Source organism: Odontesthes bonariensis, chromosome 10 (assembly GCF_027942865.1).
Source record: "Odontesthes bonariensis isolate fOdoBon6 chromosome 10, fOdoBon6.hap1, whole genome shotgun sequence".
NCBI lineage: Eukaryota > Metazoa > Chordata > Actinopteri > Atheriniformes > Atherinopsidae > Odontesthes > Odontesthes bonariensis.
Genome location: NC_134515.1, coordinates 25,137,662 through 25,209,070, shown reverse-complemented (window position 1 = coordinate 25,209,070; position 71,409 = coordinate 25,137,662). Strand labels below are relative to the sequence as shown.

At 41.9% G+C, this 71,409-nt stretch overlaps 3 protein-coding genes and 1 pseudogene across 8 annotated transcripts; 1 reads left to right on the top strand and 3 right to left on the bottom strand.

Annotated features, from left to right (window-relative positions):
* The first annotated feature begins 13,229 nt into the window (after positions 1 to 13,229).
* LOC142389787 (uncharacterized) lies at positions 13,230 to 30,624 on the top strand. 2 transcript variants are annotated; one of them, XM_075474884.1, is made up of 3 exons: positions 13,230 to 13,681; positions 26,970 to 28,705; positions 28,945 to 30,624. In XM_075474884.1, the coding sequence occupies exons 2-3, from the start codon at positions 27,128 to 27,130 to the stop codon at positions 29,407 to 29,409; spliced, it is 2,043 nt and encodes a 680-aa protein (XP_075330999.1). In that variant the 5' UTR covers positions 13,230 to 13,681; positions 26,970 to 27,127; the 3' UTR covers positions 29,410 to 30,624. The 2 variants fall into 2 exon arrangements, with proteins under 2 accessions (XP_075330999.1, XP_075331000.1); XM_075474885.1 differs by lacking the exon at positions 13,230 to 13,681 and adding an exon at positions 22,619 to 22,924.
* A 39-nt stretch (positions 30,625 to 30,663) lies between these two features.
* irf10 (interferon regulatory factor 10) lies at positions 30,664 to 35,529 on the bottom strand. 5 transcript variants are annotated; one of them, XM_075475726.1, is made up of 9 exons: positions 35,463 to 35,529; positions 35,102 to 35,284; positions 34,443 to 34,638; positions 34,198 to 34,274; positions 33,559 to 33,595; positions 32,126 to 32,221; positions 31,640 to 32,026; positions 31,438 to 31,556; positions 30,664 to 30,980 (listed from the first exon to the last, which is right to left on the bottom strand). In XM_075475726.1, exons 2-9 carry the CDS (start codon positions 35,270 to 35,272, stop codon positions 30,873 to 30,875), a joined length of 1,191 nt encoding a protein of 396 aa, XP_075331841.1. In that variant the 5' UTR covers positions 35,273 to 35,284; positions 35,463 to 35,529; the 3' UTR covers positions 30,664 to 30,872. The 5 variants fall into 5 exon arrangements, with proteins under 5 accessions (XP_075331841.1, XP_075331839.1, XP_075331840.1 ...); XM_075475724.1 differs by having other exon boundaries at positions 35,102 to 35,357; positions 35,463 to 35,517; XM_075475725.1 differs by having other exon boundaries at positions 35,102 to 35,357; positions 35,472 to 35,511.
* Positions 35,530 to 38,970: 3,441 nt separating this feature from the next.
* Positions 38,971 to 69,692, bottom strand: bmp7b (bone morphogenetic protein 7b). Its single transcript, XM_075474883.1, has 7 exons — positions 69,019 to 69,692; positions 48,386 to 48,578; positions 46,675 to 46,823; positions 43,050 to 43,253; positions 42,070 to 42,146; positions 40,209 to 40,319; positions 38,971 to 40,130 (listed from the first exon to the last, which is right to left on the bottom strand). Exons 1-7 carry the CDS (start codon positions 69,419 to 69,421, stop codon positions 39,981 to 39,983), a joined length of 1,287 nt encoding a protein of 428 aa, XP_075330998.1. The 5' UTR covers positions 69,422 to 69,692; the 3' UTR covers positions 38,971 to 39,980.
* LOC142390998 (U2 spliceosomal RNA) lies at positions 59,298 to 59,420 on the bottom strand (annotated as a pseudogene).
* Positions 69,693 to 71,409: the final 1,717 nt, after the last annotated feature.

The following is a 71,409-nucleotide window of genomic DNA, read 5'->3' as shown; positions in this document are numbered from 1 at the left end:
CCCACGCTCACTCTGTCAGACTGGCTAAGTTGTAAGGAGATGTATGGCTTAGAAACTATTGTGCGTGTGCGTGTGTGTGTGTGTGTGTGTACGCGTATATATGTGTGTATGTTGAGGGGATGAGTGGGCTATGGCATTGTGGCCTGTACCAACTGGTGACTTAAGGGGGTCAGCAGGATCAGAAGGATCTTTTTACATAATACTGAGGAGTGTACCATGTTAGCTTTACCTACTTTGCTCTGCATTTGATGTTTATTTACTATCTTTGTCGATGGCTAAAAGTAAACTGTGAAAGAAAAGCCTAACAATTTAATCAATTTACATGACCAAATACACCTTGCTATGTTGTGTATTTCTATGTCATGTCTTCTGTTAGTTATGTTCATGCATTCATTCTGTTGTTTCTTTATATAGTATTTGCTGATATTTCCAGAAAGCATTGTTTATCAAGGTTTTGATAAACCCAAGGAGTTTGGTAAACATTCTAACTGTGAGGTAGCACAAGTGGGTTGATTGCATGTTATAGCTCCATGGAAGAAATTTGGATGAAAATCACAGCTTTGTTTTATTTGTGTTTTTTTTTTTATTCCAACCACCTGCGTTCTGCCACTCCACCGGTTCATCCTGCACATTTTGAAAAATAAACAACATTTTTAATGCAGCATGCTCTGACTCTTCTTCTTCCTCATTTGCCACATTCGGGGCTCTCCATCAGGATGTTTCATAAGATGTTCATCAGTTCTTATTCATATAAAAACTTTATTGAATGAGACCCTGGAGTAGCCGAACTAATACCATTGCTACTCATGTGAGATGTTATCCCAGCTCTGTGACTGATGCCTTCCCTTTAACTCAGAAGCCCCTATTATTGTTTTCGACTGTGTGGCTGGTATTGTTTTCACTTTATGAGTGTGTGTGTTTGATCACGATTAAAAAGTGCCTCCAGTGACACTTTATGTACAACCAGAGCAGCAGTTATGAGCATTATAAAACGTTTTTATAGTCTTTCTGTCTGCAGCCAGTTTTTGTCAAATTAATAGGGTTGCAACCATGAAATATATACTTGCAAAGTGGAGGCTGGGTTGGAAAAAGGCAGTGGACCAACTGAGAGGAATGCCAGAAGAAACATTTGACAAATCAGTTCACTCTCCAAGTGGTACTCCCCTTGATGAGCAGCATGACTGATTTATAAAATGTTAGGATTCTTCTTTGTTTACAGATCAGTTATTAATAACTTAAAGATTAATAATGACCACAAATATGTATGAAATACAAGACTATGGAAAAGCCCTGTAATGGACAGGTGACCTGTCCAGGGAGTACTCTGCCTCTCACCTGATGGCAGCTGGGATAAACTCCGGTTTGACCATTAACTTCTTGCAAAGAGCAGTGAGGAATCAAAATAACTTGTTAACATTTACAACTGCTGACTTAATGACTAATTAAAAAATGAGAGACCCATTGCCCTTTATTAATGCATCGATAACATTTAGGTTTGCTGGCTTATTAGAACGTAATGCCATTAATTATGCATCAATAGCAGCTGAGGGTCCCTCTCTTCTTGATATCTCCACACACAGTCTGATGTAACCCTTAGCAAGTAAGACATGCAGATAATTTCCTTATTCCCCACCCCCCCTAAAATCCATCCAAATAAATTACTTTGATATTATATATTCTTTCTGTTGAAAAGTTTACCTAAAGCAAGCATGAACAACATGTGCATAAAAACACTGTTAAAACACAAATACGAAAAAGACTTGTTTATGAATTCACTTCTGGCATTTGTAGGCAAACCAAACTGCTTTGAAATAGATTGCAAATTCAGCTAGCTGTGATAATTTTGACTCTAGATGGACCTGTTGCCTCCATCCTGTGCATCAGGAGAAGCGGCTGCCCTGTAGAAGCTGCAAGGGAAATTGGGCGACCAAAATGCATGTGATGATGTTAAGAAGCATGTCTGCCACATCCAGCAGCTTTTTATAGCTTTTCCACCACTTACGCTCTTAAACACATACACATACACAAGTGCAAAGTGCTGTTACGTGGGGGTTCAAGGATGGTGGGCTGCAGATCAAACCATCGTGAAGCCTGGGAGGGGGAGGGTCTTTAAAGACCTGAAAAGGCCTTTTTGAGTCTCTGACAGGAGCAAATGCTTTGAATTTGCTTATAATTAGTATTTAATTATTAGTATTGTTATGATGATATATTTAGGATACTACTCTCTGTTTTTCTCAAAAAGAGTGGCTCGTGGACCCCATGTCCATCAGTGTTTTCCTCCCATGGTAACACTGCCACATCTGGGAAAGGGGTTAATTGGCACTTAGTATCATGGTTTCTTGCAGGTCCTGACTACCACCTCCTTAATAAGAGGCTTCTAACAGGCAATTACATCACTCTTCAGCTGAAAAAGGCTGCTCCAGTCCAACCACTTATGCCATGGAAAACACATCCAAGACCATGCAAGGAGATAAAGAAGGACAAGATACAGTTCATGGTCTGTTTTGCCTCAATTTGTCACCGTAGTCATTATGATTTTGGATTTTGTCTAATAAAGAGGGAAAACATTTTCTGTCATCAAAGTTCTCATTGATAGAGGAAGTCTTAACAGCCTAGTATACCTCATTAGTGAGTCAGTGTTGACATCTGCTGGTGAGAATTTCATATTACAGCTTCCCACTCTCGAGAAGGAGAACCTGTGTGCTGCTGTCAGTGCAGTTATCCCAATGAAAATGACTTTGCTGTAACTCGGAAAGGACTTTTTCCACTTTCATATGTAAAATGCAATAGATAGTAGTATCATATCCCTCAGATTTGTTGTTACCTCAACCAGCAATAGCAAAAGACATCATGATCACTATTCAAATTTGAATTTGAGGTTTCAGATACTCCCAGGTTTAATTCATTCAGGTGAACAAAAGGGGATTTCCAGCGACTGTTCACAGGGTTGTGTGTCTACGTGAATATATGTTCAAACATATTTGTGTGTGTCTAACTGTTTATGTGTGAGTTGGGCCTGTACCTCTTTCAGCTTTATCAGTGCTGGCTTCCTCTTTGAAACTGTGTTGTCTCAGTTTTCTGCAGCATATTCTCTGATGTGGTTTATGAGTCATAATGTGGTAAATATACACATTTGCGCATGCACGCAGACACAGTAACAAACACATGTATTCACTTTTACGCACACATCATTCCTGGTCAGTGGCTGTTACTCCCCTGTTTGGATATGTTACGTTTGACTGAAGCTGTAAGCCTGCCGACGTATGCGGCAGGATTTTCTCGGGTTGCTGACACAAAGCTGAGCCCCAGCGACACATCTGAGAAAAGTTCACATCTTCACAGCCACACCAGACAGCAAAGTCAAAGCCCTCAAACTTTATTAAAAATATCACAATGTGCTGTGTAGGGACATTCTGGGGGTCACCATGGCAACAGACAGCGAAGTGCAACGTGCACAAATGTGCACACCTGCCTGCCAGTGTTCCAACTTGTGCCTCTGAGCTTCCCTGTTAGACAGTATGTACATGCTAAATGTGGCAGGACGGAGAGGCGACAGAGGCGGTGCCTTTGTTCTCAGAGCACACAGCTCTGTCAAGGTGTTAATTAGCTGTTGAGAGACTAAAAAGTTGACAAGGTTTGCTGGCTTCTGCTGTGGGTGGCACAGCCTTTTGTGAACAGATTTTTGTGCAATATATTTAAAGGCAATTTAGTGAACAACATCTTCTTTGAAAGCAGCAATGTAAAATAAACACAGCCACGGTACTCAGTAATCTCTGTCCATACCAGGGTTTCTGACCGTTATACAACATACTATATCTACCTGTAATGTCATCAAAACTTTATGACAGCAGTGAGCTCATTGCTGTGCAAGCTTCGGTTATGTTTAGAATTTCTCCCTTGTCTTTGGGTAGTAATGTTTATCTGTACTTTTAAAATTTACATTTGAGTCTCAGATTGGAATTAGTAACAGCTTGATAGCGTCTTGCGTGTGTTGCTCTATGCAGAGGAGCTGTAAACGTGTGCTTGGAAAGATCAGTATGGGGTTAACATGCTGGTTTGTGATGTCAGTTTCGCAAAGGTATGCAGCGTCTAAATGAGATTTGGTGACTCATGCAGAGAATACAGGCAACAAGGACCGAGTGAGTGACAGTATCGGTTTGACTTGTCACGCCACTGATATGCAGCAACAAACTTAGTGTTTTATTAAGTGGACATTAGTCATCGCAAGATAACTCAAGCAAATTTCACAAAAAAAAAGTTTTGGGTGACCTGCGAATATAAAGGCTATCTGTATTCTCTTTTTCCTTTCTATTCAAATGTCAGACCATGTGTAGTCAGCGGTTTCATTACAAAAAATAATCACATTTGTGAATGCTGATGTACAAAAGGTTTTCTGAAAATATTTATCCATTGACACGCCAGTGAGTGACCATTTGTTTGGCTGTGAGGTAACAACAAGATTAAAAACTTGTCAACATGTCCCTTGTTCCACATGCCTTTATTATTCATGTGTCAGATCTCCACCCTGGGGCTTGTGTGTATATATGGTTCACGTTTGGATATGAAGAAGCATTTGCATTCGCCTAATTGCAGAATACTAGAATTGCATGCGTGTTCATATGTGTGAATGTATGCATGAGTATGTGAGTCACGCACCACTATCCAGCCCCACGGGCTTCAAGTTCTGATGCCCATCTTTCAGCTCTTCTACATCACAGTGAACCCAGTGAACCTTATGCTGTTTACACTCCCCCCTCCTCCTGCTCACTCCGTCTCTATTTATCACTCTCACACACTCCCATGCTCATCTATTCTCCCACCGTCTCTGTTGCTTTCTCCCTCCATCTCCCTACAGTATACCTCTCATTCTCACGCACTCTTGCTCTCTTGTGTTCTCAGTCTTTTCTCTCACAACCTCTCCTCCATCTCTCTTTATAACTGTGTCTACCTCTGCAGATTAAGACTTATTCAGACTCAGACGGTCTCTATTTCATAATGGCTCAGACAGACATTCAGGGCCTTTACTGTACACTATGTATTAGGGTTAACTCTTTCAATGTGTAGATGCAGGAGGAGAAAAAGAGCCAGACAACGGACTGAGAGATGGAAATGGATACATTGGTTTTCAAACATTTAAACATTAGACTTGAGGTGGAACTGAAGATGGATTGATCACAAATTCCATCCATACTCCTAACATCCACCATCTCCTCACTGCTTTCCTCCTCCACATCCTCATCATCTTAGTGCCATCATCACTGTCATCATCGCTGCTCTTCCAAGAACAAACATGCAATCACTCTGTCAGGTTGCAGAAAGTCGAGCAGCTGCTGTATCGTCAGCCCTCAGCTGCCCACACCCAGCCCCTTCTGTCCATTACAACTTTCTCTAACTGCAGACTAGTGTCAGCCTATATCTCCTATTATCATGAACAACAATTTGATTGTTGGCATGGCCCTGGGACAATAGGTGAGCAAGTCCTAGGATTGGATGGGGGGGTTGGTTGTGGATGGTGGTGGTGGAGGGGATTACATCTGGTTGATGTAACTTTAATAATGTCATCTTTTGCCACTGAGCTCTGAGCTCCTTCACTTGACATTATTTTGGGACATTGTGGAACCAAAACTCGCTATTAATAATCTCGGTGGAGTGTGAGCCCTTGTGAGTTGGACCCAGCTTGAAAGTCCATTGAGCCGTGTAGAGGAGGTAAGCAGAATGTGCATCACATGGCATGCACCTCAAAGGAGCACATCTCAATGTGCCAGAGAACAGTTTGTCTCTGTGAGTGTAGGTATTTGAAAGCGTGTGCACGTGTGTAAAGTACAGTATGAAGTTTGTGCATGTGAGAGGGCTATGAGATTGCCCGGGGAATTATGCATTCACCGTGTCACGGGGTTCATTTCCATACAACAACCCTACAGTTTCACTCTCAAGCTGCCATTCATGTATTAAACATACATGCTCGCCACTTTACCACATGCCTGTTGCTCAAAGTCATGAATCATGCTTCGCTTGATTTACATTAATTGGTGGGATTTCATTTTATTTGTGACACTGTGAAGCTTTTTTCTCTCAGAAGAAGAGTAGCTTTCTTGGCAGCTTTTCTTCACTTGGTGGCCTATGTTGGGAACCCCATGCCTGGTCACAGATAGCACCGATAAAGTGTAAACAGCTAATCGGGTATCAAACCAGCGGAGAGGAAAAAGTGCCTCCACTGTGTGTCTCATTCATTATTCACAGCCAGCAAATGAAGTTGGTACAGTGGGAGCAATCAATTATAGATGAGCGAAGGTAGGAGAGAAGGAAAGAGAGATAGATGAATGGGATAGAGAGAGTCCCACCTTGCATGCAGCAGAGCAAGCTTCACAACATCACAGTGGGTCTCTGCAACCTGCATGCACAGAGCTATTCAAGTAAAGAGCTCTGAAGGCCCACCATTACGTATAGACAGCCTCGATCGAGGGTGCATGCACCTTTCACACTGATGACAGCCTCTTGGTTCACTTGTGTATGCACTTGTGTGTGCTTTTCTATGGCTCGCTGCACTGACAGAGTCATAGCGAAACTGCGTTTGGCTTTTCACAAATGTCGAGCAACAGTCATAGCATCTCCTCGGAAGATTACAGCCTGTTGTGAAACCAGGATATAAAATTGGTCCAGATGCAGCATTTTAGAATCTACACTCGTAGTCATCGATCTCTTCTGTGTTTCAGTCACGCGGGCCTTTTTTCTGTCCCCTATACTCCTAGTAACAACAGTACAAGTTACACATACCAGACCACAAACAGATTTTATGAGATAAATTTAGTCGTGATTCTAGGCATTTGGAATAACATAGCTTTAAGACAAACATAGCATTTTTGGTGTTGGTATTTTTGGTACAAATTGTGCTTTGCTTGCAGAAATAGCTCCCTGCGATACCTTGTGTACTCTCTAACTGATACTTTGCATGTTTCAATACCATATTCTTTCACATTCAATGATTTATTCATGCTGATACTCAGAGTAAATCAATTACTTTGATCACATATTTAATTTTTTGGGACTTTCCTGGACAATCACGCAGCCTAACACCTTGACTCGATACTCATCTTTGTCTATGCCAAGGAGCCATAGACACAGTTTCACAACTCCAACCTGTGGCATTCACATACAAATGCATATTCACTGTGGGGCTGTCCCATACATTTCGATGCACATTCGCACAATTTTGAAATAAAATATCAGTTAGACTAGCTTTATTAAAAAGATATCTTTCTGTTTTCTCCACAGCTGTCACCAGCTTTACATGCAGCTGTTTTCAGAGAACCTCCACTGTTGTGATTGGAAAGTCTCAAGTGCGAAGTGCCTCTCTGTCCCCTCACTTTTTGTTAAATGTCAGATATTAGCTCCTGGAAACCGCTCTGTTTGTGCCGTCTGTATTTGGTGTTTGTGTCCTAGTATGCGTATATGTATGTGTGTGTGGGCAGAGAGGCTGTTTGATGTGAGTCAGATCCAAACCGAAGCCGGTTTCTCTCACATGTGTGTAGGACGCATCCAGATGGCTCTGCAGGACTGCACAAATGTCACTCTGATAACGAGAGAACAGAGCCTGTTTAAATGCAGGTAGCAGTGCTGTGGAGCAACCTTTTACACTCTCAAACACACACATGGAGAAAGATGGGGAAATAAGATGAACAAAGAAAGAGGGATAACACTGAATTCAAGAAAATAGGTGAAACCTGTACAAAACACAATGGAAACACACATATTAGAAGCAAATTTAAAGACTGATCACATTGGCAGACACGGCCGTAAACGAACTCATGAGATTACTTTGCTTTGCAGTGATCATTTGATCCATACAGAAGCAATTTCTCGTTACCATCCAGACTGATGGTCAACTTTAACAAGACACGATGACCACACAATTATTCATGCACTAACATGTGCAAAACAATAACTTCACCTCCACCCCCTTCCTGTCCTTGGGGGTCACCGCAGGTCACCACACAGTTGCCATGGGAACAGGAAACAAGAAGGAAAAATCTCCCGGGCACTGAACAGTGACACCTTGCGCCGTCTCCGTCAGACTCGAATGAGTTGCACATCAAGTGCGAAAGCAGGAGTGAGAAGTTGTTGTTTATTTAATTTTCTTACGAGTCACACGAGCGGCCCGTCGAGTCCGCTCTTTTTCACACTCTCCCTTTATCCTTCTTTGTTGCATAAGAACCCATTTTCACACTTATCCTTGTGGAAATTCGCTCACACATATTTTCATTGTCTACATCCCTCCGCCCAGTAGTTCTCTCACACTTATATTCCTGTTACTTTGAACAGCAGAGCACAGGTGCAACCTTGTCTGTGTGCGTAAGCGAGATAGTATTTGTTATTCCAGTTCTCTGACTGCTGTGACCTAAAGTAACTATTGCACCTACACTGTCAACCCTCCAACAGCTCAGCCAGCCCCATGAGGTTACTGCACCTGTTTGTATAGCACACACACAAACACACTTTTCATATGAGCACAAAGTCGCAAACACTAATACACTGACACCGTCGTGATCCAAGGCTGGTGGCATGTGTGAGTGTGTGTGTTTTGGTGGAGTGGATGGAGTTGTAGCTGTATCAAACACTGTCCAATGCTGGCAAACTTCCTCTGAGGTGATCTGTTATAGTGACGGGGCAGCATTTATTTTTAGCTGGAGGGAAAGGACAAATAATGAAGCAGGAAAGGTAGAGGGAGACAACAAGGAGGGTGAAGAATGGGGAGGGAAGAGAGAGGTGGGAAGTGAGAAAGATAAAGAGCGATGGGAGGAGTGAAATTTAAGGGTAAACCAAAAACCACCTGGATGTTACTGACTCGCTGCTCATGTTTTCAGAGCACAGTCAATATACGTTGTATTACACATGCACAGTTGCATACCCACTCCTGCTGCACATTGAAACATGTGTCACTTTAAAGGTTTTTAAAGATGCTGCTGGTTTATTACAATTAAACTTTTTCTTTCATAGTGTAGTTCATCATTTCTTTTTGTTATAATGATCAGTGTAATCTCACAAATAAATCAGTACATATCTCTGTTCTACTCAGTCTGTACAGTAATTGTGCATTTAATTGAAAAGTGAGCAGACAGAGATAAGATCATTTAGAAATGAAATTAAGACAGAAGTGGGTGTGATATTCCACATTTTGGGAGCGTCTCCGAAAAAATCAGCTAAGTTGCAGAATTTGTTATGAGTTATAGAAATTGTGTATTAAAATAGTGTAGTCTAATTTAAATGAAGGCATAGTTCATGTTTTCAGCTTATCCTCCTAAATTAGGAAAGGCCAAACCTTGTTGATGTTTCTGAGATTAATGAATATTACTTTTCTTTACATGTGGATAAATACTCATCCTTAAACAAGTTTGAGACTCCAAATTGATTGTAGAAATCTAGTAGCATGCAGTGAGAGGGGGATACAGTGAAGAGGTTACCATTCCATCACCAGACTTGGGTGTTAGACTCACAGCTGAATCAGACAACCAATAAAAGTGAAACCTAAAGCCAATGGGCTACCACTAAGTAACTCTACAAACTAAGTAGAGCAGAAATAATAATACAGAATAGTGTAACCCTATTCACAGAAATTCTGAGCAATGAATTCAGCTGTATGCTTGTGTTTTTTAGGATAGGGAATGGGTGAAAATCTGCCAGATCATCTGACGATGTATCTCTAGATCTCTGCAGTTAATGTGTTGATTAGACTGTCATCGTAACTAAAGAATATGGTTGAATTGAATCAAATTAATTCATCTTTGAAGATGGAACTTCTTCAAGCACACTTAAGCAGGTATCTCAGCTCTCGCAAAGCATTTGCTCAGAAGAACAAAGAGTGAAATAATATAACCAAAAAAGACGAAGGCTAACTCAGACTTCTCCTTTTCACTTCTCTTTTTTTTCTCAATGGAATTGTCACAAGAGTAAGACTTTGGGTTTTGGTTCCGTTGTCACGGCAGCAGGCAGCTTTGGTCCCAACCTCAAAGCGGTGGGTAAAATAATTCAAAGTGAGCAAAGTGCTGGTCGAGACTTTCTGGTTTTCACACACTAGTCAAGAGGCCTCCGCGTGGCACAATGTCCTCTTCTCTCTCTCTCTCTCTCACACACACACACACACACACACACACACACACACACACACACACACACGCACACACACACACACATACACACTTTCTCTCTCTCACTGGTTTGTTCCCTGAGTCAGCACTCTGCCTCAGCTCCAGTTTCTCTATCCCAATCCGCCTCTGCCCGCCTGCCTGCAGGACACTATTAGGACATCATTGTGTGTGTGTGTGTGTATGTCAATGTGAGCCCATGCTTGTGTGAGTGCGAGGGAATGTGCGTACGTGCCTTTGTGGGAGAGAGCTACTGTTGCATTTACGTGGTCAGGTCCTTTCATCATCTTATGCAATACGATATTTTTCACTTTGCGAGTAACCCTGGATATTTCTGTCAGCTCCACAGAATAAGCCATTGTACCGGCGCACCATAAAAGATGCACAGCTCCTCTCACTCCTCCAAAACACTCCAAATGTGTTTTGCATGTTGTTGTGAGTGTGTGTGTGTGTGTGTGTGTGTGTGTGTGTGTGTGTGTGTGTGTGTGTGTGTGTGTGTGTGTTTGCATGTGTGTGATCTCTGGATACTACTAGTTCTGCTAACATGGCCCTAAAATAGCAAAGAGGTGTGAAGTAAAAAAGGAAAGGACATTTTAGTAGAGGAGTAACTGACACTGGGTGAGTCACTTTCACACACACACACACACACACTCACTCACTCACACACACACACACACACACACACACACAGACACCCACAGCTTGTTCATCCAAGCACACACATGCATACAGAATGCAGCGGCATTGCGTATAACATGCACACACAAAGTTGTGAAATTGTCTTTCATTGGCTTTGTCACTGCTGAGTGTGTGTGGGAAGGAATCGCAGGTTCAAGTCTCGCTGCCACGTGATTGGCTGTCTGTTTTATTTTGTCTGTCTGCGCTAATTACAATCAAAGATTCCCCTCATCTTTGGCGTCAGGTTCTGCTTCATGCTCATGATGCCTTTTGAGAATCAGATTCCTTTTTATTCCTCAATGGCTTTTTCGCCTTTTGTACACAGTCCTCTGAGCTCTTTGGGCCTTCCTCCAGTCAGAAACAGAAGTAAAGAGAGGTTCTACATTTCCTTTGGACGCTCGATTTACGGGTCACCAGGTTCACATTTGACCCCCAAAAAATCCTTACACACCTGCTGTTTATTATTGGCTTGTCAGACTGTATTTGACTGCATGACAGCCCAACAGTGAATCTATTTGTGCTCTGCTTGCTAACATGTGGTCACTTTTACACGTTATATGACATGCACTGATTTAATGTGTACTGATGGTACAACACCTTATAAATTTGACATTTTTGCTGCTAATATGCTTGAATATCATATTTGAAGTGAAATATGGCAAAAACTGCTGGCACTGGGACTTGATTGTTTCAGTGAATACTGCCGTATGTTTCTGTGTTGGTAAAGTGATTTGTCATTGCTGCCTCATTGAGTCAGCAATCTCATCCGCGAACTGAAGAAACACAATGCTTTGGAATGCATACTTCAAAGTGCAGGTAGGAATGTGCCCCTTTTTTTTGCGTAACTTTCATTTTTGAATGTTTATTCAGCGATTAGAGTGATGTTTTTTCCCAGTTCTATTTACACCCGCCTTTAAAGGATGTTGTAGCGTGAATGCAGAAGTGAGAATGGGAGAGAGAGAAGGAGAGAGGAAATGATACCAAGACATTTGGCCGGCGCACCGCCTAATGATCACAAGAGCTCAAGATTCACGCACGAATATGAATGCACACAAAGACACATGCACGCACCATGTGATCTCTCGATTAGTGCTGTAGTCACTCCCTCCCACTCTCTCTGGTCGTTTGATCACAATCTCCCTCCTACTCCTGAGTTCCAGTCAAACAGAAACTTTCAAAAGATAATGCTTGCTTGACACTAAATCATGACCTTTGCTGAAATAAAAGAGATATTCACTGTAGATGTTCAGCTGACATAAGAATCTTATCTTGGAGCATGTACGTGCATTTGTATGTCTATATAACCATATATTGTATATACATACATAAGTGTGTGTGTGTGTCTATTAGTGTTAGAAACTTCTTGTAGTTTAGCTTAAACTGCATTTCAAACTCCAAACTTACACAGAATTGATTAATTATTTCCAAAACTGCTTCCTTGTGTGCCTCAGAGACACAATGCTTTGAATGATTAAGATACGTTATTTATCTATTTAATTTTTTCATACCTACATTTCAAAGGTTGGTGACATGACAAGGAACTATAGTAAAACTGATGGAAAAGATGACTTTAGTTATAGCCATAATGTAGCTATTGTTGAAGTTATTATTCAGAGTCAGTGAAGGGATTGAACAAACAGTTTTTTCTGTTTGTGGATAATAAGAGAATTTGATATATTTAAAGGTGCATGAGGAAACTAGAAAGGAAAAAGGTATTTGTCAAATGGTCAAATTCAAATTAAAAAATCTAACTTTGATGTCCTGTATTAGAAAACTATGAGCTTTCAGAATGTAATACCATTCATTTTCTTATACAGTAATTTTGATTTATGTATAACTTACACAGTAATCTCAGACAGAGATTAGGGAAGCCTCCCTGAAATGTTTATGCCAGGTCATATGTGATGAGAACTGGGGCATGCAGTACAGTAAAGAAAGCATATGACTTATTGCCATATTACACATACCTCACAGTGATTTCACAATAAAATGTGTGAGTGGCCTTTTGTGGTTTCATGCCTGAAAGAAAAGCACATGATGCCGCCGCACGCAGATCACGAACAAGTGATTAATCTAAAAAGAGAACTGACTTGTTATGACTACGATGAAACCCTCGGTGTGTCAGATTTGACCAGCTAGAATTGCACGTCACCTGCCGCAGCATGTCAATGCTTAGTGATTATGTTTAGCTCCCTCACCTGCAGAGCTGTACCGGCAAACACCTTTTCCATCATCCACATGGACTGTGATTGGCTGACGGGCAAAGAGGCTGAGGTGTTGCAGCAAATAGCACAGGCTGTGGGCTGGTCTATTCTGTAGCTCGAGGGAGGTTAATGAGTGAAGCCACTGGGCTGTCAGCCAAACATGAGCAGCAATGCTAAGGCTCCCACAATGAGCCTGACTGTATTACCACTGAGCTCTGTCTAATTATACACTCCCAGCGAGGCAGGGAGAGACAGAGAGCATATTAGGCAGGGAAAAGAAGAAAGTTATAAAGTGTCACTGTGTGTCAGTGAGACATACTAAGACAAATGAGCATAGATTGAAGTTGTAAGAGCGAGATAGAAGGTGTGTGGCAGTAAGAAGGAAGGAGAGAAGAAGGGAAGGAGGAAGGGGGTTGGAGAGATCAGGCAAGCTAGGGAGAGAAACAGACCGCGCTCAGAGGGAGATACAGAGAGAGAGAGCAAAGAGGCGTTTAGAGAGGGAGAAGGAGGAGAGGCAGGGTTAGGATGAAGGGAGGGAAGGCTGAGCAGTAGAGAGGAGGAAGAGACTCAGTCTAAAAACTGGATATTCCTACGTGCCTGCTGCTGCCTGATCCAATGAGTAAACTCCCAGATACCTGCTACGCAAAGGCACCCAGTGAGGTTTGTGACCACAACGCTTCCTCCTTTGAGTGTATGCATGTGTGTGTGTGTGTGTGGGTGTGGGAGAGGGCGCACAGGTGGGCAACTTTGAAAGTATAAACAGAGTGTGTGATTTGAATGCTGTGAGAAGATCGGTTTCGGAGTTGGTGTGGGTACACGGCATTCTGAGAGTGAGCTGGACTACTTATGAGGAGAAAAATATGTTCAAATTGTTGGTGTGTGCGCGCGTGTGAATGAGTGTTGCACAGACGCATGTAAGTCAGCATGTGTGTGGGTGTTTGTGTTCGTGCAAGACAATAACAGTGGGTGAGTGTGTGAACAAGAGGGTGAGTGTGGCTGACTGAGGAGAGAAGGAGTGTGTGAGAAAGAAAGACTGACAGAGAGGTGGAGGTTTATCACTCTGCCTGATGGCAGATCAGGGCGTTCAGAATTAGAGCAGTGGGCTTAAATAGCCCTGGTCCAGAGATAGCCAGGGGCCCTCGAGGAGCCCGCTTAAATTGGGAAGGATGGTGAGGAGATTGCCGAGGGTGGGGTTAGTCCAGTTGGGTAAAATTTGGATAGAGTCAGAATAAAGTAGGAGGAGGACAAACAGAGGTTAGATGCACAGATGTTGTGGGCACGTTACAGAAATATCATACTATTAAGGGGAGGATGTGCCAGTACGCAGGTGCATTAGACATCTGGAATCTGACTTCTTATTTAACCAGAGAGCAAGATACATAAAAAAAATATTTCATAACTTCCTAAAATTCATTTTGATATGTTTTTACAAACTTTGTAACTCAAAGATTTCAAATTTGTCCGTATCTGCATTCACCCGAAGCAAGAGCAGAGTTGTGTTTTTGGTTCTCTTTCTCGCTAATCCCTCCTCGTTTCTCACCACTCTTGATTAAGACACTACACCAGAGAGCACAATTATGATATCTGAAAGTCTATTTCTGCTACAGCAGGCGCTGTCCTTCTGCTGCAGTCATTACCCATACGCTGCATATAGGAGCATTTAACAGGTTCAAACTGTTCTCAGCTATAGATGTCTTTCAAGCAAGACATACAACATTTATCCCTGCTGACTTAATTCACTTATTTCAATTATGACGATGATCTGCTGGAGTGTACAGGAAGTCTTATGTCTCTGTGAGACTGCTTTCAGAAACGCCTGTTTTGAGAGTACAATAGCAAAGCGTGTTTGATCTGTGATGAGCAGTTTTCTTTTAGTGTTTGTCACAAGCAAGGATTCCCTCATGCAACAGGGAAAGTCATACAGTTACTTGCTTCAGAGACCAGATTGTCTGCGTTTATTTGGTGTTTTATAGTAACTTATTAAGCCTGAGGCTTTATGTCATGTACGTATATGTACCAGGGTTGTGTCCTTACGAATGATGTAAAGCGCAAGTTAGAAGGGATGGGTCAATATCTCTTGGGAAACAGAAACACAACTTGTCTAAATGAAAAATACATCCACTGTTTCTTGTGTCACCCTGAGGAGGAGAACAGGCCTCTTGTGGGAGAAGGTTGAGTGGCTGCTGGCCCTTTAAGAGGTCTATTTTTACAGGGGCACACTCATGCATGGAGCGAGGCAGTAGCACACGGAGACTGTATCTGCGCTGGCTCACTTCTGTGACTCCACACAGCACATCCTGAGGGAGAAACTCGTAAAACTTGCGCGGTTCGAAGAGGAGCGAAAACTTATCAAAAACTGGAAGTTACTCGCTTTTCACCTGCCAAGGAGAATCGGCCCTTTTCAAGCGAATCTCTCTGAAGTCTAAAAGTGATAATGAGTGGGAGCATGCAGTAAAGACACCCTTATGCACACTGTACACAAAAGCGCCAACATTCCCACATACTTGTTTTGATATGCAGATAGCTCTGAAAGAAATCTGAAAACATTGGTGCCCCCTTCTTACAAACAGATAATACACTTCAGTTTACTTACACCTACACGCTCCTCGAAAGAAACCACATAAATGAGCACATTTCAGAACATTTCTACGCAAACACGCATCCGTGCACTTAGAGGTGCGTGTAGTGCTGTTCACCCACGTGAAAAAGAAAAAAAAAAATTACTTATACATCCTCAATATCTGGACCTAAAATAATCTTCTCCTTATGCAATCTGCATGTTATATAATGCATGGCCTGTCATTATCACAGCGCTCCTTCACGCCCTGCTGTGCCTCCACCTACAGCACCACGCAGACAGCCAGTAACACACACACACGCGCACACACCCTGCACCTTGTGATAGCAGTCATATACTCTACTCTAGCACTCTCACCCACGCTGAGTGTAAGCTCTCAAACAGCCACCCAGATGAGTGAGAGGGAAAGACAGGGAGGGAGACCGGGAGTGGGTGGGGTGAGGAGACTGAAATTGAAAGACAAAGAAAGGGAAAACTCAGAGAGTGAAGTGTACATTCATGCTGAAACTGTGCATTTGCATGATTATACGGTATGAACCTATGTATATGCATTGCTCATATATCTGTGATTTTCAGTGCTGTATGTCAAATGTGGGCTTCAGTCAATCACAACCCATTGTGGGTGCAGCAGGCTGGCAGTATTTGAACCCATATAACCCTTTATAAGCATTTATTTTCTTAGCTGCTTTGTTACCTCGTTCCTTATAAAGCAGGGATACGCTCACCACTTAATCACTCACATTGTCACTCATAGTCACACCTATGGGCAAACACAGATTCACATGTCTTTGCCCGTCTTGCATGTCATCCTCTGCACAGAATAGAAAGGGAGTCACACCTTTATTCTTTTTCTTGTGGAGAAGTATTTCTTCGAGCTGTGAGCTCTGATATAAACCGGTTGTGCGCTTCATTTGATAAAAAAATAGCATTAGGTTGATTCATTAGGTTGATTCTAAGTCTCTAGAACTCTAGCAAAGGGAATGGAACACCATTCTTCTAAAAATATATTTCCTCACTCTATGTTTTTCACATTAGTTTGCTATTTCCCATATTTGACCATGTTAAGATCAGGTGACTGCAAAGTTAAATCATATTTTCATTCTTATCAAGCCAGTGATCCTTCATCTTCAATGTACAGGGACATGTTCATCCTATAAGAAACTGCTCCGATTAACTTGGAAATGTAAAGTGTAAAAAGCTTTTTGTTGATTTGCTGTGCCTCTTACCTTTAAGGGAATATGTGGGCCCAAATCATGCAGCCAAAATGTCCCAACAAAATAACAGAGCCGGAAGACTCCTTTATTTTTGTTGTCAAGATTCAGGATTTTTCTTAAATTTGTCACATATTTGTATATTCAAAGGAGGTGTCATTCAATTTCATAGTTATTTTGTGAACTGACAAATCAAACAATTGCATATATCACCTTAAATTGATATATGGTTCCAAATCCACAATTAATCTGCCTCCTTGTGAAAAATTTACTGTCAACAGCAGGGACTAAATAGTGCTGCGCATATTTATTTTAAGAAATTGCTGATGATAAATTAGTTCTGTGTTGGTGGCGTTCAGTAATCAGTAAAAGGGACTTGTGGGTCCACTCCTCACAGATCAGCACTCTTCCAGTCATAATAGTATGAGAATTGGCTTGGGAGCTTAGCGGAGGAGCCAGGAGAGTGAGGAATAATCCCAAACAGAAGCAAGTGTTTGAACACAGCTGACACAGTGCCAGACTACTTTAAGGTGTCAGACACACCTGTCGTTCAAGGGATCCCATGAGAGGAGGGTGCCGGAACTACTGTGTGTTTCCCGAGAGGCATATATACTTAAATCCATTTGTTGTATGAGTGAAGTTTAACAATTATGTGTGTTTATGAATGTGCATGTGTGGTCGAATGCAAACATGGAAATCCAATATGTCAGTTATCAGAACACATTCTTCCCTCTTTGTGCTCGCACCGATTGCTTTTCTTGGCCTTGGTTTGCTAACCTTTGTATATGATTGAGCAGTATGTTCTACTCCTCCTCCTCTATGCATCTACAATAGGGGTCAGCGACCTTTAAACCCATCCACCCACCACTTACACCCACAGTTATCCACAGTTATTCCGCCAGGCCTGCCTCTCTCCTTGCTGGATTCCAAGCAAGTAAGTCTGCACCGTTTGAAAGGCAGACGCTTTATGCACAAACACAACAGATTGCACAGTATTGGTTTTGGTATCACTCCACAGAAAGTGTAACATCTGAGACATCCTGTAGCCTATTGCGTCGATAGTGCTCAGAAAGCCTGTCCTGAATTTGAACACATGTTATGGTATCCACCCCTGCAGTACTTTGCGACTCAAATTCTTCTTCTTCTGCCTTGTGCAGCAATAAATATTCTTTTATAATTATTAGCAGAGGAAATGTGTGAGCACTGAAGGTTCTCTTGCAAGTGGAAATGGGTCTCTCCTTATTTTATTTGAAAACAACTATTAATCCCACTTAATCATATTTTCATATAAATAACAGCACCCTCTGTAACAAGCAGCACAAGCAACGTGTTGAGTAAATGACTGTGACCGTGTGTGGCTGGGTGGCAGATTTGGTGTGGGAGGGGTTGTAGAGCAATAGCAATAAAGGCAGTGTATAGCAATGTTGCCTTGAATACAAGCAAAGATAAAGGTACTGCAGACAGTATCTGTGAAGCCAGTCTAGACAGTCTCTCCGAAAAAGAATACCACTTCAACTACCAGCGAGAGACATGGCCGTGTTCTCTCTGTGGAGACGTCATGTTTGCTTACAGCTTGCTGACATTTTGCTGCTGAACCACAGAACCAGCAGAAAGCCACTTTGACTGGCAATCGCCAAGGGACGGTGTCCATACGACAAATCTTTGGAATGAAAAATAGTCCCCCTCCTCTTTCATACTCACACTCACACACTTGTCCTCCCTCTTTCAAGCTGTTTTTAACCCTTTCCCACTGCTTCAACCTCACTTGGAAGCTCATGATCTCATAGCATGGGAGTATCAAATCTTCTGAGTTGTTACAAGCTGGAGATAAAAAAAAGTTTTGCCTGCGCTACAGAGGGGGGGTGCATGCAAAAAGTTGGAAAGCTAATTTAAGAAAAGAAAAGGAGTGATCTGCAAGAATGGAAATAGAAACGCATGACTGTGCATCAGCAGTGTGTGACATCACTACTGTTGCATAAGAATTACTTCCACGTAAGCTTTAGTAGCACATTTGAAGTTTATTATGTGTGTTTTACATCTTTGTGATGCAGAGGATGCCTGCAAACAGAAACCAAAGTCACCTCTTTGTGGTTTGAATTATAGCTGGTTTCGCCTGGGGGCGAATTATCAGACTAAGACAATGGAAAATGCAAAAATGAAACTCTCATCAGAGGATCTTAAATGTCAATGAATGACAACAACATAATACCCGCCCATGTCAGCCACAAGAAATACTTTTAAAATGTTGCACATGCTCCAAAAAAAAGAGAAAGAAAGAAAAAAGCCTGAGCAACAGTCTGCTTTGGTCAGAGGAAAAGGAGAACAAGGTGAAAGAATTTTTGCTTCTGCTGACTGGCTGACCTGCATGTAATTAGTCAAGTCATATTTTTAACTGATATTGCGTAAAAGCCAGCTTAAGGAGCCATTGCTGCCCTATTTATACCCTAGGGGCTAATGGCCTGTACCACTACACAGGGGGATTTCCTCCTAGAACTATACTAAGCCTGCCTTAGGCCGTACCAGTTTGGATTCACAGGGATTAACCTAGCAATACATTACAGGCCTCACACTGAAGTCTGAATCATTCACACAGCTGAAGCCTCTTCTGTCAGCTCTGAACTTGCAGTGTTCAGCACAGTTTGTTTCTTGGTTCAGAATATGAAATGTTCTCTTTGCATTGAAGGACTTATGGCATGCACTGTTGGTCTTCTTCTTTATAAACTGTTATACTTACTGTTCACTTGTAAAACTAATGTTTTATTAAGACTTTTTGTTTGCATGTTTCCATGTACATGCAGTGCACCCTGTGTGTGCGTGTGTGTGTGTGTGTGTGTGTGTGTGTGTGTGTGTGTGTGTGTGGGGGGGGGGTAATAGTAACTCCTGAGCCATAAGCCCATCTTCATTGTGGCTGATCCTGTTGCAGGCAGAGCTGCTGGCTCATCCTGGTGTAGAATGGGTCAGGGCCCTAAAGGCTAACCTGGCCTTCTGCCCAATAAGCTATGGCCCGTATCACCCAGTCCTTTTATCAGCTTAGCCTGGCTCCTTGTGGATTAAGCCACCACCGTAGTACTCTCCTCCTTCCCACAACTCCTTCCTTCATCACATCACCACTATGTCACTCCTACTCTATCTATCTATCTATCTATCTATCTATCTATCTATCTATCTATCTATCTATCTATCTATCTATCTATCTATCTATCTATCTATCTATCTATCTATCTTGTCCTTAACTCATCATCCTCTCCTCTACTCTTCTGTCTGTTCAGATCTGTTACATTCAGCAACAAATTTCTGCTGCATCAGACGTCCACCATAGATCTCCCACTCAGCCTGAAACGTGATCGGACACCCAATACAAGGCTACACATCAGGAAGGGTAAAGAGAGAGAAAAGGGAAAAAATGACACTAATCAAATGAACATTTTCTTTCACAATATGGCAGTAAAATGTTCTCTAGAGCCTCACCTGTGTGCATTTCCTTCTTTACACTTCCTCCGCTATGATTGTTGAGTGCCGTCTGACTCATATGACCTTTCTTGTCAAGGCCTGACCCTGCTTGTCTATATACATGTGCTTTTTGTGTGTGTGCGCGCGCCTGTGTGTGAGTAAGAGTGAGAGATGGACAAATTGCATAGTGCTAAACCAGAGAGTGAGGCAGACAGAAACAGGAGAAATGGTGGAAGAGAATGCACCCAAATGACTTGGTGGTGTCATGAATGATTGACGGCTGATGGCGTGACTTTGTTGTGTGTTTGCTTGTGTTGATGTTTGTCAGTGTGTGTGCTGGATATATTGAATATCCAAGAGTGGCACACACAAGTAAAACACAAGTCATTTCTCTATTGTAGTAAACACCCTGTTATTAATCCAGTTTAGTTTCCTTACCTTCCACTATCAATGGGCAATACTGTATTAAACTCGCATCAAACACTGACTAGTGTTATGGTTTATGTACGAGTTCTGACTAGTGTATCAACAGTTTTACCACAACACCCAGAAGGACAAATGAAAATAATTGCTTCATTTGCTTCTTCACATTTAATTAATTTCCAGTGGTTTTATACCCATATTTTATAGTTCACTAATTTTTGTTGTTTTATTACTTTTGGTAAACAATGTGTAATAAAAATCCCAGTTCTTATTAAGTATAAACATTCTAATTGCCAAGGCAACCTTTTGACAAACGGATGGCTTCGTATAAAATCATCATAGAAACATTTTTACTGAAGAAACATGCTGACGACTGCAGTCTTTAAAATCTTTATTCAATTCAGCAAAACTTGATCTATTGATCCTCTTAATTGTGGCTTAGTGATATTTCTAATCAAGGTCAAATGACAATAACAGAGTGTACATTCACACTTTTTTCTTATATATTTTAAACCATCTTTCAGATTTCTTTATAGCCTTAACAGTAACATGTGCATATTAGTTTTGTTTGCCAAGTCATGATGTTGATTGCATTTCCATGTGCCTCTACAGTTTCTAATCTTAATCCAGGATGCTCCAAATTTCTTTATTTGAGTTACCATAGACTTTATCAATTGTGACACAAAACACTTGCTGGTGCAGACAGCACTCATGCCCACACAACCTGTGTGTGCATCATCTTCAATCAGTATTTGCTTTGAAGAATAAAAGTAGCGTTCAGTGAAATGTCAGAGGAGATGTTCTTGGCAGTTGTCACCACCCTTCGAAAAAGTTTTCAGTGTGGCCTTCCAGCTGAATTTTCTGCTCACACCTCAAGGCCTGATTTTCCTTCTATTCTAATGAGGTTCAAAGGTTAGATAAGATTAACTTCTAATTTGCCTTTTGATGCTACAAGTTTCCATTTTGCTCTGTGTTTGAAGGGATTTTCATTACTTTTAGAGTTCTAAAAGAACCTTGCAAGAACCTTTCTTTAAACCCCTCTCAACCCAGGGCTTGTTTCGGAGCTGACGGGTCTCTCGAATTCTTACTGTGAATGAACACTACTCTGCTCTCACCAGTCCTAATAAGCCAAACCAGCCATACCAACACTTTCCTCTCATACCGACTGAATCACTGAAGCACGTCAGTTAGAGCTCCCCTGCAGTGCTCTTGTGTGAGTGTGTTTCAGCATGCGTGTGTGTGTGCTCGGGTGCATATAAAGTCAAATCAAATATATTCATAAAAGCAAGTTTAACAAGTAGGTTCGTCACAAAGGGCTTTGATGAGAACAAAAGACACAAATTCAGATGAAACTACAGATAAACAAAGAACAAGAGTAGCGTGTGTGTGTGTGTGTGTGTGTGTTCTTGATGGATGTGAGGTTTAGTTTTGAGTCAGAGGCAGCAGCAAAGCCTAAGTCTGAGAGTGTGTGTAGGATGAGCCTCCTACCACGTCCCTCCCTGTCTCTCAACTGTCTCTCTGCCTTTCCTTTATCACTCCCTTTCTTATATGTTTCTTAAATTCTTTATCAGAGACATAGATTAATGATTTCACATTGATCGACGGATTAGTAACATTTCATGTTAAACAGTATGTTTAACCAATGGCATTTATTTGGAAAATAGAACATCAGACTGTAAGAAGGCAGCACACAGTTGGAATATATGATCTGTGTAGTCTGCTTCCTTGACTGTGTGGACATTTGTGTGCATATATATGTATATATATATATATATATGTGTGTGTGTGTTAGTGTGTGTATGCATGTATGCTTGTATCCCTCACAGTGATTAAAGCAAGTGGGCGGCAGCAGCAACTGGTCTGCCTGTGTGGCTCTGCATAGCAGACATGTTTCTCACTGCTAGATATTACTCATTTCCTCAGCTCTTTGCACACACGAGCATACACACACACTCTCTCGACACATACACACACACACACATGCTCACATGCACTACAGACACAGAGACGGATAGCAGGCTGTCAGTTTTTTCCTGCAGTTTGGTGGGCTCGCTGGTGTTATTTCATGCATTCAGAGATCAGTGGCAGGGTGTAGCTGGGGGCTGCGGGTGTTGTAGCCTGTGTGAGTGCTCCAAAGGAGCACTGTAGCACAATAAGGAGCTGAGGGGTGGGTTGACCCTCAGGGAGGACTAAACCATGAATGACTGCCAACTCCGGGACGTCTCCTCAGTCCGCACTAAGGTCAGTCTCACATCACATCACAACAGCTACACCTCCATCAACCTGGCTGTCTACTCCTACACGCTCTTTTTTGAGTAAGAGGTGCTTTTTCCTTCTCAGATACATTTAGCAATGGAGGTATTTTGTCTTTTCAAGTATAATTGACAGGGAAATAGGCAAAACTAGTCATTGATATTCTGTAGTATTTCCTCTTTTTTTCTGAGGTTTACAGTCATGAGTATTGAAGTACATTTGACAGTTCCCACGGAGGGATGCATGAAGAGAAAAAGGCGGGATGATGAAGAGGAGATGTCGAGCAGTTGTTTGGAAGCAGAGAAATAAGCACTTTGTGTTTTCCCTTTTAAAGGAAAAAAAACAGCAACTTTTTCTTGGTAATAAAATTCGTTTTAAGAGACAAACAATTTAATAATTCGGCTGTATGCTTACATAGCAAACCGAATACCACAAGGAATAATTCATTGGAAGAAATGGGTAACATCGTGATGCCTGTGATCTGTCGCTTTAGATGTGTTTAAATGCTACAGTGCAACAGCAGTAGCCCCAGCTGAACTCCATCTCTCTGTGTTTGCCTGCACAGTGTAGGAGTATTCTGTAAGGAGACATTTCTCTTCAGACTCCTCCACATGCACAATTGTGTTCTTTGTTTTGTTTTACTTTGTTGGCAAGTTTATGTCTGGTCTTGTCATTTCCAATGACTGTCGAAATGACACGGGTCTGGGAGTCATCTGAGGACAAACACCTAAACCAGATTTCTTTTCTTACTCAAGAAATCTGGCCTCTTGATTATTACGGAACTAAACTGTAAGTTAAAAGAAATCCGTTTGACGTTTTCAATTCTCTGTTTAACTTCAGTTTTATTTTTGAAATAGCTCTTCCCTTAGTAGGAATTTGGGGTTCTTATCACTTTTTCGTTTATTTTATTGTGTTCCATATTTTTCTGCACATATAATAAATTGGTAGAATTATTGTAATTGTTCTAAAAAAAATCCATCGTTTGCATATCAATTCTTGTCAGCTGTATGTGATTTTTTGTTTTGCCCCCTCCCCAACATTCAAGACCATGAAATATATCACTTACAATGTGCTCGAGAAGGTTTTAGACCCTTTGAATTTTTCCACATTTTGTTATGTTTTAGACTGGTATTAAAACAGATTCAGTTATTTTTCTTTCCCACCAAAACACAGTTCTTCTTAATGTCAAAGTAAAGAATTGTTGGTTTTCCCCGTTTGAAGTGCCCCGAGATTATCTTAATGTCACAAACGGTGTGATATAAAAAAAAAGAAAACTAACCTAACTGAACTGAACTGAGAAAAAAAAAATTGTTTTTAACGAATTTTGAATTTATTGAAATTCAATGAATAAGGCCGGGGCCTTTCTGTGTGGAGTTTGCATATTTTCCATGGGCCTGCATAGGTTCTTGTTGTGTACTCCAGCTTCCTCCCACAGTTCAGAAAAATGTCATATATCAGATTAATCACTATAATTGATTAAGTGTGATTGTTCTTTGCCCTATGCTGGCCCAAGGTGTAGCCTGCCCTGCCTTCTGTAGCTCCAGCCAACCGCAACTCTGAATAGATAAAGCAGGTATAAAAAAAATGACTCAATGGCTAAGAAATCAGAAATGATCAGTATTCAGACCTTTCAACAAGAACTTTGTTAAAACATCTTAGGCAGTAATGTGAGCCTCAAATCTTCTAGGTAATGATTCGACAGGCTTTGTCCTCCTTCTTCTAAGGTGTCCTCAACAACAATTCTGGCAGAATTACTCTAGCTCAATCAGAGCTTGATGAAGGGCGTGACAGTGCAGCCATTTATCACCTTTCTCCAGATAAGTTCTGCTCAGCTTTGTTCAGGTCCAGACTCTGGCCAGAGTTGCTGGAGATCTTTCCCAGAGTTTTCTTGAAATCACTCCTGGGTTATCTTCCTGGAATGCATGGGGCTATCTTCTTGTTGGAATTCAATACTTCACCCCAGCGTGAGATTCTGAGCTCCCTGGAGAAGGTGTGCAGTCAGGGTTGCTCTATAATTTTGCGGCGTGGTGGTTCATAACGTAATCTGTTTTAGGATGATAGAAGCTGCAGTCTCTTTTATAATTTAATTAGCTGCCGAAATATTCTATATCCTTCCTCAGATTTATGCTTTTTACATGTTCTTCTGGTCTCTATACAAATCTCTCAACTTCATGGCTTTCACTCTGATATGCACCGTCAGTAGTGAGACCTTATATTGATAGGTGAGTGTCTTACTTAATTATGGCTAGTTTAGTCCTTTGACACAGATGGACTCCATTCAAGTTGTAGACAGAAGTAGGATGCACCAAAGCTCAGTTACAAATGTCATAATATTGGACCAATTCCTTGTGAATGGGATATATTTCGTACTTTCTTTTAAAAGGAAAAAGAAAGCAATCAATAAACACTCCAAAACCTGTTTGTTCTTTGCCATACTGGGGAAAAAATATATTTATATTGAAGAGTAGTCTGAAATAAAACAGACTATAGAGCGAAAACTCACCAGCTGCATAAAACAGTGGATTTGTAGTACATCAGAACGACAGCATTTTAACTGTCCGAAAGATTTTGCTTCATGTATATTTCGGTGTTCTACACTAATAAATTTGCCCAGTCAGTGTTTGGGACAACAATTCCCCCTCCACTGACGAACCCATTTTTCAGTTTTGTCACTCAGGTGCACAAACAGCTCGCTCCTCTCTAACACTTATTCTGTTTTTGGACCAAGTCACTTTGTGAGCAACAGTGTACCCACCTCCTCATGAAGTATCCCCATTTAACCTCTCTAACCAGCTGGATGTATATATGTATGTGTGTGTACATGTTTGCATGTGTGGACCCAGTTGCCATGGTGACCATGTGGCGGATGGTGAGATGGCAGGGAGTTAGTGGCTGAGTGGTACTGTGGTGTTGGTGGCAGCAGCTGGGGCCGGGATGATGGTGGAGGTGATGTTGGGAACAGCTGGACAGCCCATCATTTCAAGTGAGCTCCCTTAAAACATTTGGAGAAGAATAAGTAGAGCTCCCCCGCACTTTCACTGAATGAAACAAGGCTGCAACATCTCTGACACATTTGAGGGCTCAAACACAAACATACACCCGCACACAAGGACCCAAACAATTAAACACATTCACATATTTCGCCCAGACAATTAAAAAAGAAAGAAACATTCTCACAGACGAAATATGGCATAGATGTCTGCATACACACACACACACACACACACACACACACACAGACGCACACAAACAGTCGCACATATTTCCCCACACCCCTGCTGTGACATCTTAATTAATTAATTAATATGCAACAACACATTTCTTTTATCTACAACAACTGGTGGTAATATCAACAGTGTTTATGTCAGAATTTGGGTGGGTGATGACCAGCTTTGTCTATAACTGGGGGAGTGTGTCGCTGCTTGAGGAAGCAATTGTTTGTCTGTTGCTGTCCGAGTGTTTGTCTGAAAGAGGAGAGGGGTGGGGGGGGGGTGTTGGTTGTAAGCTTACATAGAATTCAGAGAGGACCCGAGGGTGTCGTGGGGGTGGTTCATGAAAGTGGTACAAAAAAGCATATCTACATATTCCAATCATCCCCCAAGAGTCATAGATGAAAACTCTCCTGCTGTGAGGGATCTGTGAGTGTGTGTGTGTGTGTGTGTGTGCTTTTGCACACAGACACTGCACTGCCTCTGAACTTCATTGGGTGCAAAAAAATTATTTTTAGCTCACATGTGGGAGTGATGTATTTGAATGAAACGAGTAAGTTGGGTAGTTTCAGTCCCACCGCACTCTGCATAGGTAATGACTAATTAGCAAAAGCCATCAGAAAGCTAAGAATTCCTAACCTCTTTAAAGAAGTTTGGGAGCAGCAGTGAGTAGCTCTCTCCATCTGTTTGATAAAGCCAAATGTTTCTTTGAATGTCTGACCAGACTGATAGCCAAGTCTTAACTACGGCTATTGCAAGGACCTAACAGACTGTTCTTTTTTCCTGTTTCTGTGTCTCCCTTTTCCCACTTTTTAATTCTGTAGGTGAGTGGTGCTTCAGTACGAAAGCATCAAGAGTGATCCAACAGTGATGCTGTGTATCAGCCTTCCCCTCTGTCTCTGCCCCTCATTCTCTCGTGAGGCCCATGTGACCTAGCCTGCACCCACACACAGGGGGCCCCCACTGCTGCTGGAGCCCACCCATGAATCCCAGCCCTGACCGTGGCAAAGAGCGCCTCCCTCCCAAGAAGAGGGAGTCTCGGCAAGGATCAGTTGAACCTCCCATCACTTTGGATGAGTTTAAACCTCCTGTGCCGCTCCGGAGTCGGTTCAGCACCGGGAGAGGAGAGGGAGGCAGGGAGGTCAGCGACAGGGACAGAGTCCTCTCTAATACAAACCCACACCTCCTGCATAGTCCTCCCCCACTTCCTGCTCCAGCACCGGGCCTCCCCGTGCCTATACCGTGGCAACTGAGCTACTCTCCCAGTGTCTCTCTTCCCATTTTCTCTGGGCAGGTCAGCGAGAGGAGGAGCTCAGGATCTCCAGGCTGGAGAGATGATCCTCTTGCCTCACCCCTGCCACTCCACTCCAGGTGGTTTAGAGGGGAGGGTCCCCTGTCATTGCCACCCTCCCCATCCTCTTCTTCCTCTTCCTCCTTTAAGGCACCCTTCCCAGCCAGTTCGAGAGAAATGTGGTCCTATAGTAACAGCGGCCGGCGGGATTACAGCCCCTCCCTCTTCTCTTCATATTTGTTTAGCCCTCACTGCCTGTACCCACAAGACCCAAGCTTAGTGGAGGTGAGGCACAGGTCCTTGAACAAGAGGTCTAATGGCTTGGATGGGCTGGGCAGCAGGACTGCCTCAGCCTCCAGACCTCTGCTCACAGGAGAATATGGGAATGATAGCAGCAGAACTCGGCTGGACGTCAGCCCGCACAGCACCCATGCCAACGGTGGAAGGAGACAGCAGGATGATCTAACATCCCGTGTGCATTCTGGAGGGACATTTTTGGCAGACTCTCAAGCTCAGGAGGGCCCTGAGCTACATTCCTCACTGCAGGACAGACATCTGCACGGGAAAACCAGCTCCACTTTACTATCCACCAGCCCCCATCCCCTCGGACCAGACTCAAGAACCGGTAGAGGGGGGCTTTTGGACCATCTGGGGGCCCAATCTGAGGCTCAAATCTATTATTCTCTGGGATCAGTTTCTCACCCCAGCCCTCAGGCCCATGCCTACCCCCTCTACAGCTCCTCAGGATCACCGCCATACAACCTGCACACAGAGCCAGACCCCAGGCAACACAATCTGCGGAACTCACCACACTCACCGTTGGGTTTGCCTAACAGCCTTGACCGGTCACAAGGAGATCGGGACAGAGATCAAGAAAGAGACAAGGTCCTACAAAGAGACAGGGAACGAGGTAAGGACAAAGAGAAGCAACAAAAACATGACAAAGACCAAGAAAGAGACAGTGAGAGGCGACGAGACAGAGACAGAGGGAGAGGGAGAGATTTATCTCCCTCCCATCTTCCCACCTCATCCCCGACCCTTCGCCCGTCTCCCCCTGCACTCCTACCTCACTTCACCAAGGGGTCCCTGATTGAGTTGGCCAGCGGGCGGTTGAAGCGAGTGGAAGAGCTGCAGACGGAGGACTTCTTGAGGAGTGCGGCTACATCTCCAGAGTTCCACCTCAGCACCTGCACTGTGCTGCTGATTTCCCCCAGCAGTACGCAGGGCTTCAGCCATCTGCAGGTCCATCTCACAGACCGCAACACTCAGGTCAGCTTTCTCTTGAGATATACGCTTCTGTTTATACCTGACTAACATCTTTTTTTACATCAGAGCACAGCAAATAATTTAATAAAAATCACAATGTTAACCACAATTTAAGCTGCTGCTTCATCCATATCAGGTTAAGATGCTCTACACCTATTCAGTGTTCATCAGAGTCAGTTTGTTGTGATAATGAGTGACAGACCTCTTGGCTGAGCCCTTAACAATATTGTGGTTTTGCTTAGGAGCTGCTGAAGGTCTTGGTGGAGTACCCGTTCTTTGTCCAGGGCCAGGGCTGGTCTTCTTGCTCTCCCCAGAGAACCACACAGCTGTATGGCCTGCCTTGCCGCCAGCTCACAGAGGGTGATGTCTGCCTGGCCCTCACCCCCACCCCTACCCAAACCCACCGAACACACACACGTACCAGCTCCAGAGCTCATCGCACACAACTCCTCTCCAGGTCTACAGCAGAGTCCAGCAGCTCGCAAAGAGAGGAGATGCCACCCCCACCTCCTCCTCCCCCTCTTCCTCACCAGCCACCTCCTCCGGCGCCAGCCCTTCCGTGCACCATAGCTGCGGAGCCTCTGGCTAAGGAGCAGCAGCGTCCACGCAAAAGGCGCTGGTCTGCACCGGACAGCCTTCCCTCAGCCAGAACTGATGAAAGCCTCTTGGATTTACCTCATGGCTCCAAGCTAATGAAGTGGCAGTAGAAACTTGCACATGCATATCTACACATACACATAAGCACATACACACCCTCCTTGTCTCTGTTGCATCTCACCAAGACAAACAATGGAGAGACCTCAAGGCAGGGTTGCAGGGAAGGAATACAAAACAATAGAACACACAATTTACAGGTGATCAGTCAAGGCCCTGGTCTAAGCCCTGCTGCACCTTTCCTTTCCCTTTCCTTCCCTTTCCTTTCCTTTCCTGTCATTTCCTTTCTCTTCTTTTCCTTTCCCTTCCTCAACCTTACTTAGCACAGCCCTGGAGCAGCAGCTCAAAGATCTCTGAATGACTCCTTACAGACACACTGAAGACATTTAGTGAGACAATCAAGCACTTGTCTGTGTTCACTGTTTTTGTTATGATTGTCCCACACATCTACTTAATGAAAGTATTTGCTGCAGGGTATTTTCAATCAGTGTTATGAAAGTAAATGCTATTGACGAAGTGCAGATATATATGAACAAAAATTTACAATATATGTATTACATTACAGATGTTATATACAGTAAATATGCTAAACAGATTTAATGCAATCTCTGTCAATCTTGCGATGCATTTTTGTTTTTCCTTTTTTATTAATTTCTTGCTTCTGAGCCGATGTGTTCGTGTCGGCCTGGGCAGGCAAGGTGAATGTATGAGCAACTCTTCGCCTTTTTTATTCTCATCACTGGGAGTCAATTCAAAACGTTGTTTGTCAAGGCATTACTCTCCAATCTGTTCTTAACATTATCTCTGAGAAAGGAAGAACACTAATGAAAACTGCGTAACAGACAATCCCACCCACACAGACAGGTCTGTGCCACATCGCCTCGACACTCATGGTGTTTTTCCATTAAAAACTGAATGATGGAAAGAGTAAAAAGTGCAGTATGGCTGAAGAGTAATGGTGCTAATAACACGTTGGAACATGATGCTTTGTGAATACTCTTGACCCCTGTGTACTGTACGCTTTTGTTCCCATCTCATTTTTTTTTATGTACTGTATATGTTTGAAGGCAGGGAAAATGATGAAAGTATTTTAAACTCAGATACGGGTATATCATCTGATTCAGCACTCTGTCTCACTTTATTTTATTTTTTTTTAATTTTCAAAGAAAAATAAATCTTACCTGTTGATTTCTCTTTTTAAGTGTTACAGCTACAAAAATGTATATTTTTAAAAAAATTGTGAATCTGTTATATGATGTTCGCTAGAAATAAAGGATGAAAAAGCTTTATAGATTTAATTACTGGTGTCCATTTATTCTCGGTCAATAGATAACCACATTAAAGCACAGTACTAGCACCACTAATAGGTCCACCATGCAGATATCGTTTATTGTATATACATGTTCTTTCACAATACTCTGCTGATGTAATTTATGATGATGATAATTGGGACGGAATTAAGCTGCATTTATACAATGCCCGTGCCTCCCCAGGCTCAGGGCAGATTTTTACCGTCTTAGAACATCTTCATTCTGTCTGTGTTTGAAGTAAGAGTCTGATGTTTCTCTTCAGTTTCTCCCAAGTTGAACCTCTGTAATAGTTCCACCGCAAACAAAGGAACAACCTAGCCAACAGGAAACAGAATAAGACACAATGAGTAAGTTTATGAGGACCTCTACTGGCTGAAAATATTGCTGCTGTGCAGAGGGATTTGAAATCCTGAGGCTCTGATCTGGATGTGGCGGACAAAAAGAGTTCCCATTTTTGTCAGCATTCCATTAAAAACCACAAAGACCACAAACTTGCTAAGATGTAAGTGCGAGCTAGCAGTGTTTGAGAAAAATACATGCTAAGAAAAACCTTTGACAACAGAACAAACCCACTTTACACGCAACTGTAGCTGTAATATAACTCAGCTTTCCTCTTGTGATTTCTGTCTCCCATGATTAACAATTTTTTTTATTTTTGTTTAAATAAATCACTGCTTCACTGCGGTAATTCAACATCTGAATGTCAAAAATACACACAAAACACATGCAAGAGGTTACAGTGAGAACTACTAGTATCCCTTTTCAACCAACCTGTGCCACGATCAACTTCCTGCTTTTAGGTACATTGGGGTCCGGATACTCCTCTCCAAAGCAGAGCTCAATCTCATAGGAAGGTGCTGGCCCCTTCCCCTGCAAACAGCTCTGGAGCGCTGTGCAGACATTACAATGTATATTCAGATCAATCAAACACAAAAGGTATTTCCACAGAGCAATGTTGCATGTGCAGTATTACCATTAAGAAATGTGGGTGTATCGAGCAGTTTGAATGTCTTTTCTCGATCCAGTTTGTTCGGTTGGACAGTTTGTTGAGCCATGGGACCACTCCAGAACACTCTGCCCTGGCAGAAGCGCTTAATGAACACCCCATCTGGTGCCACCCATAATAGCACTCCCCTTTCCAGGTGACAAAGAAGACGATTCATTGCTTCTGCCAAGGAGGACGGCAGCGATACTGAGCTGGGGGAAGGGAAGGAGAGCTGCTGGGCAGAGCAGGGTCCATAGATTCGTTCATTTCCCAAGGGAACGCGGCCCTGGAGGATGAAACACCCATCTGGGCTCATGGTGGTCACTTTCATCACCACCTGGCCGTGATACAACAGCTTCACCTGCATACGAAAGTCTGAAGAGAAAATGGAACTAAGGGTGCTGGTAATACATTTATCATTTATATGTATTCATTTCACCCTGTTTGTGTGCATAATCCTCATCGTTTTCTTACTTGTTATATCAAGTGTAGGGCTGAGGAAAGTCACAGGAGAAGGAGCCTGATTTGTTCCCGTTGTCTCACAGTATGGGTGCTCCCTCATCAGGTCTTCTAAAGAAGAGCACAGAAAATATAGAGCAAAACATACAGAATATTATGCTTACTGAGAAAAACAATCAGTGTTGCTGTTGTTTTTACTTTCACAAGTTCGCAAGCGAGCTTGTTATCAATAAGTCCATGAAGGCTTAACAGTGGTTGGCATATAGATCCCATTTGATATAGTGTCATAGTCTTTACTTAATCTAAAAGAACATTTTTTGAAGTACCTGAAGAAAGTATTTCATGTGAGACAACCTTTCAGTATCTCAGAGCTGACGCTGTTCTGACCACATAAATGAGCTTCAACTCCTCCAAACTGATGAGGAGGACTCGTCAATAGTTACTGGAAACATTTAGTTGTAGTTACTGCCACAGAGGGGCATCGTCCCAGATAATGAGAGCACAAGTTGGCCTTTTTTTTGCCACTTTTAAATCTACAATATTGGAACATTTCCCTGAATAAATAACCTACTATGTGCAACATAGTGTCTCATTTGTTTAATGGGGTACTCGCTATCAACTTTAAAGGTAAAATGTGTGACCTTAGAGAAAACACTGGGTGTCAAACTAACTTGTCTAAAAACAAATCTATAACCTAAAGTGAAACTGAACTCAGACCTTAACTTAAAACATCCTATAAATCTTGAGTCTCGCTACATTTTGCTGTCGCTCAGTGTGGGTAGGACGTGCAGAGGGAGAGGCAGCATGTTCTGATAAAAAGGAGAATTTGCTGCAACATTTGCTTATAGAAAGTGATTATTTGGTTCTGTAGGACATCTGAAAATCGAATCATTCAGGTCATACTTACATACACAAAAATATGAAAAACTCCTAAGGCTTTACAAAATTAGCACTGCTAGAAATGTTGAATGCTGATGGACATCTTGTTTTTGCTTGCATTTTGTCTCAAACAAAAGCAAAATAAGTTGACATGATGATGAATGAAACGTCAGACGAAATGAATGTCTACTAATTCTCTGGCCACCCATCTGATAGCTCTTCTAGACATTCGCTGACCTATTGTCAGACCGATATTCCTATGCAAGCCACAAGCAAGTATATACTGATTACACTCACCAGCGGTAACCAACATGAAAAATAAAACCACAGTCACAATGTCCTAGTGTACTGTGAATCAGCATTTCACTTTACAGACTCGATTCCCATATTGCTGCCATCATCACTTCACAATATGCAAGGTGACACAATATTAAGAAGCAATACTGAGGGAAGTGCCACTGTTACTGAAACATAAGGTCCTGTGCTGTTGGCTCAAATAAAGCTGAAACGCATCCCATGACAGTCCTTTTCCCATGTATAGACTGACAGTTTGTGTATGTAACCCTTACCAGTCAACGGCTTTTCTTCGTTTGCCGGAATCACTTCCTTTTGACAATGAAGGTACAAAAACAGAAAGAAAAGTTAAAAGTTTACACCAGTGAGATCTGATCCCTTGATACAGAAATTCCTCCACATTGCCCCCTCAATAATGCCCGAACCTGTCTAGGACCAAAATTTACTTATCATACTCTGTGTACTCATGGCATTTTTTTGTGATGTGTACTCGCAACCCTTTTAAATGTTTTAACTGTGCATATGGTTTCTTTTGAGCTGTTGTAAGCGCTGCGTTGTTTGTCTTCTCATGCGACACATGTTTGTAATTTTTCTGGCTGGCTATTGGGTAGGCACTGATGCTTTTTGCACATGTGAAGTTCCGAGAACATAAATTGGGTTATTGTTAGTAGAGTTTTCCGATTTGTTTTTCTATTTTTTTGTATACAAAACTCTCACCATCACAAAGACCAATAATATTATCGCCATCTATTGCGAAACTCCAAATAAACAACTCTTTTCATAACAAACAAATTGAAGTGAATTATGTTCTTATAGGACTAGTTGTGCCTGTTGTTAGAGCGGTACAAAAGCCACTCTAAAGTATTCACTGAGCCCTGTGCTACAGTCAGTTCATTCAGTCTTACTTATTTCACCTTTTTGCTCCCGTAAATGGGGCTTCTCGGAGACTGTTTCACTGGGTTGACCACCTGACACTTTGACTGAGGATACTCTGTGGGGAGCGGAACAGACGGGAAAATGTGAATGCAAATAGAAAACAGATACCGTCAAGGTAGATGCAAACATAAGAGGCCAGATCTGAAGAATTTTAGAAAAAAGAAAAACTGTAGTTAAGCTGTGCTTGATATGGTCAAACTGAAATAGCTTTGTCTGTTTTTACCTGCTGGCCTGGCAGGCTCATCGTCGTGATGGATGCGATAGACCTTGTATGGCTCACTGAGGTCGAGCTGGTTGCGTTCAGGAACCTCCTGGAAGTCTGTGCTCTTGTTAAGTGCACAGCGAAGACGGGTCTTCCACATAGTGGGATCAGCTTTATCTCTGCCCTCCCTGTATTTGCCCTTATACACAGCCCAGGCCTGAATATGAACAATGAAATACCACATGCTTATTTCAAAATGGACTAATTGAACATGAAAATAATGGGGAAATTATTCATTTATTTCAACACATGATCTTTCAACACTGTATCTTTATGAAATACATCAGTTGGGAGAGTTCTTTCTGTGGAAAAAAAATCTATTAAAGAAAATTCAGTGGCACAGTTTTCCAAAGCCAATATGAATATTATATTTAGTCTTTATGGCACCAAATACCCACAATCCTGACAACTAATACTGACTACTTTTCGTGATTTTATGAGTAAAGTATAAAAAATTTAAAGTTAGTAAACGGAATGGTTATTGACTTCAAATTAGCAAAAGTAGGGCACAATTATAGCTTCATTCAATTAACTTTCGAATGACGCAGCTGTCAGTTTCTTTGTCCTGTGAAGACATGTTCAGACTGTTTTAGAATGCACGCTGCATATAAAAAGTTTACCTTGAACAGAGCCGCATCCTCCGTCTGGTTGTAGTCCTTCTTGGCTGCGTGCTTCCACGGGATCCTGAACATGGTTTTCTGATCATCCTCCCAACACAGTCCTTCATATTTCCCACTCTCTATCTGAGCTATCAGCCACTCTTTCAGGTGCAGCTTAGCTTCTTCATCCATCTTCAACACATGCTGTGTGTTACAGGAACACAACTGCACTTTCAAATGTCACACGCGCCACGCTGCGCGAACAATTTTAATCCACCTTACAAATGGAAAATTAGCTATATTTGATTCGGCTGCAGCTCAAGCTTCTGATATAGAGCACAAATAGTGAATTTAGATATAATACAATAAACTTAAGACTTACAGAGCTCACCTGAATCTCTTAAGCAGAAGTCGCAACTAAAATTAAGTGCGCTCTTGGAAGCGAAAGCGAAAGCTTTGAAAACTTTCGGTTTCCCTACTCGTGTTGAGCTGCTTAGAGTGTTTAATCATTTCCAAGCAAGGTGACTGAATAGTTTGATAAAGGAGAAACGCAATGCGTTTAAAACCAACAAGTGTGCTTTTTTTCAATGTGAGAGGAATTGATGAATAATACGAGTCAGTTTGTAGGCCTCATCCTTTAAGATGATAAAAGAAATAAACTCTAACAATATTATTTGAATTGTGTGAGAGTGTTTCATGAGGAAAATAAAGAACAAGAGGGGACATGGTTCTTTGTTTTCTCCCCACAGGAGTATCAGCATCAAGAGTAACACGCACGCACAGTTTCACGCGCACACAGCGACTCATAATGAAACGTTCCTGTGAAAACGAAAGTATGTGAGTGGGTCTTTTTCTTTTTCTTTTTCTTTTTTACCCCCAGTTGATACAACCTTTTTTATTTCATTTGGCTGGATATGCAGCCATTTCTTCAGATCAGGTAGTCACGGTGAACATATTGACAATAAAACTCACAGTTTATATTGTTAAGACGTAGCTGTGTATCAAAAAAAAAAAAAAAAAAAAAACATCCAGCAGACGGCAGCAAAGTGTGCTCCTTAACGATAACCCTAACAGTTGTTGAGGAGAGAGTGAGAATATTTCTGAACGGGTCTGTCAGTCATTGCTCACACCCACCGATCAAGAAGTTTGCTTCCTGTCCTGAAACATTTTCCCAGGTACTCAGGCTTTCTCCCACCATTCAGTATCCTGCCGCTTCTCCAATGGCAGGTTGGAAAGGAAAAAAGCCCACACCCCCTCAAAATTATTATTATTATTTTTAAATCACATTATCTGGAGAACAGGAGTTCATTGTCTTCTGATCTCCAGATAACAAAGCTAATTTTGTAGTGATAATGTGTCAATTATGTCATTATCTCAAAAACAGATCAGCTGTTCAGCTGAAACATGACATGTGTTTCAAAACAATTTTTGTAGAGGAATTACTATATTTTATTAGTTTGGCCTTGAAAAGTTCTACTATACCCAGAGCATATAGAATTAAACATCCATGTCACACCCATGCCATCCATTGCTTATCATGTTTTCATAAAGCCACCTAAACCATCTCTGCCTGTCTTTGGTTCTATCCCTCTGGAAGTCCCGTGTTTGGGTGCTAACCTCAGTAAAACTTGAGCAGTGGCAGACAGGAAAGCTATTTGTATGAATAGAATAAGACCCTAAATCCAGAGTAGTTGAGGACATGTCAAAGTATCAGAGCAGAAACAAAACAAAAAGAGGGAGGAGTTTAAACATTTTCTTCCTATGGTGGTCATGGGAAATGTGAGATCACAGGCAGATAGAATGGACAAACTTGGAGCCCTGACAAGGACACAGCAGGAATATTGAGAGGGAAATATTGTTTTTTTTTCACCAAGATATGACTACAGGGACAACTAAAACCTTTCAGTTTGACTCTGGGATATATGGGCAGTCAAAGACTGCAGACAGAGATAAGGAAGGAGGGGTCGCAGTGTTTGTTAATAATAGATGTTTAATCCTTCGACTTGAGAAGGAGCTACTCTGTGCCCTGGATGTTGAACTGTTGGTTGTGGGTTTCTGTACAAAACATCTATCTGTCAATGCTGTGTGGGAAGTCAGTTAATGTTGTTGTTAAGATACAAAATCAACATCCCAACCCAATTATGGTGAACTCTGGAGATTTTAACTACACCTCTCTCTCTGCTACAATTTCCAGTAAAGTTGGAAACATGTCTCTAACAATTATTTGCACTGCAGCCATGCCATTTCTTTTAGGGCTTAATAAATTGTGATTGAATTTGATTGGAATGGAACTGAACCTGGGGTGTGGTGGTTAGCATTGGCACCTCACCTCACAGCAAGATGGTTCCTAGTTTGAATCCCAGCTGGGGCCTTTCTGGGTGGAGTTGAATGTTCTCTTTGGGTACTCCCATTGTCCAAAAACATACTTCTCATCAAAAGATTGAAGTACAGTTTTGATGAGGAGTACATCATTGAAGTACTCTTCTTTCATTTTGCAGCTTTACAACGCCTTTTTAGAAAAAAAAAGTACCATGGGAGGACCCAATAAAAAGGCTCTAAAACAAGTGAAAAATTAGGGAATCGTTAACGACATTCATAAAAATGAATAAATAAATTATGCAGCTGGGAACCTGTTCTTCAGTTCACCTGCTGCTGGGACATGTGCGTGACATGGGGGAAAATCACTCGATTTTAGTGTGTAATTGGTGATTCTAAATTGACCGTAAGGTGCGAGTGTCAGTCTGTGTGGTTACTTATTTCTGTGTTGTCCTGTGACGGAATGGTGACCCGTCCAGGGTGTACCTCACCTCTCGCCCAACGGCAGCTGGGAGAGGCTCCAACTTTCCCTACGACCCTGAATTGAACGGGTGTAAAAAAATGGATGGATAGATTTAACTGAGTCAAAACAAAATTATTGCTGGCATTCCGTTTGCAAGCCAGCCCCTGCACCTAGAATTTTTATTCTAATCAATAACACATCTTCACTGTCTGTTCACTTTGCAATTTTCTCAGCAACACACTGTTGGGACTGTGGGAAGCTTTTACTTTTGATAACTGAAGGTGTAAGTTGTGGGTGGATTATGAAATACTGCGCCCCTGACAGACATGAAGAAGCCCCCGACTCGTCCCATAAAAAGACAGGGCACAACACAACCATAAACGATAATCACTTTGTTGTTCCTCGCAGCTGTTTTGTGTTACTTATTTGTCATTTGTGCATCTGTTTGCGATTTAATTTCATGTAGATAATTTCCTTTCCCACGACGATTGTGTGTCGTCATTTCTTGCTAAATTTGAGGACTCCTTTTAAATCTTTTTCGAAATCTTTGCATTCATACATATAACAGAGTTGGCGTTAGGTTAATTGATATCTTTCTGCTGCATTGTCCAAGTGTGTGTCACGACACAGATGGTTTAACAAACAGTTTCACAGCATTAACAAGCAATGCCGAATCCCCTACACAAACTGTCAGTATTTTTCCAACAACACCCCACAATCAATGGGCTGCATTTAGTTAACACGCCATGATATCATTTTCATATACTATGCAGGCTTTTTTGATAAATATGGAGCACATTTCCTTGCACATAACCTCAGTGTGCTTTCCACCAAAATTCATGTGCAAACATCTATTCATTCAGATAGAAAATAACCCACATCCACCCTTCACAGATAAACCTCAGATACAGGCAGAGAAGTTTCACTTTGCTTTTGATTACCGAAACATTTGTGACAGATCTCAGGCCAGCAGGTAAAGGATGAAGCTCCAATCCAAGCAAATATTAGCGCAGGAATGTGTAATAAAGTTAAGCACCAGCATGTGTCTTTCTCTTAACTTGGCACTGTAATTCAACTTTTGATCCAGATTAAACAATACATCTCACGGTGGTTTGGTTACTTTTTCTCCCAGTTTATTGTTGTACCAGTTCAGCAGTAAAAAATATTTGAGGCATTGGAGCGCACCGTCAAACAGCTTAGCCAGCTCTCAATAAATAGACCTTTTAAATATGACAGATTGTATTACAGCAGAGAAGTACAAACCTGAAAATGTCACCCACGCGGAACAAGAATCTTCACACGCCTTTTTGTTGCTCTAAAAACTTGCCTGGTGCATCAGGCAGTGCTCATGTCAGAGTAGTTTTTTTGTCTATTTCTTTTCATTTTACTCAAAGTTTGTGTGTACTATCACAAGAAAGAAATCAGGCAGCATTACAGGAAAACACAAATCCAAGTGACATTCCAGGAAATAAATACACTTGTTTTGTTTGAAAAAATGATATTTACACAGTACTGTACACAGAGGGAATACACATTCCACCCATCCAACTTTCTTGGCCTCATATTCATATATGTAACAAACATATTGAACTACAATAATAACTCAAAGAAACAAAAGATTGTTGACTGTGAATGTATGATTATACAGTACAATCACTGTTTTAAATGTGTTGCATACACAGTAGAAAGCACAAACGTGAGTGTGTGTGTGTGTCGTGTGTCTGTGTGCATTTGTTGTAAGAAATCTTAAAGGGAAAGTTCACCACCAAATCAAATATCCACACTTTTTCTCCCATGGCCTTTATTGCTCTTTAGCCATTGCCAATGAGTTGCCAATTTTTGGGGATATCAGCCATCGCCAGTGTTCTCAGGCAACTACATTTGCTTCCAAAAATGCCGGCATATTCTAGGAAAAATATGTTTGTTTGATGTAGGGATGAATCATCAATAAAAAAAAAATGGCTGAAAGTCGTGTTCAGCCTCATAACAGCGGGCTTCACATAAAATTCACACACATCCCCTCTTTATGTGGGATCCTTTTGCAGCATATCACATGAAAGCACTCTCCCCCTCCCATGCAGTGTGTGCGTACGCATGTGTCCGTGTCAAGATGCTGATAGTCTAGTGGCAGCCACAAGCACGGACCACCATGTTGCGGTATTTCTTGAGGATGACGTTGGAGCTGTCGTCAAAGTAGAGCACAGAGATAGCGTGGAGCTGCGTGGGGGCACAACACGGTTTAGGCACCGTGTCTGGATTAGTGAAATGAACCTGGAGAGAGAAAGGCAAGTCATTTTGTTGAAAACGTCATTATATCACAACTATATGAAACTGTAGATATGAACTCACGAGTGTTTGCACAATGGCATGGTTTGTGGCATTCATGTAGGAGTTCAGCGGGAAGGCACACTCTCCCTCACAGTAATATGCTGCATATCCTTCTGGAGCAATGATCCAGTCCTGAGAGGGAAGCAGACAGAAGTTTAGGCCAGGAAATTGTGTGTTTTTGCCCCTTCGACTGAATTTTTGTCAGTCATCAGAATCTGTGGTTTTATGAAGTGAAATCTTGTCTCACGTTGGTTTATACAACTTGGTATCGAGTGTACACAGGTGAGAGTGGTTGTGGCCAGTGCATTCAACTGAAACTATAACAGTGAGGTTCTCTTCCCCAAATGAAAATGAACCCTTTAAACTTAGTTATCTAATTTATTTTAATTCATTGATCTTATTTTTCTTTTGGCCTCTATACTGTCATTCATGAGGATGGTCAGACGAGTCACCAGACAATAATGGTGCCGTTTTACATTTTTTAGAAGACACAGACTCGTGTCATCTCTATATTTCTCAATCACAGACCCCTGTGTGCTCAATGTTTCTGAGGCTGGCTTGTCACAAGTGTGTTTTTATCCAGGGAGAATTACCCTGGTTCTCATTTGTGAACAACAATCCTGGGATTCTACCCAAATAAAAAAAAAAGTTGGTTGGAAAGTAGGATCCCAGCATGAACCAAATGCCAATCTGACTCGTGAATCTTTTTGAGGAAGGTTCAGGGTTGTAAAAGCATCTGTTCTATGCCAAAAGCAGCAGTGATATACAACCCAAAATAAAGTTCAACATGGATCTCATGGATGAAAGCCACTGCCCTGGCCCGCCTCCAACCTCCAAATATGGAGATATTACCTGACGGATGAATGTGATCTCATGGCAACAACTATGGCACACGACTTGGGCACACTTTTGACTTTTGCATATCATCCAGATCCATTTTCAGCTTCTGTTGTGTCTTAAAGGTAGGGTAGGAGATCCTGGAAGCTGCATTTGAAAATACACAGGTAAAAAGTCCCAACCCTTTTCTTCACTTTTCCCCCGAAGGCACGCCTCTAGAGTACATGAACGCGCACGAGCACGAAGGTGCACGAGCGCTGTTCTGACAGCAAGCATCGATCGTTGCCGTATTTAGTATTTAGTATATGCCAACTATACGTTTAATAATGCTAGGTGCTAGCCAAGCTGGCTCTAGTTTAGCTTCCTGCCAAGCTTCTGGACACGCGTAATTCGTTCACGGAGCAGGGTACGCGCACGGGGGGGGGGGGGGCGGGGGAGGGAGGAGCAGATTGCAGTTTGATAGACGGCATCAGTATCCAATCATTGTGAACGGTCCGTTCACAATGATTGGATACTGTTTTTCCTAGATTGTACGTTCTAGAGGCCACTAAAACTTTTCATATTTGTGTCAAAACTTTTAATTAATTGGTTGCAATGGGGGTGTGAAGAGTATTTCAAGTAATATGTAAAAAAAATGTTCCAGAAAAAGATCCCCTACCCCACCTTTAATGCGCCATTAAAATGACAAATGGCTGGGTTTAGGGTAAAAGTACAGTACAGGGTGTCATCCTGTCACTGTAGTTACTGTAAAATGAAAAAAAATAAGAAAGGATGCATAGAAATTATGTGAAACATGACTTGGCATGTTGAAACAAAGTTATGTCAGGGCACCTTTTATAGCACATGGTGTGCAATGAGTCATGAAAAATGCAAAATGCCTAGTAAAGATACAACATTACTTAGAGTGCTATGCTTTTTAATGGCACCAAGCTGGACTGATATCTATTCTCAAGTTTCTGAAAACAGAGAAGGATGCTTTATTCCACTGGATGAGATGTAGGCTTTTACTGGGCCAAGTAGTTACGGCGAGGAATAACGTCTGTACCTGCCATCCCAGATCTCGGAAACTGACGTAGAGCTCGTGCTTCTTACATGCCTGCTTCTGATCAGTGCTGCTGTTTTCTGCAGAAAAGACAGAGACAAATAGAGGGATTATGCTTCAGCAAAAGTGCTTCGATCCTCTTCGGCTAGAGGAATTATTTTGTACAGTCAGTCCCATTAGAGAAGAATGATGAAGAACAGACCTAAAGGCAGCAAGTGTCCACCTATCAAGCATTAATGGTACAGACAATGGCTGAAGTAAATCACCACCAGAAATAGCGGCACTTCAGTAATTGTTTCACATAAATGGGCCACCCTGCATAGAGGTCATTATGTTGGGCTTTGAGTTCTCACTGCATGAAACAGATGTGCACACAATGTAGCTAAGCCAGATTCATAACTCAAAACTTGATTCTTTTTCTTTTTCCATTTCTGCCATGTGTAAAAAAAAAAGATGTCTGTTTTCTATCCATCTTTCTCCTCTTCTTGTGACCACTGGAGCTCTGTGGTACATTAGCTCTTGAAGGCAGTTCACATTGGAAATGATCAAGAGCAACTGGTTCTCATCATCCAGTTAAAGACCACTGGTATCCAAAGTTCCAAACAGGCCCATTTGGCCCATGTGTCACAGGCCTGGTTGCCCCACAGCGCAAGGCAGATGTGTACTGCCATAAAAGCCAGGGCTGCCTTACCTCCATGCAGGGAACTTGGCCCCAACTGTTCTGTAATGTTCGTGTAAATAAACAAAGGCAGCGGAGGGACATTTGAAGCTGAAGCATTACAGTCTAATGTTACAATGCTTCACATAAACACAGCCTTCTCACACCTCTAAAACAAAGGCTTTCAAAATGCATAGCCTTTTTTTTTTTTTTGTTCCAATGTCCCATTCCATGAATTCTTTGGAGAAAAAAAAAACAAGAGACATTAAACCATGGTTGAGCCCGTGTACTGAATTTCTCCACGACACACACTTCCTGTGGTCACCTGCAACATTGGCCATTCTGAGTCCTTCTTGGCTCTTTGCGCCTCTGGATCTGTTTGGGTTACGCTGTTTGGCCCCTCCTGATGCCGAGCGGATGCTTCGCAGGTGCACCTCGGTGGCTTTGAAGAAGGCCACCATGAAGGGCTGTTTATTTTGAGGCCCACTGCGACCAATCAGTCCTGCCACACGAGAATTGATACTCTCACCTGTGGGCACAGACACACAGAAAACGGTACAACAGGTGTGAGCGTGTCAAGAAAATCATGTGTTTATTTCTGTGGGGCAATGTGTAAAGCAGAGAGGTTGTGCCTTTTACATCAAATAAGTGTGGCTGCTTAGTTGTCACTGTGTTTCAAGCTTATTTCTTATGTGTGTGGTCTTTTCCTTGCTGGAACAACTTTTGTAGTGTCCACATTGCTACATTCTTTTTTGCAAATGAGATTTCTACAGTAATGATTACCCCCCCACCCCCCCCCCCAAAAAAGAACAAGAAAAATGGAGCAATGAAAATCAAAAGCTTCTTGTCTTGCTAGTCTGTGTGTGTGGGTGTGTTTTGTGCATGAGCAAGCACATGCACGCCAGCAATGTATAGCTTGTTCTTAGGCAGAAAAATGTGTGTCTGATCACCGTTTGGTGGTAAATCAAGGCTTCAGGTCTCTGCTGGCGACAAGATGTCCCATGCGCTTGTCTGTACACGCTCCCCCATAAAGCTTCATACCCGATCCAACGTACAATCACTCTTGACTACAGCTTCCGCAGCGCACCCGCCCCCCTTGAAAGCAATACAGTGTCTGTTTTCCTCACCTAACATGTCACATCCTGCCATCCCGTGAAAGATAATGTCCCCAACGCCCTGTTGTACTATTTGATGTTTGTTGACAATTTTTTCTACTGACAAACATTTTAGCCTCCAGATGAAAAGAGATGTTATCCATGGCGTAGTGCAGTCTATTTTCCACATGCCTGCTAATGATGCTGAGGGTATGACGGATGATGAGGGTGATGAGTGGCTGGTGACGAATGATGAGAAGCAGGGTTTGATGTATCTTTTCTGCGTTCACGCAAAGAACAAATCATTTGATTTTTTTGGCTTTTACAGCCGGGCTGCAGACTTATACATGATATATTATTATGCCAACCCTTATGTTTGCTTGGACTGTACTGTGACAGATGAAATTTGAAACATCTCCATTCTGAGCACATTCAGATGTGTACGTACGTCTCAGTACTATAACTGATATACAGTTTTGCCAATGCATACAGTATGTCTGGACTGGGTTTCAGAGGTTTCATTTTCAAGGCTCTGAATTTAGTTTGCTCTTGGCCTTAAATTAATCTTTTACTTTTCTTGTTTTTTTAATGTGTCATTCTGCGTTCTTGTCAGCTGGATTTCTGTTGTATCTTGAAATCAGGTTTTCTGTACCTTGGTAACCCTAACTTCCTGTTTTATGCTTGTTTAGTTTATTCCTGTTCTCTTTTTGTCACAACCTGCATCTTGTGTTTTTGCCACGTCTGTGTTCTGCATTTTTGTCTTGCCATTTCCTCCCTTTCCTCAGTCTCTCTTCTGTCTAGTTATCAGCTCCACTCCTTTCAACTGTGCTCACTTATCCTCAGCTGTACTCAGTCACCAATCACCCTCCACAGTATTCAGTCTTCAGCATTTGTCAGATCGTCACCGTCACACCTCATGTTTACTCTGTCTATTCAAGTTCTTGTTCCTCATGTCCAGTCAGGTCTGTTTGTTCTTCAGTTTTTGTTTGGATTTCCAGCTCAGCTGCGTTTTTTGTTACAGTTTTGGAATAAATCCTTTTAATATGAATAAATAGTTTTACCTTTAGTCTGCATTTTGGGTCCTCTCTCCTCACCTCCACGCCTACACCCGGCGCACATTTCTCTCAACCCTGGTCCAGGTGGTCTGCCTGTGGTTTATTTGTCATTATTTCCCTTGGTATCATTTGTTCATTGCGAAATCTTCATCATTGTTACCTTTTCTGTTTTTGTTCATCACCTGTTCTTTTCCGCCATTTAGTTTTCACGCCTTTTAGACTTCTTTGGATTTTTTTGTTACTGTGTCTTCTGGCTGTGCAGTGCCCTCTATTTGTAAGTTTCATTTAAAGTCTCTTTTTCATTCACATGCCCTTTGTGTGTCTCCATTTGGGTCCTTCACGATACATGTTGCGACACAAGTAAGTGCCATATAATGAATGAATAATGAATATGGGCTTGAAGTGCAGAGACTCTAAACTTTAATTAAAGGGAACCCACATACAAATTAGATTAAGGGTTCAGCAAAAGTATATAATAGTGTGCAACACCCTTTTTTTGTTATCTGTGCTGATATTTTAGGCGCTGGAACTAAATATTTTTGATGTAATCTTTTAAATTCAAGGAGGTCAAACGCAACAAAACCAAAATGACAACATTCCCAAAAACACAAGAAAACTGAAAACACATTTCATACGGTGAAACAAGATTTCACAGCAAAAGGAAAACTGAAAACATGTCTCATGTAACAACGTTAAAAAAAAGCAAATAACTTTTAAGACAAAAACACGCAAGAAAATCAAAACGATGAACACATCGATTGAAAACCATAAACACAACAATATTCCAGAAAGGGGCAACAAGACAATAATAAAATCACAAAATCACAACTATTCAGAAAACATTGTTGGGTTGTTTCTGATTGTTTTACCAAATGATTCTTTAGTTTTGAGGTGTTTCCTGAAATATAGTCATGTTTTCTGAAGTTTTTATGTAGTTTTATTTTGTTGTTTCATCTGAGGCCACCTCATTACCCGCCATCTACGCGTGTATTATCTTTCTATTCTTCTCACCTTTGTGAAACTTTGTGGGAAATAGGAAATTGGGTGAGATCTCTTCTATTCACCACCAGCACCTTACACATTAAGCATGTTTCATAATTCATTCATTTTCTTTTGATCTACCACTGCCATTGAAATACTGCTTCCCTTACTATTCTAGGTTTGCTCGTGTTAGTATTTTGTTACACTGTATATCAAAGCATATACAGATTTTAATATTGCTAAATAGTTTGTTATAATAATATAACAAATAATATAGTAGTGCTGTCATAAACTGCATCGCTGTGTAAAACCAAGCGGAGGCTTTTCATTCTTTTATTAGTAATGTTTATTTTGTTTGACTTCTTTGGAAGGAATGTGTCAGACCTAGTAATCATTTAGATTTATATGTGAACATATGAATAAGTTTAACGATGCCATTTGATCTGTTTGTGTGAAGGTAAGTGTGTAACTTGACCTATCATAGAGTAGTATAGGCTAAAGCGGAACAGGTGTGCATTCAGTGCATATTGGACTTTGGAGTCATAAAAGGCGGTGCTGCCAGAAGAATAAAAGTTCACTTCATATGTACATTTTTCTTTTTGGTTTCTGTTGATTTCCCTGACTTTAATGGAGAAACCTGAGAATAAATATTCACCACAAAGCAGTTCAAGTTTCTGCTGAGTCTGAGTACTTGCTGCCTTCTTCTTGAGCCAGATTATACCACATGTTGAATCCTACCTCCCATCAACACCACGGACATGCAACTTACAGTAGGTGACAGGGAACATACTGATATTAATCCTACCCACACCCTCCTTACCATTTGTGCTCTCCAGGGCCAGCTGTAGACCCAGGTTTCTGCCAGGGTTCAGAACCCAGTGGTTGCTCGTGGCTGTCACATCAAACACCAACCAGCCTTCCTCTGCTGCCCAAATCACCCTGGAGTCCAGCAGAAACAGGTCTGATTCTCTGGATGAAGCAGAGAAAATACACTTCAAGTTACATATCAACTTTGAGGCAACAGATAATAAAGCAGACATGTGATCATTTAAAGTGGAGTAACTGAAACAACAAGTAGTGGAGTGGGGAAAGACGGGGTAGTGTGGCAAAGTGAAACAGAGAGGGAGATGAAACAAGACAGGCAGTGAAGGAGGGAGGTGGGGAGGCTCCAGATGGTGAGGCCCAGGGGAACACTTCATTTTCTTAATTGACAATAATGGCTTTATAAATGAGCGGTCCTTTCATACGCTACACACAATTCGTCACTGGCTGGAATTCTGAGGGTGAGCCAGAAAGCCAATGAATTAGAGAAGGAGAGAAAAAAAACACAGCTGTGAAAGAGGTAAAAACTGTGTGAAAAGATCCGAGTCAGTGCCACTGCTCAACAGTGAACTCTGGGTTTTCTACTATCTCACCAATGGAGACTAAAATCCCTTGTTCTTCATGCAGCCCATTCATGGATCCCGACCTATTTTCTGACAGCGCAGATAGTGTGTCACAGAGCTTTGGCTCATTCATGTACTCAAGCCTGTCCCTGGCAAAGGAATAAATGAATGTGTTGTTCCATTCGGGCAACAGAAACCTTTAGGAGGGGTTGAAGAGAGCAGGACATGTGCTCTCCCAAAGTTAGATGTACCTGCTGGTTGCATAACCACACAAAGAAGATGTGGCAAAGTCTTATTCTATTCCAGGTTTATAGTTTATGTGAGATAAACTTTATAATTTATTACATCCTAATCATCATAATATTATCATTATCTTTCATCTTTAAATCCTGAGATGACTTCTGATTTGGTTTAAAAATGAACAATCCAAATACATTTAATCACCAACAGGTCTTTTTTTCACGAATATTGAACCATATAGCATCAGAACAAAAAATGAGATGTGAATTCAATGATGATTTCATTTTATTAAACTTGCTTAATCTCGCAACTAAACTTTGGTTTCAAGGTCTTGGAATCCTGCAGGCTGACACATTGTTAAACGGCTATTGCTTATGGGGGCAATTGAATACAACAAGGCCATCATTTATGTTAAGATGTCTGCTGTGAAGAAGAACTAAAAAGCTGGTCTCACAAAGATGCATTTCATGAGGACAAATTATTAGCACCGCACAATGGGTTCAAATGTAGGACTGGTAGAACTAGAAAAGAGCAAACTTCTCTTCCATTGACGATATAGTGTTAAAACGTCCGGCTCATTTCATGTAGTCTGTCAAACCAGATCGTTTGGTTCCTAGGAAGATGATGTCAATGCTTCTGAGAAAGGGTTGGAGGTTCGTTCAGTCAACTCAAGAGTTCTACTGTTCATTTCCAGGCTGCTCAAACCATATTTTGTCCTAACATTAAACCAACTGTTATAGATTCCTAAACCTAACCAATCATTTTTTTCAGCCATCCTCATTATAACAGTCCTTTCAAAAGTCTGAACCACAGTGGTGAACTAAGCGTTGAACTGACAAATCACCTGTGATCGGCATACTGAGAGCCAACATAGTTCTTGACATGTTATCATACATCCAAGCTCACCTGTCAGAGTGTTCCTCCAGCACCTGGTAGACGCTGATACGGAAGGTCTCATTATCATAACGTTCATGGATGAAGTCTTTATATATGCGAAACTCAGCAGCAGTGACTGCTTCACCCTCTGGGATTCGTGACAGATCGAATCTGAACTCTCGATGATGCCGCCGCACTGGTAGGAATTCCTTATCGTGCTCCACTGGGGGGACAAAAGAATGAATATATGAAAGAAATCAGTAATCTATCCGCAAGCTGACTACATGTATGTATATAGAACAATTTCACATGAACTGCATGGCACCCCTTTACAGGGGGGTACAATATTTCTGCAGGTGGACAAAGAGGGTCAATGTGTGCTCATATAAAGCTTAAAAGCTTTTTGTGTGGTATTGAGTTGCAACCTCCAGGGAAACAAAACATATGCTTGCAAAGTAAGCTGACAATAAATGTCTTTTCCTCTTAGGTTCTTTTCTTTTGAGTTTATTCTTCCTGAACACTCCATCAACTTCAGTTGTTAACAAGAAACTGACATAGCTTGTCAGTCTCTGGGTCAGCCCCACATTAGACTCATCCATAGACATGCAATACACATGTTGGGCTTATGACAGAAACATTCATGGGGACTAGCACTAGAAGCAATACATCTGGTGCACACTGAGCCATGATAGAGAGATGCGGGCAGACTCTGACAGCTTTATGAGCTTCTCTTCCTTCTCTCTTCCTTTTGTGGCCCCTGAGAGACATCCAGTCTGCCCTTCATCTGGTTCTCATGAGTTGGGGCTCCAGGTTTGGTGTACCCGGTCTCTACTCCCCTCCTCTTTCTTATCACCACATTTCTACTTTCCAGTTCCTCTTTTACCTCCAAGAGCCCCCACCTCCCAAGCCTTGCCCTTCTGCCACAGCAGGACTTCCCAGGATACAGTGTCTTATATCAACTGGGTGTCATACCACAGTTATTTTGTTTAAATCCTGCCCTGCTTCTGTTTGTATTGTATTGTATTGTATATGTAGTCGGCTGATACATATCAAAGATCAAAGTTGAGATAAGAAGTCTTTCTGTGTTAGATTAAATGTTTGATGAAACAATCTAGAACCATTTGTTCTTGGCGTTACAGGTTAACATCAGTGTGTCGGTGAAGCTGTAACATTTTTAACTATCCGATTGGTGATTCTACTGGGTAAATCATTCAGAGGTGGACATATAATTTAAAAGTTGTTGACAATTTTACTCAAAACCACAAATGAATATGTTAGTGAAATGGTGTTTGGTGGAAAAATAGTTGTTGAATCAACAAAGTGATTAGGATCCATCATGTGGGGCAATGTGATCTTACTTCATAACATGTAACTACTTTGGTCCACAGCACAAAATGTTTCAATTTCCAAATAAAGCAAATATATCCATATATATATATTTATAAAATAACTATGTTTTCTGGAAATCTCTTTCACAATATGGAGACGCAACTTACGCCTCACTACATGGCGGAATGGATGTTCAATATCTCACTTTGTAATGAAGTTGACATACAATGTGTCATTATGTCACAATGTCGACATTCAGCAGAGTTGATTTGGCCACCAACTCCTTGAAGGAGGTAGAAGGGTGAAGACAGAAATGTCAGCCAGCCAACTTCCAGACAAGGCCCATGAAACGTAACATTTTCTGCGTTCTCTTGTTTTTCGACTTTGCTCCAGCTCACAAATGGTTAGGATTAAAAATACGTGGTTATGGTTAGAATGAAAATACATGTTTAGGTTTGGTGTTATGTAATATATGGTTGGAAAATTATACTCAGTCGGAGTACCACAAGTATCTTGCCCAAAAAAATCATTGGGAGTTATTATATGCAAAGGTTTTAGCACCCTTCTAAGTCACAACTGCACCTTTTAACTTTGAGGTAGACACTGGCACTGGCTTCTGCAGTGAATCTGCAGGTAAAGTAACGGCGAACCCTGTGCACCACCGCTCTTGAATCAGTTAAACCTACTGCAGCTCAATAACAGTTAAATGTGGTGTCCTTTGCTTTTAATATGGAAGTTGTCTTGCTTTTAAAATCTTGTATGTCTTCCACATTTCACCCGAAATGCTACCTCTTAATGAGATTTCCGACATCAGTTAGCAGCACAGTCAGTCATGTAAAGAAGGTCATACAAAAAGGTTTTTAAATGTTGTAAACAAACACTGGAATTGTCATCGGCCGATCATTTCAACTGGCATTTCATGACCTGCTTGACTCCCATTTAGTAATTCAAACTTAATCAGGTGATAAAGTTGACAAAGTATAAAGTCATCTAAACTTACCTACATGGCTCAGATAGATTGCTTGTCTGTTTTTCCCTTCATAAAAGAAAAAGTAGCAACACTTTGGAAAACAAGAGAAGCTAAATTTTAAGACTTTTTGTTGCGGGAGTTTACTTCCTGACAAAATCAGCTGAACATGTCATGTCACGATGTACAAATATCCGCACATGCACACATGAATAATACAATCCCAAAGTGTGTTTGATAAAGGCACACTTGTTGTCTGCCAGCTGTAAGTAATACAGTACATCTGCAATGATATACTAGACAACTGGTGATGTTGTGTCCCCGTACGATCTCCCCCTTACAGTGCACACCATTTTGTTTCTGCCTCTGAAGGACACGGTACAAAGGCACCACTGTGAGAAGTTTGGCAGAACTGGAGTAAAAGAAAGAATCTACAACCATTATTCTTCAGTTAGTTTCAGTGCTTCTGTTGGTTGGCCATTAGATGGCTTAACTTTAGGCTCAGAGTCTCCTCCATCTAGCACGGGTGCACGTTCAACTGGTTTTAAAAGCCGAAAGTCTTCTGAAAACACTGGAGTTCAAGGTTGTGTTGTCTTCCATGCATGTTGTTATGAACTAAGCATCAGTTCCTGCAACCAGCCCCACTTAGGCTATTTATTAGCTAGTTTTTGTCTTGCAGCCCAGTCTGTCAATATTTGTCCATATTAGATCCCAGACCAGTCAGGCCTCTCAAGCATCCACTCTCCAAGGCAACCAGCACATCCTTACACTAAGTGTAAGGAGCTGACAATACATACAGTGCATTTAACTGGATCACAGGGTACGGGAATTTATCAGCTGACTTACATGATTACACCTGCGCCCCACCTCCCACTCAAACTCTAAATGCTGTACATAACCAAAGATTTGGCAAATTTCCCATTGGAACTCGTCCTAACAGTTTATGGCCTTAGTTGCGGTGCATGATCTAAGAAGAATTGAACCATTCTTTTTCCCTTCTGAAATTGCTTGATTAAAAAAGAAAAAAGAATAAAGAAAAAATTAAAACAATTCTTTGAACATTAAAAAAAACAACTTGTGTCTTCCAATTTACTGAACCTAAGCTATTGGGCATTTCATGCAGATCCGGAGCAGTTTTTTTTTTGTATGAAGCAATAAATCCTTGGTGTGGACTTTGAGGTTTGTAAATTCAGACTTATAAAAGTGTAAAAAGTGTATACCAGACTCCCCAAAAAAAAGGGATAACGTATGTCCTCTGTAATGTTTTTTTTTTTTCTTAATCAAAATCATTCAACATTTTCAACATGGTGAATAATTTCTTCCACTTATTCTTCCTTCTTACTTCTCAGCTCCAAGAGCTGCTTATTCTTCATCTGTTCCAGGGACACTCTCTCTCCTTCCCTCACCCAGTGTAGGTGCACTCCCTCTGGAGGAAAGTCAGACCTATTCTCAAGCCGCCAGAGCAGCCGTCTACCCCTTTCCCGTTAAATCTTTTTATCTTTACTTATGAGAACAGCTGGAGGCAGCTATAAAACTCACACAGTAACTCTCTCGTTTCCACTCTTTAAAGCATGAATTTTATCTGTACAATTTGAGAGAACATAGAGCAGCCTAAAGAGTTTAGCTCAGGCCTCTGCCTGACATAATTCTGCCTTTGTCTCTCCGTTTCATCCTATTCCATGCCATTAAGGCAGCATGGCAGTCATTAGATGAGTGGACGAAGTACAGTTAAAACCAAGTGGGTGCATTTATGATTTCCTGTGGGAGGAAGTGAGTACCCATCACCCCACCTGTGTCACACGCACTATACACAGCAAACACAGCCTGTGATGCCATATAAGCCCCTCATTCTGAGAAGTCGACATCCAAATCAGTTGCATACATCCACACACAGACTACACCGCAGAGCCAAATATTACAACTAAATTCTAAACAGCCTTGTGTGTCACGGCACAGTAACACAATCATTTTGGGTTCCTATAATCCATATATATCTGTATCTATCTATCTATCTATAATATATAGCTGCATATATATCTATATTGTTTGCACCAACTACACCAAGTCAAATTCTTTGTAAGTGAAAACCTACTTGGCAATAAACTTGATTCTGATAAGAAGCAAAAGTCAAAAGCAAGGACACAAACGCATTCAGCAAGGTTACTACACTGCTGAGTCGAGCAATGGTTAAGAATTTAACCGGGCCTCTGTCAATGTTCTAAACGTTAAAGATATTCTGTTGCTTCTCATTTTCTCAGCGTGAAGATCATTGTGCGTGTAAGTATATGTTTTTACAAAAAGAAGCAGCAGAAGGGCTTCGATTTCATTAGGTTTCTTTTGGACAAACATGTTTGCATGCATTTCGAGGGCCTGATTTGCTTTGAACGATAAAATGTAAAAGTCGTTGGTTTTTTTTCCACTAAATCCATATTTAGTAAGTGTCATTGTCATTAGTTAATTTCCCCAAATATGCGTGTTCACCACCACAGGTGTGCTTTTAAGTTGCTGGAAATTTACACACCATCACCCTGTACCGCTGTGTAAAAGACGTCCTCTTTTACACATTAGGCAAGGCAAGGCAAGGCAAGTTAATTTTATTTATAGAGCACAATTCATACACAGGGCAATTCAAAGTGCTTTACAGCTACATAAAATCACAAGAAGGCAATAAAACCATTAAAAAGGAATAAAAAAAAATAAAAGAAAGAAATTAAAAAAGAAAGAAATTTAAAACCCATTAAAATAATCATTAATTAATTAAAAAGTGAAGAGTGCAGATAAAATACTTTCAGGTGTCATATGCACAGCTAAATAGAACTGTTTTCAGCCTGGATTTAAACATTGTCAGAGTTGAGGCCTGTCTCACATCTTCTGGAAGACTGTTCCAGATTTTAGGAGCATAAAACTGAAACGCAGCCTCACCTTGTTTAGTCCTGACTCTGGGCACCAGCAGGAGACCCCTCCCTGAGGTTCTCAGAGCCCGAGTTGGTTCATATGGCTCTAACATGTCAGAGATGTACTTTGGCGCTAGACCATGAAGAGACTTGTACACAAGCAGAGCTGTTTTAAAGTCTATTCTCTGAGCGACAGGAAGCCAGTGCAGAGACCTGAGCACTGGACTAATATGGTCGTATTTCCTGGTTCTAGTCAGGACTCGAGCAGCAGCGTTCTGGATGTACTGCAGCTGTCTTATAGCCCGTTTAGAGAGCCCAGTGAGCAGGCCGTTACAGCAGTCTAACCTGCTGGAGACAAACGCATGGATCAGTCTCTCTAAGTCTGATTTAGACACTATTCCTTTGATTCTGGCAATGTTTTTTAGATGGTAAAAAGCTGCTGATGTTACAGATTTAATGTGGCTGTTAAAGTTCAGGTCTGAGTCCAATATTACCCCGAGATTTCTAACTTGATAGTTAGGTTTTAGAGAGAGAGTCTCAAGGTGACTGATAACACTTTCTCTTTGTTTCTGTTGGCCACAGACAATGATTTCAGTTTTGTCTGAGTTTAGCTGGAGGAAATTGTTTTGCATCCACACACTGATCTGTTTGATGCAGCGACACAGTGTATCTACAGGCCCGTGTTCTCCTGCCGTCAGTGACACGTAGATCTGAGTGTCATCTGCATAATTGTGGTAGGACATATTATAGCTGCGTATTAGCTGGCCTAGTGGAAGCATGTACAGATTGAACAATACGGGTCCCAGGATTGACCCCTGGGGAACCCCACAGGTCATAGCCATTTGTTCCGAGACACAATTATCAATTTCAACAAAATATTTCCTGTCCTCGAGATAGGACTTAAACCAGTTTAAAGCACGACCAGAGATTCCCACCCAGTCTTCTAACCTCTGTAATAAGATCGCATGGTCAACTGTGTCAAAGGCAGCACTCAGGTCCAGCAGAACTAAGACTGTGACTCTACTTGCATCTGTGTTCAGGCGGATGTCATTTGTCACCTTGATCAGAGCTGTCTCAGTGCTGTGGTGGGGCCTAAAGCCTGATTGGAAAGTATCAAAAGCATTGTTAGACAGGAGAAAGTCACTAAGCTGTTGGTATACAACTTTTTCTAGGACTTTGGCTAAGAATGGCAGGTTTGATATGGGCCGGTAGTTGTTCAGTACTGTGGCATCAAGATTGCTCTTCTTTAGAAGAGGCTTAATGACAGCAGTTTTTAAGGCCTTTGGAAATGTTCCAGTCTGGAGTGAGATGTTGACTAGATGAGCAAGTTGTGGTAACAAACTGCTCAGCACAGACTTTAGGAATCTAGTGGGCAACTCCTCAAGGCAGCACGTTGATGAACTCAGACTGCAGATGGTCTCTTTGACTGTTTTGTCAGTAACAGGTGTGAAATGTGTCAGCTCTAGGTGTCTAGCTGGCTGCAGAGTAGTTATTTGTGTTGTGGAAATTATTGCATTTTTAATGCCTTGAACTTTGTCATTAAAGAATATTGCAAACTCATTACACTTGGATGTAGAAATGAGTTCTAAAGGCAGTGAAACTGGAGGGTTTGTTAATCTGTTTACTGTAGCAAACAGGACACGAGAGTTGTTACTGCAGTTTTTGATGATTTCAGAAAAATAACTCTCCCTTGTTCTACGCAAAGTCTGGTTGAACACACATAGCTTTTCTTTGTAAGTCTCATAATGAACCTGGAGCTTTGACTTGCGCCATTTCCGTTCGGCTCTCCGGCATTCCCTTTTCTGTGCCCTGACCGACTCTTCTTTCCTCCATGGCGCCCTTTGCCTACTTTTAACCATTCTAACCTTGACAGGAGCAATGGTATCCAAAACATTTAAGAGACTTGATGTGTAAGAGTTCAACAGATCATCAACATCAGAACACAGGGTGTTCTCAAACCTAATCATTTCCATAAACTGTGTCCCTGTTCTGTCATTTATAAGTCTTCCCCGAACAACTGCAGACCCAGCTGGTGTTTTGGGTAAAGTAGATAGGTCGAAGAAAACACAGAAATGATCAGATAAAGCAACATCAACGACATTCACGTTTGAAATAACAACCCCCCTTGAAATGAGCACATCTAGAGTGTGCCCTCTGTTGTGGGTGGGCTCAGTCACATGCTGAGTTAGACCAAACATTTCAAGGACAGCAGTGAGCTCTTTAGCTTCCTTGTTATGTGCTGTTTTTTCACCCTTTCCTTTGGAAGTAAATGTGGACTTCTTACCACTGGATTCCATTGGGAGCGTTTCATGAAGTCCCATTTCAGTTTCTAAGGCAAAAATCCTTACTTGTAGCGCCCAAATTTCTTGTTGATATATCCGACAGCTTTCACAGGGCATGTTGAAAGGATTGTAGTCGCTGGCTCGTCAGATAAGATGTAAAAAGAATAAAAATGATTTTAAAAAGTCTTGGTTCACTTAAAAGAAAAAGAATAAAATTATATCCAAGACTTGTGGAAAGAAGTAAAATGATTTAAAAGCAAATAAAGCTATAAGCAGCAGGAGGAAGCAGAGACACGTCTGCACTCTTCAGAAGCAGGAAACAGGCTCATAACACTTTTTGGCAACTCCCGTGAAAGAGGTGTACTAATTTAAACTCATTTGACCAATGTTCACCAAAAGCATTCTGTTGTACAACTTGAGTGAATCAAAGAGAGTTATCATTAACTCTCCTTTTTCTCTAGTTGTGTATCCTGCACTTTATGCCCCCACCCTTTTTTTTTCTTTTTTCTTTGCCTCCTCTACCCCTCTCCTGCTGGCGTGGGGACCTAAGACACTTCTACGACACCTCAGGCTTCGGAGCGGCAGCGGACAGATCTGACAGCTCACATTAGCCCAAGTGTCTGTTCTGCGCCGTGACACCCCTCAGTCCTGCCTTGAACACTTCCGCTACTCAGCAGGGGGGGGGGTCTCACCCCTGGCACCACTCTCACTTCTCTCAACTGACGACTTCAGCTTCACCCCCTCCCATCCTTTGAACCAACCCTTGCTATCCGCACCTCCCTCTCCATCCCAATGGAGCTCATTACAGCACGACAGCCCACCTGGTGCCCAAAACCACAAACTAGTAGTCAAACAAAGTAGATCCAGATCATTTCATGGTCTAAACGGGAGACTCAGGATAACATATAATAAGATGTGTATCGTGCTAATTCTATGCGCCAAAATAATCTGCATTTGACATTATTTCTCAGTAGCTCCTTCTTCGATGCTTTAAAAACCGCTCTCGGGAACACGTCACATTTTCCAACAGCTAAAAGAGAACCGCCGAAGAAAAGCCAAGTGAAAGGAAACGGCAGATTATTCTAAATGTTTATCCTATAAAGAGTAAAGACAGTTTGATCTCTTGGGTATCAGTGACTTCCCACAGTGGGGTAATTATCACATTAGGAAACATCCTGCCCTCTAGCATGTAATGATGACATCATCCCTTCATGATATATTTCTGCTGTAGCACTGGCTCCCAGGGAAAGAGTCAACAGAGTTTCATGCTATAACTTTTTCACACTTAACAATCATTAAGTTGCTGCAGTCTGCACAGTGTGTGTGTGTGTGTGTGTGTGTGTGTGCCTGCGCAGTCCCGGATATATGCCTCTGAGCCTGTGTGCCGGCAGAAGTAGCCACCGCATGTAAAGTCTTAACATTGAAGACTTGTGGTCAAACCAAATATTTTTGAGCTTTCTAGTTTAACAGCCATCCAGAGGTTTGAATATACTCTCAGCAGCCTCACTGACCTCTTTCTCTCCGTCTCACTGCAGCCATCAAACATGCTTGCCCTCTACACCCATAAACTCCTGTGCTTGGCTCCACCTCATGCTTCGCTGGGCACCATGGACCACAGATTTATTCAGGATATATAAACAGTTTGGAGCTGATGGTAAGGCCTCTCCCTGTAAAATTTCTCTTAGGTGCTCTTTGTCTCACTTACTTCGACTGGTTTATAGTCACGCAGGATGTTTTGCTATAAATGAATGGTTTAACATTCCAGGGGATGCCCTTATTCACTTTCTGGTGGAGAGTATGATGGGAAGATCAAAACCATCCAATAATACGTCTGTTAAATATGCAACAGAATGTTGTCTGAGCCTTCCTAACTCTGTGTAAAACCCTTCAACGTTACTGGTTTGATTAACATCTAAAAAAAAGACACAGGCAGAGGTTTATGTGCCAAAATATTTCTCTAGCCCACAACATTTTCATCTGTTGTATTTACAAATCATTTAGTCAGTTGCCAGGGAAGGTGCTTCCTTCTGTTCCCAGTCTTTGTACAAAGCTAAATTACTGATACTGAGAATACTGATCATCTCGTGTGCTGGGAACATAGCTGGAGTGGATAATTAGGAGCTTCAGAGGTATTCCCCCTGGGCTGCCAAACAGATGGGCCAGTGTTCTGATTGGAAACAACGGCTAATTGTACTATAATTAAGCCACTTAACCTGCTCAACATGTACACATTTCACTTTCTACATGTATGACTGAGCAGATGCCGGAGGCTGATGCGGCCAAATGTATGAAACAAACAGATATTTTTGCAGAGGACAAACAAGAATAGAACTGCCCACTCAAGGTAAGGAAAGAGATGATGATGAGTAGAAATGAATACCAACATGTGAGAGACCTGCTTAAGCAACACATGTGGATATAAGTTGTTTCTTTTTCGCAGAAAACACACACACATGCACAGACAAGGTGTACAGATTGATACTGGAGGCCTTTCATATTTAGGAGGGCTAAATATAACACTGTCACCTCACAGTAAGAAGGCTCCTGGTTTGAATCTCATGTGTGAGGTTTGCATGTTCTCCTTGTGCGTGAGCGTGTGCATGCATGGTTGTTAGCCTTGTTTTGACTCTGTGTTGTCTTTTGTCTAACTAACTCATGTTGCCAGTGAGAGAAGCTAATAAGGACTGAAGTTTGTGAAGAACAGGCTAAGAAGCTTTCTGGCTCAGGGGCACTGAGAGCTAGGGTGGAGGAAAAAAAAATCTGCATATTCACTGACAACGAGACATTAGTAATGTTTTTTGTATTTTCAAGAATGAAAGACTTGTTTTATCCAATAGTCTCAAACTCTCTCTGACAAGACTTTTTTTTAACAAAAGAAACCTGAACTTTTAGGCAGCACGCCCATGGGAGCGTGAGCATGTATATCATTCACAGCATTGTCATCGCATCCCGAAGAGCGAGTGATCCACTCGTATCCGCTAACCATAGTAGTACGCGTTGACAAATCACCTTCGTTCCTTTCCCCAGCCCCACAGCAAACCTATACTGCCCGGCAAACCGATATGAGAAAACATTTCAGCAAGATCCTCTCACTCTGAGGAGGACGTTTCCCCCAGGAGAAAGCTCTTCCTCATTTTGAAATAATTCAAAACTTTTTGGAGTATTGAAGTGTGCAAAGCTAATCCAGAGGTACCCAAGATTAAAGGGACCTTATGTAATAAATCAAGTCATTTATTAGCTCAAATCAACATATTCATTCATAAATTAGTCCTCATTGGTGTAAAATTATCTCTGTCAAAAATCTAAATTATCCTCCTGAGTGAAGAATCACTTGTCTGTATCTACATAGAGTGGGCAAGCTCTATGGAGGCTGCCATGTCCTTCCGGTCAATGAAAAACGACGAAGTGTCGAGAGGGACGAAAAGCACTTCGAATCGCGTTTTCCCCAATGCCAGGCTTTTTTTTTTTTTTTTTAGTGCACCGTTCCTGGAGATACTGCAATACCAGGTCGATGCGTGGAATGGACGGAGCAAGCCCCTATTCCATCTCCCTGTTCCAAAAATCAATTTAATATATGGTCCCCGGGTAGGGGACGTATCCCCAACGCCAGGCCTGCAAGCGGAAATGACGTCATTTTGACGTCACGTCCGCCGAATGCTTATTACCGGCGCTAATGGTAAATAGCATAGACATAGAACGTTCTATGTCTATGGTAAATAGATTTTATCTCGTAAATTATCCCACTAATAATGCATTGATTGTTACCAAACTTCTGCCGTAGTACACATGGGCTCTTAACTCACAAAACGAGACATTAGAAAGTTTGTAAGTTTACCGGGAGTTTATTTAAAAGAACATCCAGATAGCAACTACACACTGCTGCTAACGCTAACGCTACGTCGACGTCACTTCCGGTAACTTCCGGAATATGATTTGCACACCAAAGGCTATGTCAACTTATGTTATCTGACATGTTATCTGTCATCTGTATTTATAGTGTTGTTGTATGTGTGTTATGTAATCCTTTGTACTGTGTGTCTTGATGTCTTTTTGTTTGTATGGACCTTGAGTCTGAAGCCATAGCTTCTTGAATCTTGACACATACCGCCTGCCGTAGTTCAAGAAGTTGCAACGCACATTTGAAAACGTGAGGCGCTAGAGAGCAAATTCATTCGACTTTGCAAAATAAAATTGCACCACTTGATGGGGGAAGAAATTACATAATGTCCCTTTAAGAATTCAATGACTGAAAATGATGATGCCATGTCCACGAAAAAACCCCATCTTTAGACCACCCGTCTTCAGTTTTAACAACGGCTCCTGTAGGTTCCTCCCCTACACCACATCGTCATAGCTGTGCTCTGGCACAGACTAAATTGCAATACGGGATCTTTTACTCTCAGGACCAGTGTCCATTTTATCTGTGCCTTCAACATAACGGCCGACTTGTCACAGTGAACGTTAGCTGTGGTGCTTATAAAACTGAATAGTTGAAGAGAACAGGATTCCTTTTCTGCTAGACACACTATACACTCTCAGAAATGGGGGTACAGTACGAGTCCTTTTTTGTCCCCTGAGGTACAATCTATACTAATGTACCCCCTAGGGTTAATTATTGGACCTAAAGGGACATATATGTACTCAAGTGGTAAAAGGTACATATATGTACCTTTTTTTCTACATGCTGGGGTACAATAGACAGTCTGTGTTAGGCTAGTTCAGTATAAGGGTACAAAATTGCCACCAGAAGTACAAGATTGGTCTCTGTAAGGTACACACCACAAGGGTACAAAACTATACCTTCCGAGGGTACTGCCCCAGTGACAAGCCATCGTACTCCTAAAGGTACAATTCTGTACTTTATTTTCTGAGAGTGTACTTTATTTCTACGTTCTTTATAAACTTTTTATAATTTAGTGGAACCCTGAGTCAGAGTGGTAATAAGTCCTCTCTAGTAAGCCCTGTGCAGGACAAAGGCATCGTGGACACAGAAATTTAAACATTGAACACATTCGCTTACGGGTCTATTAAAAGAGATTGAAATTTTCTAAATTGGTGACTGTGCCAACAAAATAGCCTCACCAAACATCTCCAATAGGCATCTCTCTGTCACCTACTATGTTGTGCTGACGAACACGAGTGAAGGAGTGATGAGCATCCGGTGGTAAGCAGAAAGGGATCTCTCTGTCCTCATCTCACTTTAACCTTTCCTCACTTCCTTTCGACTGCAGGATAAAACAACTAAGAGACGTGGAGCTGCAGCCATTCAGCTTTCCCCCACTCATTCACTTTTCCCCTCTTCCCCTTGTTTTTATGTTCTTTAATTTAGAGGCCACAGCAGCCACACCCTCGTCATCCAGCCAAGCCACCTCTTATTATAGACCTCAGGAAAATTCACATGTCATACGCTCGTTGGCACACGGAGAAACTTTTGAAGATTTTCTCCTGCATCCCGGCACGGCACCTTGTGCACACATGACGGGCACGTTGGCACCCTGATTTTAACAGCTTGTTGTTTATTTTGTTTAATCACAGCCCATTCCTTGTTCAAATAAACCAAATAGCTGTGGAGCAAAACACAAGGGAAACACAGCTGCTCTCTTGCCTAGATAAATAGAAACCTGCCACAGCCAGTTCATATCCCATGTTGCACAGACGCAATATTTCATCACTTATCATAAAACCACTTGTACACACTGGCTGCTTGGCTTTTACAAGCTTTGATTTGAATGCTGGAGCCTGGCGAGCAATCTGGTCAGTGTTATGGGCTTCCGCTAACGCAATCTTCCGCTTGGAGAGCTAGCACACATTACACGGCGCAGCTGGTGACTGGGCAGGGTAGGTGGCTCTAAAATAGTGTTTTACTACGCACGAACACACACATAACTGCTCTGACACAAACATTCCCAAGCATGTGATGTTGCTCTTCGAAAAAAAGGCAGAAAGCTTTAAATGCACTTGCTTTGAAAAGAAATTGCACGGCATCTATTTCTTCCCCTGTCTTTTTCTCTCCTCCGCACTTCATCCTCTGTTCCCATTTCATTCCCCCTCTACCCTTCTGCCCTATCAGTGCCCCTTGTGCCAAGGAAAGAGTGGTGCATTTGTTTTTGCAGCGGTGGAACTATCGGTCCCAGGATTTCTGGCTGTGCTCTGGCCCACATCTGCCCTCTCAGCCTCGCTGCTTGGTACCCGGCGTCATAGAAGTGCAGGGGAGTCTTAGATGCTGCTGGTTGCTGATAAGGCAAGGCCAAATAAACCCGAATGATAGAGAAAGAAAAAAAAAAGTGTCTCTTTATGGGTGGAAATAAAATGTATTCTGTTATCCGCTGCATTATCTACCCACAGCTTTTCCCTTTTTTAAATGGATTCTGTAGTTATTATAGATCATTTGAAAGGTAAGTGGTGACAATTACTGCAACACTTGAACTACGCAGAGAGAACAGCAAGCTTCAGAGCGAAGAGAGTGAACTTATAAGAAAAACTCTGATGAGCCCAACATTCCTGGCAATGAAGGAGGTCAGTCCATCATTGAAGTAGAGTGAGAACACCCGCTGCTTTGTACATCTGGGCTTTTTGACCACTGGCCACATTGTCAAGTCCCACCCGCTGTGTCTTTCATCATCTCACTCAGCAAGTGCCTTAGCTTGGCCAAGTACACAGAGGCTTTGCTATGAACATCCAGATGTCATTCTGGATTCCTGGGTTCAACAGGTGAATCCAAGAGATCATATATGGAAAAAAAAACATCATTTTCCTGGAGCTCGCCTGCTGTGTACTTTGTAAAGCTGCCTGAACCTCGTGCAAGGGGAGATTCTTTGTCTGCCTTCACGGTATTTATTTACACAACGGAACTCGATGCAATACATCAAATTGTAGAGAGTATTATGAGAAATTACCTGATGGGAAAGCCGGGCTATCTGTACCAACTGTTGCATTCTTCTGCCTCTGCTCACTCCCTGTCCAGCACAGAGCAGTAAAACATGCCCTCACCAACACTAATTAGCTCCAGAGAAATTCCTTTTGGACAAAAAGGAGTGAACATGGGTTTCTCTCCACATTTGTATGCAAGCATGTACATACATGTGCATGTCTTTTCTCGTCAGCTGGGAGTACACACAGAAGCGATTATGTAAATCTTCAAGAAGAGGAAGGCATACAAACAGTGTCAAGGACAGGCTGCATGCACCGAGGAACGACTGGCCTTCAACACATACTTTGTAGGCCAGTTTTTTTTGTTGTTGTTGTTTCTTTAAGGCCTTCATATGAGAAGCCTCCTAAAACACAATTGAGGAAGCTGCTTCTGGTGTGAGATGCAGACAGCGACGAATGAATGAATCAGTTTAAAGGGACACTATGTAATTTCTTCCCCCATCTAGTGGTGCAATTTTATTTTGCAAAGTTGAATGAATTTGCTCTCTAGCGCCTCACGTTTTCAAATGTGCGCTGCAACTTCTTGAACTACGGCAAGCGGAATGTGTCAAGATTCAAGAAGCTATAGCTTCAGACTCAAGGTCCATACAAACAAAAAGAAATCAAGACACACAGTACAAAGGATTATATAACACACATACAACAACACTATGAATACAGATGACAGATAACATGTCAGATAACATAACATCTCCTTTGGTGTGCAAGCAATGCAATTAGTCATATTCCGGGAGTTACCGGAAGTGACGTTGACGCAGCGTTAGCATTAGCCTGTGTTAGCAATCGGAGCATTAGCAGCGGTAAATAAACTCCCGGTAAACTTACAAACTTTCTAATGCCTCGTTTTGTGAGCTAAGAGCCTATGTGTACTACGGCAGAAGTTTGGTAACAATCAGTGCATTATTAGTGGGATCATTTACGAGATAAAATCTATTTAGCATTTTTTTTTTTTTTAAACTTTATTAGTAAATCAACAAAATAACAGTTTACAAATGTGAGCATAACGCCAAAAAGAAGATATCCAGGGGGAGCATAGGAATAATAATAAAAAGAAGAAGATGATGCACTTACAAAAAGAAAGCTAATGAACACAAAGACATATGTGCCAAGGAATAAAATCTATTTAGCATTAGCGGCTGTAATAAGCCATTTGGCGGAAATGACGTCACAATGACGTCATTTCTGCTTGTAGGCCTGGTGGGGAAATCGCGATTCGAAGTGCTTTATGTCCCTCTCGGCACTTCGTCATTTTTCATAGAGCGGAAGGACATGGCAGCCTCCATAGAGCTTACCTGCTCTATGTAGATACAGACAAGTTATTCTTCACTCAGGAGGATAAGTGAGATTTTTGACAGAGATCATTTTACACCAATGAGAACTAACTTATGAATGAATATGTTGATTTGAGCTAATAAATGACTTAATTTATTACATAGTGTCCCTTTAAAGCAACTTACAGCAACGGACAAAATGTCCTCACACGAGCGTGTGTGCGTGTTTATGAAAGTAAAAAGCAATGAGAAACAAAGCAGAGACGTGGGGATTTCTGTGTTTTGGGTTCAGAGCAAGTATGTGTGTACATGTGGGCCTATGTACGTGTGTATGTGAGAAGAGAGGTGGGGAGTGGAAAAACATACAAAAGAACTTGAGAACGTGTTGAAATGTTTTATGTCTGGGAGCGCAGGAGGTTTAAACCTCCGGAGGTGAGGGCCAGAGCAGGAGATCGGAGACTAAACATCACACAACACTGCTGGGACCATATGATAACTAACTAATTAAAACTAGGAGGCCAGCGCTGATAATCAATACGGATGGCTCAGGAGAGAAGGCAGGGAAATTTGCTATCAGGTGGTCCTGTGTGTGGAACAGATTGGAAACTGGGCCAGACCTGATGGTGGAGGTTGAATTAAGCAGACTTGCTGGACTCTGAAAAGATAAAGTTTCTCTGCACAGCTGCTTTGGCCTGCAGACAGAGGGAAACATCTGTATTAACCTCAGCACCACAGGCAGCTCACTGTGGAGAGGAATGCAAGAAGCAGCAGCGAGAAGGGTGGGGAGAAAATGAATGTGAGATATGAGTATGTTTTCAAGAAATATATATTGGAATTCTTCGCTCAAAACGACATGAGTGCACTACTATGAGATATAAAACAAGAGCAGCGTGCTTTTAGCGTGACTGTAGCGTGACACTTCGGCTTCCAAGCCCAGAGTCACAAGAAAGTCTTCTGTCTGAAAGCCAAAGCCTCTAATACATCGAAACGGATTTGCAAGTTTGAAATGTCTTCCCTTCTCGGCTCTCCGTAATTTGGCAATTACGCCTCAGAATAAAGCAAAAAAGAACAGGAAGACAACTGTGTGGCAGCTCCTATGGGCGCCGACAAATGACCGTGAATGGTGGAGGGCCAGGTGGTGCCCCGTCAGGTCACCAAGGTAACACAGAGGAAAATTACCTGCTAGAGCACTGACTCACTCAGCACACAGCCTGTGCAATACTTCTCCCTGATCACAGCCTCCACTCGCTAGCATATAATCACCACTTTGACAAGACCCAGGTTCAATATGAAATTGTGCAACATCATAACTTTGTTTGTGTGAGACAGCTATAACCTAAAATTTGCACCCTGCAGCAATGAGGGAAAGAAATCAGAAGAGCTTTGTTTGTTTACTGCTTTTTAACCTGGGAGATGAATCACATCTGGTTCTGATTAACAGCAGCAGAACACTGAACAATTAAATGCTCCCTGGTAGCACATGTTTTCCAGAGGCTTGATATTTGTCCACATTTAATTTGCTTTTACTTTATACCAGTTCTGTGGGTTGAGGCATACTTTAAAAGGTGACTAACATCATTATTATTCCATGTGCAGAGACTCATCAATTTGGGGTTTAGCTATTGGAAAAAAGCCTCACAAACAAAATACAACCCCATCTGTTAGTATGGCACTAATCATGTTTACACTAAATACGATGATGATATAAGGCACATCCTTAGATGAATGTAAGATCACATAAAATGATCGAATGCATCCTAAAGGTGATAAATCAGTTAAATCTTTTCATCACAAACTGAGAGCAGAACTCCTCCAAACACTAATTTCTGTCTTCCCAAATGTTCATCTCCGATTCATACAAACTGAACTGTGTCACGGTTATGCATTAACAAGACAAGAATCTTTGCATGTGTAGAGGAATAGCTTTGTTACTCAATTAAGTTTCTCTTTTGAAATAATGCCTACAGCTCTGACAGACAAATCTGTTCGTGCTGCTCACCTTATACTGCCCGCACATCTCATAAAAATGAACAAAAGCATCCATTTACTGGTCCCGAATGCTAGTATTACAAAGTATCCGCAAAGCCAAAGTCTGAAAAGTCTTACTTTAGGCCATTTTAAAACACCACTTAATACATAAGTGGGCCACATGCTGTCCCATCATTATTATAAATGTATTTTAGGAAATGACTGAGAGGTGAAAAATGTAACAATGTATCTGTGAGAACCAGTGGTCATGTGGCTGGATAGCACTGAAGGTTTTGGAGAAATTCCGACACTATTAAAGAATAAACTAGATCCTTGGAATTTGTGGACAAACTGTAATATCTTGTCATTAACTTAGACAAATAACAAGACAAAAACCATATCATCACTTCTCACTGAACCTCAGCTTTAGAATAGAGATGCGTTGTTAACCCAAAATCTTATCCTGCTGTGTTAATCCAGGGTTGCATGAGAACAGGGGAAATAAGGAAGCTGTGACTAACACACCTCATGATAACATCTTACAGTAAAACACTTGATCCACCTCCTGACAATGCCACTTTTCTTTCAGTCATCCAGGATGCAAATAGCAGACGCCCAAGTCACAGCACTTTCCTGTTGCTGTGGAGGTGTAAACGACTGTTTCAGGTTGGACTTTATTAGTGTTTGTGTGAGTCTCTTTTGTTGTCTGTTAAAGCAAGCCTGGTACTGTAAGAAATTAGACCAAAGTTGTGTCCAAAAGCGATGGAGGCTGTGGTTTGTTAAGGAGGAAATGCTTTTAATCGACAGTGGCTGAGGGCTAATGCTGCCAGAGACCAAATGCATCATAGTAAATAATCATTACAAACGGACAGAAAGCATTATGTTGTGTGGCCACCTTCTGAGACTTGTGCGCTGCACTCATTTGCTGGCGTGTTATCATGGCATGTCCGGCACACACCCAGTGCTTGGGTGACCTGTGTTGCATGCAGCAGTGTGCATTCTGAACAAATGCTGTAAGCCATTTACACAGCTGGGCTTTTAAACTGCTGTGACTCAGTGAAAGGACGTCCCTGGACTGGGGTCTGTCCCAAAAACCCACACCCAACCTGACTGGCTGCACTGGCCTCACTGCAAGACTCAAACAAGCGCAGGGCATCAGTTCCCTTCAGGGAAGTCAGTGAATAAGAGAAATAATTGGTCAGATGTTTTTGTTTTTTTCATGTTAAGGTGCCTTCATTCCGTAGTTATGGAGACATGCAAAGTTTGGAGGGAGCGTTTTTAAATAAAAGCCACACTCATTTTGCTCTCGGACGACCTAAATAAGAAAAACAAAAACCGCAACGAGCAAAAGTGGAAAGGAAGGAATTTGGAGAGGAAACAGTCAATGCATTTGATAGCCATCGCTTTCGTCTTTTTTTCTCTCGTGTGAAATGCAGTGAAGCAGAGTGTTATCTGCTCTTTTGAATCAAGCTGCTGGGATGGCTGTTTGATGGTATCAAATAGGACACAAGATCAAACCCAACCATGAAACCCAGTGACATCTGCAACACGTGGCAGAATGCAACGACAAATACCCACTTTGTATCCTAATGAGTGACAAAAATGTCACTCATTAGGATACAAGGAGCACTGAACATGCGCCCTGGAAAAGACTCAGTTGGAGCAAAAGCCATTAGTGATTAAATTAACCTCAAGATATAAAGACGACATTGTGACTTTCTTCCAATACCCTTAAATATATCAAATAAAAATGTTCTTGCTTGCTGATGCAACCCATCCTGCAGAGGCCCTATAGGACCAATTTCATCTCTTGTCTTCTCACTCAAAAGCACCCCTCTACCTCCTCATTCTACTGCAGTCTTGGCCCTTGACTTTGTGAGTCTCTGTGGTCAAATCCATCTGCGTTACAGCCTGTTGAAAATAGTCACAATGAAGCAGCTCCCGCTGTAATTACACAGTGCAGCGGAGGAACCAGTGTCACCTCCCTCTCTCTTGCCAAGACACTCCAACAATGATCTTTCCAGGATTGAATGCAAACGTCTAAATCCAAGCAGAACTACAACAAAAAATGCAACTACTAGATATGCCTGCTCCGAATTTGATTTGTTTTGTTAAACTAATAAGTTGGAGCTACTCATCGGGAGCATACGTTCAACTGTTACTTTACCTACACAATTTATTAAGAAAATTGAAGTTTAATGAGGCATATATGCCCGCTAGTGTTGTGTGCTTATTTGAATTTAACAATCTGTGGCTGTTACTGACAGCAAAAAGACTGTTTGATATTTGATCATCTCAGTGACTCAGAAATCCACTTCACAACTCATTGGGGTGAAATGCATCCTACAATATCACGACTCTCTTTGTAAGCAAGTGAATCTGACTAAGCTGAGCTCAGTTCAGTATTGAGTGGCATTATTTTGTGATCTATGTGTCTACAGGGATGTCTCCAGATTAGAGTGAAGGGAGTGAGCTCGGTGCACTTTGAACCCACTGTGCTATTGACTTACTTGTTCTTTAGATAACACACGGCTGACACATTAGCTGTTGGTTGGACCTTCATTCACTGCTGAGTACCTGAACATTACTTGGTTGCACAGCTGTTTAACAAAGGGAGACACTGGAATTTGGCACTCCTGGTAATAACTGCACCTAGCTGTATATCAACATGGTTATTGTACTGGTCCTCTAAGTGTGCATGCAGGAACTGTAGAACAATACACAAGCTGTGCCTTAGGGCGATGAAACAAGTACAATGTCACTGCAACAATTATGTTCTATTATCTGTGAGTCACATAAAAAAAGGAAAAAAATGTTTTCAAAGTCACATGATTCTGATTGTACTCATAGCTAAAGTGATATTGCGAGAACTGAAAGGACTGAGTTGGGGGGAATTATAATTATGTCAGTGGTCATATTCTCTGTCCAATTAATTGACTTATTTATTGAAAGATTTTTAACACCGTAGAAAGCTTTTGAACTGATTCTATCTATAGAGGGCTTAAAAGAATTAAGAGCCTACCCAGATTTACAAAGCTCATGACCATGTCTGCATCGTTCAAGAAGTTGTTGTCTTGCAGGCTGGCTATCGGGGGACCCTGGGTGGTGAAGACGGGTTTGTAGGGGTAGGAGTATCTGTCCTCATCTCCCTCTGTGGACATGGCGTTGTACAAGTCCAACATGAACATCGGGGCAGCATTGTGCTTTCCGTGGAGGTGGGGTCGCGGCCGGTGCGGCAGCCCCAAGATGGACAGGATCTCCCGCTGCATCTCTCTGCGCTCCTGGCTCTTCAGTCGACGGTGGATAAAACTGGAGTGGAACTCATTGTCCAAAGTAAAGTTCATGAAGGCTGTATCCGCCAGGACGCAATAGCTCCAAAAAACCAAAAGCAAAGCAGGCGCACGCCTATCCAAAATCGGCACCATGGTGCTCAGCGTGCGTCTGCGCCCCGATCTGTTCACCAAAACTTTGAAGAAAATGGATATTGAACTTTTAGCAACAGGCAGTCTGTGTTCAATATCCAAAATCAGGCACGAACCCTCATGTTGAGGGAAGTACTTCCAAATATAACATCAACTTAACTTCAAAGTCCTTTTATTGATTGCTTTTCTGGGCGAGTTGTGGTCGCGTGGACCCCGGTCCTCATACAGAAACCTGTGTTCAAAAGCTACCAACTGCGGTGCAGCCTGCAACTGCAGAGAGGAGGCTGCGAGCCGACGCATTTCACTGAACAAGTAGTGAGGAGGCGCTGAGAGCTGGGAGGAGCAGGAGGGAGGGCGAGAGGAACAGAAAGAGCGCATATGCGGCGGTTTCACTGTTGGAGATATAGCGACTTTGGCTTTAAGTTACCGGTTGGAAAGAGGCTGGAGGCTACATGTGCAAATACAAAGTTGGATATGTATGATAATGCCTCGGTTTATGATAAAGCAGGTTTCTTTCATTCAAACCCAAAGGGTTGTGCAGATTCAGCTGTGACAGATGTGAAGATGGAGACAATAGGCTATTAAGTCTGAGTGTGTTGATGGAAAGCACACTTCATAGTAGAGACTCATTATATGTGTTTGCCAGTGAATACTTCAATACAGTGGGAGATGTTGTAACATGTAGTTGCAACGCAGACACTGTAATAGTTACTGATCTGCAGGTGCACTCCCTGAATACCTGGGGTCATGTGGGTGTGAGATTTTAAACTCAGTTGTCCTTTGATGTCAGATAGGCAGCACTGCAGCCATGAACTGCGATTTCTGCATGTCTGATACTCAAGCTTTCCATCCCCTTTTTGCCGGAGCAGTAAGTTCATGACAAAGGCAGCAGTGCGCAGACAAAGTACAGACTGCAAAGGAGGGGTGCAGATGTTTGGCAGATGCTTCATCATCCCATCTGCCCCCCTGGCACCAGCACCTCTTAAACACCACACTTTAATGGAACGCTTCTGACCCTCTTGCTCTGACACAAGCGGAGGGATTTCAGATGGCCTGAGAATGACTGCTTTATCGAGACAGAACTAACTGCTCAGGGAGTGGAGCTTTAAAGGCTCTGTGGTTGAGATGCTTTCAGGCTACAGTTTGCCAGGTGATTTTTATGACAGTAAAATTAGACTTCAATAGCACAGCAAGAAAGGCTGCCAGACAGCCTAAACTATGATTGCAAACAGATTAAGGGAGTAAAGGAGGCAGAGCGTGTCTCGGGGTCTTCTACACTTAGCCCACCTTCCTACCCATTTAATGTGGTTGTTCTTGTCTTCAAAGCCTTTCCACTCCTTTTTTTCCAATGACAACTCAATATTGCTTAAAGCACTAGAGCTTACATATCCTGCCACTACCTATTTTGTATATCAAATCCTCTATTTGCTTTTAACAGGCCTTTTAGTAGTAGCCCTTACCATGTAAACATCTCTATCCAGCGCTCAGATAGAATCAGCTAATGGCCGTGGGCGCTTACATTACAGCAGTTTCCGACAGCAAACTTGAAAGGGTCTTACTTACAACTATACGTCTGCCTCCCTTTCTCACTTTTTTTCCCCCTTTCTCTCATTCTTCTGCTTTCTTACCCTTGATGTAAGGTTGGTGAGGTCAAATCCCCCCACCCCCCCTCCAGCCCTCAGCTCAGTTTGTGCCCAGGGGAGGACAATCCGGGACAGGACAAAAGGAACAGACCCCCCTTTGTTTAGGCCTCCGTGGGCCTGGTGACAGTCGCAGTAAACAGTGGCATAAGCTGGCCAGGCTCGGGGAGCTGCACTGATGGGCACTTTGACAAGAGAAACTAATGCAGGACAGTGATTGAAAGTTCTGAAGTTATTGGCTCAAAAAGAATAAAGCTGCCAAAAAAAAATAGCCAATCATTTTTTTCAAGTATGTATGACTAAATTATGATGCAGTGTATTCATGACTATAAATAAGTTGTACTATTAAGG

What these genes read in the sequence shown, in the direction of transcription:
- LOC142389787 (XM_075474884.1), top strand. Translation starts at nt 27,128, where the DNA reads ATGAATCCCAGCCCTGACCGTGGCAAAGAGCGCCTCCCTCCCAAGAAG. An exon ending in TCACAGACCGCAACACTCAG is followed by an intron (nt 28,706 to 28,944) that starts GTCAGCTTTCTC and finishes GGTTTTGCTTAG; the next exon opens with GAGCTGCTGAAGGTCTTGGT.
- irf10 (XM_075475726.1), bottom strand. Translation starts at nt 35,272, where the DNA reads ATGGATGAAGAAGCTAAGCTGCACCTGAAAGAGTGGCTGATAGCTCAG. An exon ending in CGAAGAAAAGCCGTTGACTG is followed by an intron (nt 32,222 to 33,558) that starts GTAAGGGTTACA and finishes GCTCTTCTTTAG; the next exon opens with AAGACCTGATGAGGGAGCAC. An exon ending in CCCTACACTTGATATAACAA is followed by an intron (nt 32,027 to 32,125) that starts GTAAGAAAACGA and finishes TTTTCTCTTCAG; the next exon opens with ACTTTCGTATGCAGGTGAAG.
- bmp7b (XM_075474883.1), bottom strand. Translation starts at nt 69,421, where the DNA reads ATGGTGCCGATTTTGGATAGGCGTGCGCCTGCTTTGCTTTTGGTTTTT. An exon ending in TCCGAGATCTGGGATGGCAG is followed by an intron (nt 40,320 to 42,069) that starts GTACAGACGTTA and finishes CTTCCCTCTCAG; the next exon opens with GACTGGATCATTGCTCCAGA. An exon ending in ATGCCATTGTGCAAACACTC is followed by an intron (nt 40,131 to 40,208) that starts GTGAGTTCATAT and finishes TTCTCTCTCCAG; the next exon opens with GTTCATTTCACTAATCCAGA.